This window comes from Hevea brasiliensis, chromosome 10, assembly GCF_030052815.1.
Source record: "Hevea brasiliensis isolate MT/VB/25A 57/8 chromosome 10, ASM3005281v1, whole genome shotgun sequence".
NCBI classification, from domain to species: domain Eukaryota; kingdom Viridiplantae; phylum Streptophyta; class Magnoliopsida; order Malpighiales; family Euphorbiaceae; genus Hevea; species Hevea brasiliensis.
Genome location: NC_079502.1, coordinates 12,421,286 through 12,493,374, shown reverse-complemented (window position 1 = coordinate 12,493,374; position 72,089 = coordinate 12,421,286). Strand labels below are relative to the sequence as shown.

Sequence of the window (72,089 nt, the reverse complement as noted above, 5' to 3'; positions counted from 1 at the left end):
TCTATCCTCAAAAGTCCAACACTCAGCATCCTGAAAACTTGATCTCCATCAAGAAAGAACAGAAACAGAATTGTCTTTGCAAAGATACAGCCCTTCTCCATTGCCCGTGATTGCACAATAACCTTGAGCCTTTGCAAAGGCCCTTTTGGAAATCAACATCCCTATGGATATAACCTCAAGACCCACATTGTCTTCTCAAACATGCTCAAACTACACTTTCCCAAATAACCAAGTCTTCAACTCTTGCACTGACCTCCTGTTCTGTCGCTGCAAGCTCAACTCCGCTGGACCTACATTGCCTCCAACAGTCACATAGCAAACAAAGCCAACCAAGCCCCCTCAAGATGGATTTTATGGGCAATCAACCCAACTGGAGCAGGCATGGTAGGATCACAGGCACTTGTCGCTTTCAAAATTCTAGGGGCAGTATGACTGCTTATCCAACTCCAGTAACCAGTTTGATCCCATCAATGCAACCTGGTACTCTCAACTTTAAGTTTTCCAACATCTCTGCAACTTATGATAACAATGAGATGACCATCTTTGCTATTGTGGGTCCACTAGAAAATGGAACTACTGTCAATCATGTATGGCAGGCCGGCAATTCAATGTCAAAGGGCATACCTCAGGCTCATGCAATTTCAGGACCGAACATTCAATCAATGGAAAGAATAAATTTTCTCAAAAGCACACAGAATGGAGGAAGAATTTCAGAATATCCATGCACATGCTAACCTCCGTGTCTAATTATTTCAAGTAAAGAACAACTTTGTCAACGATTATGAGTACATGTTCTTGTCTTTGTAAGCAATATGATAGCCTTCTCTGTTCTGCGGATTTTTTGGTTCACGGAATGGAATGGCATGGGAATGGAATAACTATTCCATAACTATTGAATAGTTATCCATCCCTTGTGTGAAACTTGTATCTTAAAAATTTCGAAAATATGTACTCTGCAATAATTATTATACATTTTAAAATTTAATGAAAAGTTGAGACTGTTGAAATTATTGATTTGGAGAAGACTTATGATAGTGTTCCAAGAGAGGTCTTATGGAATGTGTTAGAACAAAAGAGGGTATCTATTAGGTACATACAAGTATTGAAAGATATGTATGAAGGAGCAACTACTATTGTGCGCACAGTGGGAGGGGACACAAGAGATTTTCCGATCTCAATTGAATTACACCAAGGATCAGCCATAAGCCCTTACCTTTTTACATTAGTTTTAGATGAACTGACGAAACATATACAAGAGAGTATTCCTTGGTGCATGATGTTTGCGGATGATATTGTTCTGATAGATGAGACACGAGAAGGAGTCAATAGGAAGCTAGAACTTTGGAGAAGTACTCTAGAGTCAAAGGGTTTTAAGTTAAGTAGAACGAAGACAGAATACATGCATTGCAAGTTCAGTGAAGGCCAAACTGGTGATAGGGAAGGAGTTAGTTTGAATGGAGTGGTATTGTTCCAAAGTAATCACTTTAAATATCTAGGCACAGTCCTTCAAGTAGATGGGGGATGTGAGGAGGATGTTCGTCATAGGATTAAAGCCGGATGGTTGAAGTGGAGACGTGCCACGGGAGTTTTATGTGATCGTAAGATTCCCAATAAATTAAAAGGAAAATTTTCTACGCCATGTTATATGGTAGTGAGTGTTGGGCACTGAAAGAGTCGTATGCATCTAAGTTAAGAGTTACAGAGATGAGAATGTTAAGGTGGATGAGTAGCCATACTAGACTAGATAAAGTCCATAATGAAAGTATTAGAGAAAAGGTAGGAGTAGTGCCAATTGAAGATAAGTTGAGAGAAGGGAGATTAAGGTGGTTTGGTCATGTGAAGCGTAGACATACGGAGGCTCCAGTTAGACAAGTAGAGAAAAAAATGAGTAGACCTAAATTGACTTAGAAGTATTACACATTTCTGAGGATTTAACCCAAAATCGTTCAGAGTGGAAAAAGCGAATCCATATAGCCGACCCCAAATTTTTAGGATAAAGGCTTAGTTGAGTTGAGTTGAGTTGTTGAGACTGTTGAATGCTATTCCATACTTGAAATTTAAACTAAAGTTAGGAATAGCTATATATTTCCATTCTATTCCATGCTATTTCGTGTACCAAATCAACCTGTGTGTCTATAAAATCTAAAGGATCTCCACGGAGAAAGAACACAGCTTCAAACCTTTCAACTAAGTAGTTTGATCTTAAGAAACTAAAAATATAGTAAAATGTAAACAGGAAATGTCAAATTAGTAATGTGATATTTCAACATGGTTGAAATTATCATCCTTGAAATCACTCAAATGGAAAAACAAACTGAAATCAACATTGTAAAGTCAAAAACAATGTCAAAGCTTCTCAGGAAAACAGTAAATTACGAGGGAAGATTTCCATTAAAGAGTAATACAATGTAATTAGCTAACAGTTCTTGAGGGGCTATGTATGTGCAACCAAGTTGCCAATCAAATTCAGCAGTTCCTCACGCCTGGGCCTTGTCAGTGGTAATGCCAATGTCATCAGTCAAATTTTCTTTTTCAGGATTAAATGTTATTTATTAAATGGATAATTTGAGCAGAAAGCAGATTTAGGCAGCACAGCAGAAACATATACCCTACCAATTGAAAATTGACATTCTTTTACAAATAGAATTTACATTACAGGTCAAGGTCAGTATATAAAATATTCTGAAGGCCCATTTACAAGCCATCACCATAAAGGCCCAAATTTCATGATGCAGTACACAATCTATTGAGACAGTTTTCCCATGTAAATTGATTATAGTACACAACTGTTGTTCACTCATCACGTGGATTCATGGATTTCTCATGGTTGGCACTGATGCGTATGCAGCCACATCTATTGTAAGATACTGATCCAAATATTTGATACAAAAATCTATCAATTCAGACAACATATTCACACAAGTTTCCTTATCAATCTAGGGCTAGCTAAAATAACAAAATGAGACATCTAGGCTCTGGCCTGCCTTAGTAAGTGCTAGGCAACTTATTTGGTTAATCCAAATGCCAAATTCATCAGATTAAGCTCCAATCATTCTTGACTCATGTTAAGCCCAGGTTTTCTTCCACCATGATAAAGTTCTTGAGAAATTCATCTACCGCACAGCCTAATGTCCTAAACAGCAAGCTATACTGCAAATGGACATAATCAGAGCCGTTCAGCATGACCTTGGATGTGAGGGACAACTATTTCCTTAATCCAATTGATAAAATAGAGAAAGCAATCAGAGTCGTTCAGGGTATTTTCATATATTTAAAGGTGTTAATACACAGCTATATATATATATATATATATATATATATATATATATATATATATATATATACAATTATCTCCTATTCTACATAGACTGAAATTCTATTTCTACGTTGATTAGGAATCCTTTTCTAACGAGGATATCTTATAGGAGTCAACTTCTAATGGAAAAAGACTTCTATAACACTCCCCCTCAAGTTAGAGCATAGATGTTGATCATGCCCAACTTGTTACAAATGTAGTCAACCCGAGCTCCACTTGAAACTTTTGTAAACATGTCTCCTAATTGCTTTCCAGTTTTGATGTGTTGTGTTGTGTTGAGATGATCCCTTATTGAAGTTTTTCAAGGACCAAATGACAATCAATTTCAATATGCTTGGTCCGTTAATAGAACACAGGGTTAGAAACAATATGAAGAGCAGTTTGATTATCACACCATAATTGCACAGGCAGAGAGGTCTTAAGGCCAACCTCATATAATAATTGAAGTATCCACACTATTTCATACACTGATTATGCCATAACTCTGTATTCCAATTCAGCACTAGATCAAGAGATTACACTTTGTTTCTTACTTCTCCAGGACACCAAATTACCTCAAACAAAGACACAATATCCGGTAGTTGACCTTCTATCAGCCTTAGAACTTGCCTAGTCTGCATCTGAAAAACATTCAACATTCAAATGCCCATGATTACCATAGTTATCAAAGGCTCAAGGCGCACCAAGGCGTCAAGGTGTCTTGGAGCCTAGGCGCAAGGCGCAGGCGCACGCCCGAGCGAGCCAAAGCTCAAAAATAAAAAATATATATATTAAAAATTAAAAAAATTATAATTATGCTATCACGCTTCAAGTAACATAAAACTACATAATAATAACTAACAAATTTGCAAGTAATAATAAGTTTATAATTCAAAAGAGGTAAAAATAAACGACTAAAAGTTCAAAACACTAATAAACTACTAAAAGTTAAAGTTTAATAAACTAGTAAACTACTAAATGTTCAATCCACATCAATAGAAATATCAAAATCCTCTTCATCTTCTTCATCTTCTTCATCATCTTCATTATCCTCCTCATACTCATCTTCCAAATCAACATTTTCATCATCATCATTTTCTTCCTCGTCTTCAAGAAGTGAAGAAGTAATAAACTACTAAAAGTTAAAGTTTAATAAACTAGTAAACTACTAAATGTTCAATCCACATCAATAGAAATATCAAAATCCTCTTCATCTTCTTCATCTTCTTCATCATCTTCATTATCCTCCTCATACTCATCTTCCAAATCAACATTTTCATCATCATCATTTTCTTCCTCGTCTTCAAGAAGTGAAGAAGTACGAGTAGATGATGCTTTTCTTTTATGCTGTGATGTAGATGCAACATTTTTCTCTTTGCTTAATCTAGTGTTGTAGGCATCCTCTTCAGCTCCAGTAGCTGTAGCAACCACATTCCATGTCAAATCATCATCTTCAAAAATAAGTTTCTCTATCCATCTCTTCCTCCATTTGACCTATCAACCATTCATTACTATCATCAATGTCTTTCAATGAGATGGGGTCAATGCAGTCACGTGCATCATATCTATGCTTTAATGACCGATTGTACTTGACAAACACCAAATCATTCAAGCGATTTTGAGCTAGTCTATTTCTTTTTTTATAGTGAATCTGCAAAATATAAAATTTTAATAAGTATGATTTTTGAAAGAACAAATTAAAAGTATAATTCTAAAGGGAGATGTTTTGTCACTTACATGCTCAAAGATGCTCCAATTACGCTCACAACCAGATGCACTACAAGTGAGGCTAAGCACTTTGACAGCAAAATTTCTCAAATTTGGAGTTGTTGCTCCATAAGTTAGCCACCATGTAGCTAATGAAAAAATAATGCATATTAATTATTATTCAAAAAGATTGCAATATGAGATTACATGCTTATGGATAAAATTATAATACTTGGAGATTCTTTCGATTCCTAATTGCCATATCCATCCCAAAGATGCCTTCAGCATTTTGATAAAAAGGTAATTGTGCAATTATTTTGTCTGCTCTTCTTTGCTTGGAATCAACCTTGCTACAACTTGGTATAAACCGGTAACAACCTCAACATCTTCATTAATTTTCTCATTTAAATAAAAATATTCAGGATTCATATAATATCTAACTGAATGCAAAGGTCTATGGAGTTGGCTTTCCCATCGTTTATCAATAATCTCAAAAATTGTCCTGTATTTTTCTTCATTTTCATCAAATGACTTTGCAGTTGCTTCTTTAGCCCTATCCATCGCCTCATAAATATATCCCATTGCAGGCATTTTCTCACCATCAACTAATCTAAGTACACGAACTAATGGACCAAATATCTTTAAGATATAAACAATATTAGTCCAAAAAGTAGGCATCATGATAATACTGTATACTTTCTTACCAGACAGTTCTTTTGCCCACTTACTTTTGGTCCATTCCTCTGAGGTAAACATCTTTCTCAAATTCGCCTTGTGCTTATGCATACGTTGAAGGGTGAGAAAAGCAGTCGCAAATCTTTTGACAGCTGGCCTAATTAGCTCTCTTTCATCAGTAAAGCGCCACAACATGTTCACCACTCCCGGACAAATGTAAACATATCCATTCAATGTCACTGCCCTTTTAATTGTGTTATGAATTTTGGGAATTTTTCCAATATCTTCTAGCATCAAATCTATGTAATGAGCAGCACAAGGAGTCCAATACAAATGAGGGCGCTTTGTTTCTAACAACTTCCCTAAAAACAAAACAAATATAGTAGCAAGTAGCATATATATTAAATACATTATTTACTTACAATGAAATTAAACTATCTAATAAGAATGAAAACTCTTAATTACCTGCAAGCACACAATTGCTAGCATTATCTGTCACAACTTGAATCACATTAGCCTCTCCAACACGCTTTATAAATCTATTAAGCAGCTCATACATCTTATCACCAGTTTTTGAGTACTCTGAAGCATCAACAGATTCCATGAAAACAGTTCCCTTTGGAGAATTCATCAAGAAATTAATCAAAGTCCTTTGTTTCTTATCAGTCCAACCATCTGCCATTATAGAACAACCATACTTTGCCCATTCTTCTTCATATGACTTTAATGAATTCTTCACCTCAGCAACTTCTTCATTCAATAAGGGAACCCGCACCTCATGAAAACTAGGTGCTTTCATACCAATCCCAAATTGTCCAATAGACTCCACCATAACTTGAAAACTTGGATAATTGACGGCATTAAAAGGAATTATCGCATCATACATCCATCGAGCTATATCCTTACATGTTTTTTTTCGCAATTCCTTTTTACATGCCTCATTAACAGTGGTTTGCTTCAGCTTTGAATTTTTTCTATCTTGCACCGCCTTTGCAGCACTTTTGCGAAAATATAAATCTATTAGACCCTTTATCCTTGCCTTCTTTTGAATCTTACTACTTCCTTTTGAGCCTCCAAGAATTGTCCCAACATCATCTTCATCTTCATCTTCATCTTCGTCATCTCCAAGAGTTTCAACATCCTCATAATGAGGCACTTTATCTAAGATCTTTGCTGAAGCCTTTTGCTGCATATACTCTTGTAGCTCTTCACGCACATGTGTTGGACACTTCTTACATATTATAGCATTTCGAAATCCTCCAACTAAATGCTGCTTAGCTTGGAATATCAATCCTTTTGTAACCTTGCTACAAAAGTTACAAGCACATCATTTCTATTGTTTGGATTCACCAAGCGAACATATTTCCATGCGGGATCTTTGTTGCTATTGTCAGTTTTAGTAGCAGCAGTAGATGCTTCCGATTCCATCTTTGCAAAAATAAAATAAAAAGATAAGAAAGTTAATAATTTAACAAGTAACAACAAGCCAACAATAATATACATACCAATTTATAGTACCATAATCCAATTATAATAATAGAAATTAATAATTTATGATAACACAAACTCAATTACAATATTTCTAATAATCTCTTATATGACCTAATAGTAATTAGCAATAAAAAAATAAAGTAATAAAACATTTTTAATCCAATAATAAAACTAAAAGCTAATAAGAGTAATTGAATTAGCATTATAGCATCTCAAGTGGTCAAGTCTCAACATATTCACATATTCACAATAAATAATATGTCAAAATCACAAATTTATACTAAAAAGAAAAGAAAAAGAAAAACATTGCAGGGTAAGGAGAGAGCATGGCAAAGAAAAGGAAAAAATGAAAAATTGCAGCTGCTGGAACAATGCAGAAACAGTGAGCATGGCATTGGCAGCAAAAAAAAAAAAGATGTAAAAGAAGAAAGTGTAATGCAGAAACAGTGCAGGAACAATGCAGGAAAGAGAGAGAGAGAGAGCATGGCAGCCCAAAAAAAAAAGATGTAGAAAAAGAAGGTGCAGTGCAGAAACAGTGCAGAAAAGAGAGAGAGAGAGAGCAAGGCAGCCCCCCCCCCCCACACCCCCCAAAAAAAAAAGCAGAAAAAAAAAATACAGTACAGGATAAGAGAGCAGAGGAGAGAGAGACGAGAAGAAGAAGAAGAAGAAATCAAGAAAATAATAAGAAAAAAGTAAAGTTAAATTATACATACCAGATTTGTTTGATCTTTCCCTTCACTCTTCTTCTTCTTCTTCTTCTTCTTCTTCTTCTTCTTTCTTTTTGGTGGCTGCTAGTATGGACAAACTAAAAAAAAAAAAAAACCCTAGCAGCCTAGCTTTATATATCTAGTGCCTTGCCTCATTGGGGCGCGCCTCAGTGCGCCTTGTGCCTCGGTGCGCCTTAGTTAGGTGGTGTGCCTCAGCCGTCCCAAAGCGCCTAGGGCTGCGCCTTGCGCCTGGGGCTCGCCTCTAATAACAGTGATGATTACTATATAATAAACCTTGCCCTGGAGCTCCCTTCAAATAACAAAAAATTTGTCCCAAAGCTTCCCACTGAGCAACAGTTGGGGAAAATATAAACTGACTTACCACACTGACTGGATATGCTATTAGGACGAGTTGTTGTAAGATAGTTCAATTTACCTACCAACCTCTTGTAATTTTTTGGATCTTCAAATAGCTTACCATCCTTTGCTCCAAGTTGCAAATTTGGAGTCATTGGTGTACTGTAAGGCTTAACACATAATTTTCCAATTTCTGTTAGTAGATCAAGAACATACTTCTGCTGAGACAAGAAGATACCTTTCTTACTTCTCATAACTACAATACCTAAGAAGTACTTGAGTAGGTCCAAGCCTTTTATTTGAAACTGGGTCTGAAGGAAGTGTTTAAGGGACGAAATACCTACAGAGTCACTCCCAGGGATAACAATATCAACATATACTACCAGTAAAATTAGGCTAGTCTTAGACTGCCTATAAAATACCGAATGATCGCACTTACTCTTTTGCATACCAAAATCCCGTACTAATTCACTGAATCTCTCAAACCAAGCCCAAAGACTTTGTTTCAAGCCATAAAGATACTTTCGAAGTCTGCAAACTTTACCCAACTCCCCCTAAGCAACAAATCCTGGTGATTGCTCCATATATACCTCCTTCAGAAGATCACCATGAAGAAAAGCATTTTTTATATCTAATGGTGCAAAGGCCAATCATATGTAGCTGCTCTAGAGAAAAACAATTGAACTGAAACTAGTTTAGCTACAGAAGAAAAAGAATCAGAGTAATCCACTCCATATATTTAAGCATATCCCTTGGCTACAAGACGTGCTTGCAATTTGGCTATAGAACCATTAGGATTCGTCTTCACCGAAAAAATCCATTTGCAACTAATAGCTTTTTACTAGTGGGCAAACGTATCAATTCCCATGTATCATTTGTATCTAAGGCCTCCATTTTCTCTTTCATAGCAGCACACCAATCGGGATGAGAAAATACATCAATGACTATTTTAGGGATTTTTATAAAGTCTAAAGAGGTAACAAAATATCGAGAAAGAGAAGACAAATGATTATAAGAAACAAAAAAAGAAATAGGATAAGTATATGCACGTTTACCTTTGCAAAGAGCAATGGAAAGATCTAAAGTAGGATCACGATCAGTGCTAGTAACTGGACCTTCCGATGAAGAAGATGTGAAGAATCTAAGTCTAGAATCTCCAATCTCCTAAAATGAACATAAACAACAAGAGGTCTGACTGAGACTAAAATAAGGACAGAAGGAGCAGGAGGAGGAGGATTTTGTTTAATAGTGTAAACTAAAAGATCATCATTCTCCCCCTAATTCTCATACATAGATGTTTGAGGAAAGTAGACTCAAAAAATGTAACATCAGCAAAAACAATATAACGATTAAGAGTTGGAGAAAACACCTGTATCCTTTTTGGAGCCGTGAGTATCCAAGGAAAACACATTTAAGAAACTTTGGATCCAATTTAGAAACCTGTGGATGAACATCTCGCACAAAATAAGTACAACCAAAAATCTGGGGTTTAACAGGAAACAATGATTTAGATGAAAACAAAATAGTGTAAGGAATATCCCCAAAAGACAGAAGATGGCATGTGATTAATCAGAAAACATGCTGTAAAAACTGCATCAGCCCAAAAATGTTTAGGTACCTTCATTTGGAAAAGAAATACCCTAACTACATCAAGAATATGTCGATTTTTCCTTTCGGCAACACCATTTTGGGATAGTGTATCAACATAGGATGAGCGGTGAAGAATACCATTTTGAGTCATATAGGTCTAAAAGTGTTCAGAAAAATATTCTTTAGCATTATTACTTCTTAGCATGCATACAGAAGTATTAAACTAAGTTTTAATTTCAACATAAAAAGCATTAAAGATAAAAAAATAACTCAGAACGATTCTTCATTAAATATAATCATGTAACACGAGAGTAATCATCCACAAAGGTAATAAAATATCTAAATCCAAGTTTAGAAGTAATAGTACAAAGACCCCAAATATCAGAATGAACTAGTTCTAAAGAGGACAAGCCCATTTATTGACTCTAGGCACAGAAGGTAAACAATGATGCTTAGCAAACTGACATGACTCACATTCTAGTGCTGACAAAGACTAAAACTGAGGACATAATTTCTTCAAGGTAATAACGAAGGATGGCCCAATCTACAATAAACTTCAAGAGGAGTTAAGGTACTGGAGCACGCAATAGATTGCGATTCACATTTATCAAGGATGTAGAGACCACCTGACTCATGCCCTTTACCAATAATCTTCTTCGTCGTAAGATCCTGAAACAAACAATGGTTAGGAAAAATAGAAATAGAACAATTTAAGTTTCGAGTAAATTTACTAAAAGAGAGTAAATTAAAAGAGAAGTTAGGTAGACATAAGACAAATGACAAAGATATGATGTTGTTGGATTCATAGTTCCAAAACCTATAACACACGAAGTAGATCCATCAGCTAAAGTAACTGTGGAACGAGTAGTAAAAGACTAAAAATCAGATAAAAGATCAGAATTACCTGTCATATGATCTGTAGCACCAGAATCAATGACCCATTTGGACGACGAGGACACAAGGCATGTAGTGAATTTACCTAACTCAGCGATAACAATTGAGGAATTGGTAGGCCTTAGAGTTGTCTGATACTTGGAGAACTATGTAAATTCTTCTGCAGACGCTGAGATAGTTTTCTCAGAGGAGGAAGACATTGTAGAATTTTCTGCTACCATATTTGCCACCTGGGATAACTGATTTTTCTTTTGAAGTTTCAAACAGTTACATTTTATGCATCCAGGCTCATGACAATAATAACAAATGACTCCTCCTGAGTCCTTATTAGAACTAGCATTCCCATTACGTTGATTATTTCTATTGCTAGTAACCCTCTACATCCTCCTCTATTTTCCTATTGTCCACTTATATTCTAACTAATTAGAGCACCGTTAGTTGGTTGTGAAAAATGAGTGCTCTCTATACGAAGGACACATGTAAAGGTATCATGAAGAGAAAAAATCTCAAAACAAGAGAAAATTTGAGATTTAACAGTCTCATATTCTGAGAGTAAACCAACAAGAAAACTTATAACAGTCATTTGCTCACGTTGAGCTTATTGCACCTTTACATAAAGACTAAATGGTAACAGAACATTAAGCTGTTCATAAATACATTTAAATTTCATAAAATATGTTGTAAGAGTATTATCTTGTTTTTCAGGTCGATAAAATGCTTTGCAAACATCATATATGCGAGAAATATTGTCTTTGCCAGAGTATAAAAATTCTAAACACTTTATCAATTCTTTAACATACTCACAGTGATTAATAAGACTCATTACCTCACTGTGAATTGAATTCCGAAGCTGTGAGAACAAACAAGCATCTTCCTTCAGCCAAGCTTGCCTGGTATCATAATCCAGTAGATGATTTGAGAGATGATCATCTTTATCAATGCTCCGCAAATAAATCTGAACAGTTTTGCTCCATTCCAAGTAATTTAAGCCATTGAGTTTGTGTTCGATGATTTTAGTCATCACTGAGACTACATCAGGAATTATAGACTTAGTCTCACCCCTCAGCCATTGCACTTTAACTATCCACAGTCCACAAATAACCCAAGAGACTGTCAAATGTTAACAGATCTTTATGATCCAGTGACACAAAAAAGAGAATCTTCAAGCACCACCAAGAACGAAGCCTCAAAACCAAACATAGCCTGCCGGGATGGAATCACCATGTTGGGGCAACGCCAAGGAAGGAGGTCCAACCATTGGACTCTACCGGAAAATGCCACACGCGCGGACACGGCCGATGCGTGGAACAGGAACCAAAAACAAGAAAGTGGTGCGTGGAGGCCGTTCACTCCAAGTCCGGTCACCAGACTTTTAGGGAAGGTCGATCGGCACTTGTGTCACCTCCTGAAGGTGGCTGTGAGATACCGTAATAACCCAACGGGATTCTCCAAGGTTGTAGTGAGTCAAAGGAAAGAATAAGGGAACGGGAACAGGAGAGAATTCTCAAGGAAAGAGGGCTTCAGAACCAGGCTCTGATACCATGTAATTGAAGGTATTTTCATATATTCAAAGGTGTTAATATACAGCTATATATATATACAATTATCTCCTATTCTACATAGACTGAAATTCTACTTCTACACTGATTAGGAATCCTTTATTAACAATGATATCCTATCAGAGTCAACTTCTAATGGGAAAAGACTTCTATAACAATTTTCTTAATCCAATTGATAAAATAGAGAAAGCATACTCCACTTCCCTATAAACAGAGGGAAACATACACATACTCAAATGTGAAAATGACCTTGATATATCTTCTGCTGCTTGAAAAGGTAAAATATAATAACCTCTTTCAAGGTTTCATCATAAGAAGCCTTCTCAAAGCCCTGTTACAACCATAAAGAACTTTAGTCAGCCTAATGGAAACACAGGTATAACAGCAAGAGTAGAAGCACATAGTAAATGCAAGCCTATAATAAAAAGTTAGCACTAAATGAATATGAAAATAAAAAAACAAAAGGCTAATAATCCAATATATATATATATATATATATATATATAAAGGACTAGCTAAATTGTAAATCGGAACAAATAAATAAATAAATATATATATATATTTATTTATTTATTTATTTGTTCCGATTTACAATTTAGCTAGTCCTTTAATTTGTATCAGTTTTTAAACAACATTTTTCACTAACATCATTTATATCCAGGTCACAATTCAACTTACGTGGAGCGTGCCAACTGATTATGTTTCATTTATTTAATTCAAATAAATTCCGTCAGATTAAATTAATTTTTGAAAAAAGCAAAAAATCCAGTTGTGATATTTTAAAAAATGTTTAGTTGAAAAGAATTAATTTCTAGTTAAATTTGGGTCATTCAATTTTAATATGCTACGTTAACATCGTTGTAGATGATGATGCACAAAACCAGGAAAATTGAAAACACTTACTTGCACCTATAATGCATAAAATCAGGAAAATAAAGGTCTTTGCAAAAGTTATGAAAAAGCCACACTCAAGAAAGTCTCCATACCATATTCAGAGACAATTATCATGCATTTGCTCTCAAAGGTACCATCTCTAGCTGTCTTATCTGCCTATCAAGCCATTAATACGTCCATATTTTATTGAATTGAAACTCACCACCTCGGTATCATCAGCAACCTTACCTTCAGTAGCCATTTTCCTCATATTCTATTAGTTGACCAAACACTGAAATTGAATAGTGTACGCATTTCTTTGATTAGCATTTTTTATGGAGTAAATTGACCTGAACATGCTGGAACAAGTAGGTGCAGTTAAATAAGGTCATACATAGAATCACGTAAACGCTTGTAAGGAAACGCGGACACGGGGAAACGCGGAAACGGATACAGGGAAACGGCATTTTAAAAAACATAGGAAACGAAAACGTGAGGGAAACGTGTAAATATAAAAAATACAGCGGTATATTTATAAATAAATAAATAAATATATATATATATATATATATATATTATGAAAGATGTTTAATAATAAATAAAGTTCAAATCAACATTTAAATTCAACTATAAAAATACATATTTAGAAGTTTCATACTTATAAGAAATAAATATTAACTACAACACATTCAAATGTTAAAAAAGAAAAGATAATGAAATTTATGATATTTCTTCAACTTCACTGTCTTTCTCATTCTCCTTCTCCATGCTTGTTGTTGCATTTTCATCAAACAAAACAAACTCTAACTCTGGTTCATCCAATGAAAGGTTGGCAAATTCAAGAACTCCCACATCTTCCACACTCCCAAATTGATCACCACCAACATCCCACAATTTTGTCTTCTCATCATAATATTGGGAGGAGTTTCTCGACAGAAGACGAAGATTATTATGGATAAAAACCAAGTCCTCTGCACGTTTTGGAGTTAATTTATTCCTTCTACATGAATGAATGAAGGAATAAATACTCCAATTTCTTTCACAACAAGAGGAGGAAATAGGTTGTCCAAGCACTTTAAAAGCCAACCTTTGAAGTAAGGGTGCATTAGAACCAAAACATGCCCACCATTTCCTAGGATCTGTAACATACATACTTCCAATAGAATCACGATCAGCAAAAGGTCCACTTTTCAAAGAAAAATTTGCAAATTCATCATTTGCTCTAATTCGCTCATCTTCATTAGAAAAAAAATCCTCCTAAAGCATTTAATTCTCTCAGTTGATACTTCTCCATCCATATGAGAAGGCACTCTACCTTCTTCCTCTTGAAGCCATTTTTCACTATAAAATCTTCAAAAATAAGAAAATAAAAAAAAAAAATAGAACAAGAAGATGAGTATGTAAGTTAGAAATTTACCTTAGATTTAATGAATGGGCTAAACAATGAAGGGGAGTGTTGCTCTTGGCCCAACGATCAACAAGAATTCGATGAACCACATAATAAAAAGGAAAAAACCCATCTGCTTGCTTTCCTTCATGATCAAAAATAACTTGCTTCACCTTTTCAATCATAGAATCCCACAACTCATAAACCAAATGAAGGCATGATTTGTCTGTGTCACAAACTCTGATCATGTCATAAATGGGCCCAGTAAAAGCAATGATGTAATCAACCTTTTCCCACCAATCCTCATCTACCACTTTATCATGAACAAATCTAGCTTTGCCTTGGTCATCTTCTCGGTATTGTGCCCATTGATCACTCATAACCATTGCTTCTAAAGCACGCCTAATAAGTTTAAATCTTTTAAGCATCACAACAATAGAAGCAAAACGAGTGTCAGCAACTGAAAGCAATTTCAAAGGGCTAAACCGATTATAAATTGCAAGCCTCATGAAATGATTCATTATAAAATTCTTGATTTGCAAAGCATCCCCATGGATTTCAATGATCCAATGACACACATCATAAGTTTCTTGATTAGTTTCCAAATTTTTTGCTGCACATATATTCTTCAAAACAAGATTAAGAGTGTGCACAACACAAATAGTCCAATAAATATGTGAAAACATTCTCTCAATGATTTCTCCAACACCTTTACAATTTGAAGCATTATCAGTAATGACTTGTACCACTTTTTGATGACCCACCTCATCAATTACTTCTTTTAGCAAATTAGCAATAAATTGCTTATCTTTCACTTCACTAGAACAATCTACAGATTTGATAAACATGGGGCCAGACTCAGAAACAACCATAAAATTAATCAAAGGCCTCCTCTGGGGATAACTCCATCCATCACTCACAATACTAACACCCTTTTCTAACCAAGTGCTTTTAATTGGTTCAAGCAACCTCTCTACATTTGTTTTTTCTTGCTGAAGTAATGTGGTTCTCAATTTGTTATAACCAGTGACACATAACCACCCAAAACATGATTAGCAGCAAAAGAATAAGAACTCACATAATAAGGATTTCTAGCAAAATTAAAAGGTAGACCCCCAGTGTAGAACATTCTAGCAATCTCTGCATCTAATTAAGCTCTAGTTTGCAAGTCAAAAGCTCTACTAAGAGGAGAATCATTAACTCTTCTTTTCTTCAAAGCTGCTGAAATACTTGGTTCAATTATATTAAATGAAGGAACAGAAGTTATATTAATAGGCAAAGAAACTCGCCTAAATTGTGAATTGGTAATTTTGTTTGTTGCCTCATCCTCCTGTTTCCTCATTTCAGAAATACTATCATTCATCACTTTTTTACACACACCAATCCCTTTTCCAGTGATTTTCAATAAATGAGCCCTCACTCTAGTATAAGTCCCTTGCTTTTCTTGTCCACAAAAATTGCATATCCATTTACAATTACCCCCTCCTCCAGTTTTCTCTAGTTTAGTTATATATCTCCACAGAGGATTAAATTCTTCCTCCCTAGTTTTTGAAGAAGTGGCACTAATGCTATTTGCTTGGGTAGAATTTGAGTTCGAAGAATCCATTCAAAAATTGTCCTATCAAAATGACAAAAAGAAAATGCAATTTTATACAATTTACAAATTATTTAAACAAATTATATACTAAGGATAAAAGCACAATGTAAATTATATATTAAAAGATTAAAGAATTAAATAATAGAATTGAATAAATTGACTATATTATGAAAAATTTTAATATATAATATAACGATACATTAAAACAAATTATATTAAACACATTATATATAAACTATTACAAAAATATAAAATATATTAATATAAAATGCAAATTTTGAATGTTGGAATTTTTTTTACTTATCATTAATTAGTATTTAAACTTGAAATTTTATAATTTTAAAAATAACTTTAAAAATATATTTACATTTGTCCTTAATTTCCTTCAAAATGTTGATTGTAAAAATATGGCAAATCTTGAAAATTTTTAGTGAATTTGGGAAAATTTTTTTTATCTTTTTAAAAATAAAAAAAAAATATTTATGATAACTCCTTAAATTTTGTTTGAGAAAAATCTAATTATGGAATATACATTTAGAGAAAAAAAATTAATATTAAATATGATAAATTTATTATTAATTAATGGAATAAAATTATAATTAATTAATAAAAATTGCTTGATAAAATTATTTCACAAAAAAATTAGAAAAGAAAAATAATAAATTAATAATAAAGAAAATAATACGCCACTTACCTTTCGATCTTCTTCTTCTTCCCCAATATAAACCTAATTACCCTCATTCACAATCGGGAAGAAAAAAAAAATGGGAAACGCCACTTACCTTTCGATCTTCTTCTTCTGTTGATAAGGATGGAGAGAGCATATCAAAGAGTTAATATGGCAGATCAGAGAGAAAAGAATTTCTGTTAGTAAACTTACTCGTACCTTAAATTGTTTTGTTTCCTTTTTTCCTGACCAGTGTTTGTTTTAGGATCTTACGACGAAGCAGATTATTGGTAGAGGACGCGAGTCAAGTGTCTCTACATTTTGGAAAATCATGTACCGCGGTCGCTTGTTTGCTCCAGTACCTTAACACCTCTCGAAGCTCATTGTAGATTAGGTCATCCTTCTTTGTCTACCATGAAGAAGTTGTATCCTCCATTTTAGTCTTTATCAGTACTAGAATGTGAGTCATGTCAATTTGCAAAACATCATCGTTTAACTTCTGCGTCTAGAGTCAATAAACAGGCTTCATCCCCTTTTGAGTTAGTTCATTCTGATGTTTGGGGTCCTTGTTCTGTTACTTCTAAAACTAGATTTCGTTATTTTGTTACTTTTGTTGATGATTACTCTCGTGTTACCTGGTTATATTTAATGAAGAATCGCTCTGAGTTGTTTTCTATCTTTTGTGCCTTTTGTAATGAAATCAAAACTCAATTTAATATTTCTGTGCGCATATTAAGAAGTGACAATGCCAAAGAATACTTTTCAGCACAATTTCAGTCTTATATGACACAAAATGACATTCTTCATCAGTCTTCCTGTGTGGATATCCCATCCCAAAATGGCGTGACCGAAAGAAAAAATCGGCATCTTGTTGAGGTAACTCGTGCTCTTCTTTTATAGATGAAAGTTCCTAAACACTTTTGGGCAGATGCAGTTTCTACGGCATGTTTTTTTATCAATCGCATGTCGTCTTCTGTCCTTAATGGGAATATTCCTTATACTACTTTGTTTTCTACAAAATCTTTGTTCCCTATTGAACCCCGTATTTTTTGTTGTACCTGTTTTGTGCATGATGTTCGTCCACAGGTTACTCAATTGGATCCAAAATCTCTTAAATGTGTCTTCCTTGGGTACTCCCGTCTCCAAAAAGGATACCGTTGTTTCTCTCCTACTCTTAATCGTTATCTTGTTTCTGCAGATGTCACATTTTTTGAGTCCACTCTATTTTTTCCTCAATCATCTGTGCATGGGAGTCAGGGGGAGGAGGATGATCTCTTAATATATACTGTCCAACCAATGTCTAGTCCTCTCCCACAGCTTGTTCCTTCTGTCTCTAAACCTACTCGACCTCCCATTGTTCATGTTTATTCTAAGAGATTGGAGATTCCTGACTCAGATCCTCTACCAGCTACTTCGTTGGGAGATCCTGTACCTCATACTGATCATGATTCTGATCTAGACTTACCCATTACTCTTCGTAAAGGTATACATTCATATACTTACCCTATCTCTTCTTTTGTTTCTTATAATCAATTGTCTTCTTGTTCTCGGTGTTTTGTTACTTCTTTAGACTCTGTTCCTATCCCTAATACTGTTGGTGAGGCACTGTCTCATCCTGGCTGGTGTGATGCTATGAAAGAGGAAATGGAGGCTTTAGATGCTAATGGTACATGGAAACTGTTGCCTTTGCCCATTAGTAAAAAAACTATTGGTTGCAAATGGGTATTTACAATAAAGGTAAATCATGATGGTTTTGTGGCTAGGTTAAAAGCACGCCTTATAACAAAAGGATATGCTCAGACATATAGAGTTGATTACTCTGACACTTTTTCTCCTGTAGCTAAACTTACTTCTATTTGCTTGTTTATCTCTTTAGCAGCTACATATGATTGGCCCCTGCATCAATTAGATATCAAGAATGCTTTCCTTCATGGTGATCTTCAGGAGGAGGTGTATATGGAGCAACCACCTGGGTTTGTTGCTCAGGGGGAGTTGAGTAAAGTTTGTAGGCTTCGGAAGTCTCTTTATGGCTTGAAACAAAGTCATAGGACATGGTTTGGGAGATTCAGTGAAACAGTACAGGAATTTGGTATGCAAAAGAGTAAGTGTGATTACTCAGTATTTTATAGGCAATCTGAGGCTGGTCCAATTCTCCTGGTAGTCTATGTGGATGACATTGTCATCACTGGGAGTGACTCTGCAGGTATTTCATCTCTTAAAACCTTCCTCCAAACCCAGTTTCAGACCAAAGACTTGGAATTGTTAAAGTATTTTTTGGGTATCGAAGTTATGAGAAGTAAGAAGGGTATTTTCTTGTCTCAAAGAAAATATGTCCTCGATCTATTGATAGAGACAGGAAAATTAGATGCTAAGCCTTGTAGTGCACCAATGACTCCAACTTTACAACTGTTAGCAGGGGATAGTGAGTTGTTTGAAGATCCAGAGATATACAGGAGATTGGTAAGAAAATTGAACTACCTTACAGTCACTCGTCCTAACATTGCTTATGCCGTTAGTGTGGTAAGTCAGTTTATGTTTTCCCCAACTGTTGCTCATTGGGAAGCCTTGAAACAAATCTTGTATTATCTGAAGGGCGCTCCAGGAAGAAGTTTGCTATATGGTAATCATGGGCTTTTGAATGTTGAATGTTTTTCAGATGCCGACTGGGCTGGATCTAAGGTTGACAGGAGGTCAACTACTGGATATTGCGTTTTTGTTGGAGGAAATTTGGTGTCTTGGAGAAGCAAGAAGCAGAGTGTAGTTTATCGATCTAGTGCTGAATCCGAATACAGAGCCATGGCACAATCAGTATGTGAGATAATGTGAATACTTCAATTACTAGATGAGACAGGTTTTAAGATCTCCCTGCCTGCGAAATTGTGGTGTGATAATCAAGCTGCTCTCCATATTGCTTCTAATCCGGTGTTTCATGAGCGGACCAAACATATTGAGATTGATTGTCACTTTATTCGTAAAAAGATTCAACAACAGATCATCTCAACAAGACACATCAAAACTGGAGAGCAGTTAGGAAATATTTTCACAAAAGCTCTGAATGGAGCTAGGATTGACTACATTTATAACAAGTTAAGCATGATTAACATCTATGCTCCAACTTGAGGGGGAGTGTTATGGAAAGTCAATCACTATATTATTTCTCTGTATATTTTGTATTCTGTATTCCTATTTAGGATTTCTTCCTAATTAGTAGAACACAATTATAAGAATCAATTGTATATATACACCCATGTACAGATTAATTAAAATTAAGGAGAATCATCTCTTTCTACAAACTAAAACGACTCGAATCCCATATGTCTAAGTGAACAATATCAAATATAGATGTGGCCCTATTATTGACTCGCTTGGGAAAGGAAGCTCGAGTTTGTTTCTCAAGTTGAGATGACTCACAATCTAAAGAAGACAGAAGAAAAACTAAGTACTAATTTTTGAAGTTTGGTAATACTTGGATGACCCAAGCAGCTATGAAGAAGATCGATAGATGCAGTGGAAGTGAGAGCAACTGATAATTTCGAAATAGATAGATGATACAGTCCTTGTAACTCATATCCCGTTCCAATCGTCTTCCCCGTACTCCGGTCCTGCACAATAACAGAGTTATCCAAAAAGGTGACAGAACAATCAAGATTTTTTATTAATTTGCTAATGAAAATTAAATTGTATGGACATTCAAGTGCAAATAAGACTGAGTTCAAAGAAACAGAAGGAAGAGGTTGAACTTCTCCTATTCCGTTAACCATAGTTTGTGAGCCATTAGCAAGTGTAACTCTAAAGGAAATTGGAGGGGTAGTAAGGTTAAAGAAAAGGTACTTATTACCATAGATATGGTCAGATGCATCGAGTCTAGTATCATGGGCCAATGGGTGTAGACTTTGTTAGATAAGCAAAGGTTAGTAGCTTGATACTGCAAGTACTCAATGCAGTCAACTCCAGTAAGGACAATGGAATCAGACTGTTGATCTTTGGCATCAGGTAAGGGAAGAAGTCCATTCCCATGAGTTTGTGCTACATTAGCTACATGACGATTTATGTTGGATTGATTATTATTATTATTGCATGGTGTTCTGCCATGCAATGCCCAACAAGTATTTCAAGCGTGGAAAGCCCTTTCATTTTCCTTTTCGAGAACCACCCTATCCCTACTAATTTCCAGTCTGCACAGCTAGCACTAATGTTTCAATTTCATTACTACCATTTGCATTTAAGGAAATGCGTAGCAATCAAGCAGAGACATCTTCCAGGGAAGGAATCACAGAACCCATCAAGATTTGATCCCATATAAAACCTAGATCAGATCGCAGTCCTATCAAAGCCAAAACCATAAAGAACTTGTCTTGTTGTTGTTCCTGCGCAGTGATGCTATTAGAGAATGGCATTAGAGAATTAAATTCATCCTTCAGTGTTTCTATTTGGCCTAAATAACTCTCCATATCTTAGTGATTTTATTGGAGATGAACAATATCTTAAACAACTTTATATATACGTTGTATGTCATTAGTATGTAAAGTTTTAGCCTTTGTCCATACCTTACAACAATTCTTACAGGACTGAAATAAGGTAAGTAATTTAGGGTCCAGAGAATGCCATAAAAGGCTACAAAACTGTGCATCTACCTTGTTCCAGCTAGTTCTACCATCAACAGCAATATCACCAGCATTCTTGACCAGATGTTCATCACAACCTTGCCCCATGAACCACAATTCTACTGAAGCTGACCATGACATATAATTTGTTATGGAAAGTCAATCATTATATTATTTCTGTGTATATTCTGTATTCTGTATTCCTAATGGAAAGTCAATCATTATATTATTTCTGTGTATATTCTGTATTCTGTATTCCTATTTAGGATTTCTTATTTAGGATTTCTTCCTAATTAGTATAACACAATTATAGGAATCAATTGTATATAAATACCCATGTACAGATTAATTGAAATCAATGAGAATCATCTCTTTCTACATCTCTTTCTACATGGTATCAGAGCCTAAAGAAGTAACAAAACACCGAGAACAAGAAGACAATTGATTATAAGAAACAAAAGAAGAGATAGGGTAAGTACATGAACGTTTACCTTTACGAAGAGCAATGGGTAAATCTAGATCAGAATCATGATCAGTATGAGGTACAGGATCTCCCAACGAAGTAGCTAGTGGAGGATCTGAGTCAGTAATCTCCAATCTCCTGGAATAAACATGAACAACGGGAGGCCGAGTAGGTCTAGAGACAGAAGAAACAGGCTGTGAGAGAGGACTAGACATTGATTGGGCAGTATATATTAAGATATCATCCTCCTCCCCCTGACTCTCATACACAGATGATTGAGAAAAAAATGGAGTGGACTCAAAAAATGTGACATCTGCAGAAACAAGATAACGATTAAGAGTAGGAGAGAAAGCAGTACCCTTTTTGAATCAGGAGTACCCAAGGAAGACACATTTGAGAGACTTTGGATCCAATTTAGTAACTCATGACGAACATCACGTACAAAACAAGTACAACCAAAAATACGGGTTCAACAGAAACAAAGATTTTGTAGGGAACAAAGCGGTATAAGGAATATCCCCATTAAGGATGTAAGACGGCATACGATTGATCAAAAACATGCGTAGAAAGCATCCGCCCAAAAGTGTTTAGGAACTTTCATCCGAAAAGAAGAGCACGAGTTACCTCAAGAAGATGCCGATTTTTTCTTTCGCCACGCCATTTTGGGATGGGGTATCCACACAGAAGATCGATGAAGAATGCCATTTTGTGTCATGTAAGATTGAAATTGTCTTGAAAAATATTCTTTAGCATTGTCACTTCTTAATATGCTATGAAATATTAAATTGAGTTTTGATTTCATTACAAAAGGCACAAAAGATAGAAAACAACTCATAACGATTCTTCATTAAATATAACCAAGTAACACGAGAGTAATCATCAACAAAAGTAACAAAATAACGAAATCCAGTTTTAGAAGTATGAACAAGGACCCCAAACATCGAATGAACTAACTCAAAAGGACGGCCAGTTTATTGACTCTAGACACGTAAGGCAAACGATGATGTTTTGCAAACCGACACGACTCACATTCTAGATCGATAAAGATGGCGAGGACACAACTTCTTCATGGTAGACAAAGAAGGATGACCCAATCTACAATGAGCTTCAAGAGGTGTTACTGATCGAGCAAACAAGCGACGCGGTACATGATTTTCGAATGTAGAGACCACGACTCACGTCCTCTACCAATAATCGCTTCGTAAGATCACAAACAAACAACGATCGGAAAAAAGGAAATAGAACAATTTAAGGTACGAGTAAGTTTACTAGAAAGTAGATTAAAAGAGAAATTTGGTAGACACAAAGCAGATGATGACAAAGAAATTGACGAAGTCGGATTCGAGAACCCATGACACAAGAAGTAGAACCATCTAAAGTAATGAGAGGAAGTGGGATTAGACAAAGCGGATAGAAGACTAGAATTACTGTCATGTGATGCATTGCAAATCAATAACCCATTTGGATGAGGAATACACAAGGCATGTAGTGGATTTACCTGACTTAGCGATCTCAGGACTAGGGGAACTGGTAGGCTTTTGAGATGCACATCGGGAAAAGCGTGCAAAATCTTAGATACCAAAGCAGCTTTTCTCAGAGGAAGATACCGTAGAGAATCCTCACGCCATATTTGCCATCTGTGATCGCTGATTTTTCCTCTGAAGTCATGGACAATTATATTTTGTATGGGCTCATGACAATAATAACAAATGACTCCTCTTGAGTCTGATTAGAACTAGCCTCTCCATTACGATTACATTTGTAATTCCTCCTCTACTTCCTCTTCTATTACCCTGTTGTCCATTTGGATTACGGCTAATAAGAGCACTGTGAAGATTGGGTACTCTGCACGAAGGACCCGTGTGAATGTTTCATGCAAAGAGGAAATCTCAATCGGAAAGAATCGAGATTTAGCGATCTCATACTCGAAGGAAGGCACGCAAGAAAACTCATATTGCTCCGTTGGGCGAACTTTCACATCGTAACTAAAAGGCAACAATACATTAAGTTCCTCATATACCCGTTTAAAATCCATAAAATAAGCCGTGAGAGACTTATTCTCTTTCAACGGTCACGGTAGAATGCCTTACAAACATCATAAATACGGGAGATATTCCCTTTACCAGAATACAGAAAATCTAAGTAATCCATCAATTCTTTAACAAATTCACAGTGATTAATTAAACTAATTACCTCACTGTGAATCGAGTTCCGAAGCTGCAAAAACAACCGAGCGTCCTCCCTTAGCCAAGTTTGTTGTGTATCATCAGTAGGTGGATCTTTAGTAAGGTGATCATCATTATCAATGCTACGCAAATAGACCCTATGATCTTACTCCACCTGGGTAATTTGAACCATTAAGTTTGTGTTCCGTGATCTTAGTCATCATCGGAATCACATCAGAAATAACATTCTTATTGTCTGCCATTTGTTGAGACAAAGAAACTAACCAAAACGCTAATCCAAAGTGCTGACAGCAACAAAATAATCCAAAATCACAAATCAAGTAAATAAATAGGATCCGAGAGCCAAACCTCGAAGTCCTTTAATGGTGTCTTGGATCGAACAACGACACAGTGGTGGAATGAGGGGATTGAGGCGACGGCAATGTTAATCGCGGCCAAGGTCTCTCTGGTGGGTGGTGAGAACAAATAGTCACCCTAGATGGCCTGCTCTGATACCATGTAGAAAGAATGCTTTCTACATATGATTGGCCCCTGCACCAATTGGATATCAAGAATGCTTTCCTTCATGGTGATCTTCAGGAGGAGGTGTATATGGAGCAACCACCTGAGTTTGTTGCTCAGGGGGAGTTGGGTAAAGTTTGTAGGCTTTAAGTCTCTTTATGGCTTGAAACAAAGTCCTAGGGCCTGGTTTGGGAGATTGAAACAAGACAGAATTTGGTATGCAAAAGAGTAAGTGTGATCACTCGTATTTTATAAGCAACTGAGGTGGTCTAATTCTCTGGTAGTCTATGTGGATGACATTATCATCACCGGGAGTGACTCTGCAGGTATTTCATCTCTTAAAACCTTCCTCCAAACGGACCAAAGACTTGGGATTATTAAAGTATTTTTGGGTATTGAAGTTATGAGAAGTAAGAAGGGTATTTTCTTGTCTCAAAGAAAATATGTCATCGATCTATTGACAGAGACAGAAAATTAGGTGCTAAGCCTTGTAGTGCACCAATGACTCCAAATTTACAGGATAGTGAGTTGTTTGAAGATCCAGAGATACAGAGATTGGTAGGAAAATTGAACTACCTCTTGTCACTGTCCCGACATTGCTTATGCCGTTAGTGTGGTAAGTCGGTTTATGTCTTCCCAACTGTTGCTCATTGGGAAGCCTTGGGACAAATCTTGTGCTATCCAAGGGAGCTCCAGGAAGAGGTTTGTTATATGGTAATCATGGGCATTTGAATGTTGAATGTTTTTCGATGCCGTGGATCTAAGGTTGATAGGAGGTCAACTCTGGATATTGCGTTTTTGTTGGAGGAAATTTGGTGTCTTGGAAAAGCAAGAAGCGAGTGTAGTTTCTCGATCTAGTCTGAATCCGAATCTGAGCCATGGCACAATCGATGTGAGGTAATGTGGATATTTCAATTATTAGATGAGACAGTTTTAAGACCCCCAACTGCGAAATTGTGGTGTGATAATCAAGCCGCTCTCCATATTGCTTCTAATCCGGTATTTCATGAGCGGACCAAACATATTGAGATTGATTGTCACTTTGTTCGTGAAAAGATTCAACAAATGATCATCTCAACAGACATATCAAAGCGGAGAGCAGTTAGGAGATATTTTCACAAAAGCTCTGAATGGAGCTAGGATTGACTACATTTGTAACAAGTTGGGCATGATTAACATCTATGCTCCAACTTGAGGGGGAGTGTTATGGAAAGTCAATCATTATATTATTTCTGTGTATATTCTGTATTCTGTATTCCTAATGGAAAGTCAATCATTATATTATTTCTGTGTATATTCTGTATTCTGTATTCCTATTTAGGATTTCTTATTTAGGATTTCTTCCTAATTAGTATAACACAATTATAGGAATCAATTGTATATAAATACCCATGTACAGATTAATTGAAATCAATGAGAATCATCTCTTTCTACATCTCTTTCTACATAATTATTGCTAACTTGCAACTTCATAGTAGTACTTCTTGGAGAATTGAAAATAAAAGAGAAAGTTGGCTTAGAGTCACCTAAATTGGAGGAACTACCTATTTCAGTCACCTAAATTGGAGGAACTACCTATTTCAGTCATGTTGGTTGCTCCTAAAACCTTCAAATAGATCCGACAAATAGTGTTGGATGTCTTGAAGAACAAACCCAAAGGCTACTATCTCTTGGTGGAGGGAGATCGGAAGAAGACCCGAAAATGGTGTAGGGTCAGGAAGAGCTGCCGATCAAGGGCGAGTTGGCCAGCGTTGGACCTACAAAAACAGTCGCCAAATTATCCCTCACGCACCGGCATGTCTGAAGACAGCGGAGGCACGTTGACGACGCGTGGCGGCTTCCGATAAAGGTCCAGCATCGGTCATTTGGGGCCTGAGTCACCAACGGTCAATGAATTCTTTTAGGTGAGTGGTGTAGTCCACCCCCTTCTGGTAGGTGGCCAACTAGAACGGTGGTGCCATTTGTTCTTCAAGCATAGAGAAGAGACGAAATAGAAGAAAAAAAAATTAGGCCTTTTTTTTAAGCTCTAATTCCATGAAAGAATTTCAGAAACAAGAAAGACTATGATTTTGAGAATTAAAATCTATGTATTTCATTCAACTTCTATAAATATATATATATATACACACACAGTAGTACATTCCTATTAGACTTAGGAATTGAATTCCTATTATACTACTTAAGCTTAACAGATAACTTAAGGAGATAAGGGATATCTCAACACCAATTAATATAAAAATTTTAAAAACAAATTCACTCCAATGACACTCAATGGATGATAAAAATGAACTCATCTCCGGCAAACTTGAAGTACTGATTTTTGCATATTATTACAATTTACAAATCCATTCACATAAATTGCATGAGAAGTTCCCTCTTCTAATGAAATAAATGAAGTTGAGGACAATTTCAAAAGGAGAAAAAAAAATGAAACTCATAGCTTAGCAAACATGAGTGTAGAAGAAAGAATAATGAAGTACATTTTGGGTTCAGCTATCATTATCTTACTCTCAGCCAATTGTGGGTCAACCAAATCATTCATATGCATATTTACATCACCTACCATAGCTAGAAATGGGCATACTATCAATTTTTCATAACAGATGAACATAATAAACCACGTGAATAAATTATTGAGAGCTTTTAGGAAATCCAGTGATCTCTACACAGGAAGCATAACTGATATGGAGAAAGATCAAGTCCTAAAACCCATCAGAACATCCACATTGGTTGTTCAATCATTCATTGGAATAATTACCATTCAATGAGGAATATGATATGTGGAAACATAGTTATATTCAAGTAAGACTGGAAAAATCCTAAGCACTATAAATATAGAGAACGGAGATCTGCATGTCCTTAAGGCTACCACCCACTGTCATTGCGATTTGAAGCACGTCTTAAAGGGAAGGACTTGTTTATGCTTCCAAAAGGAAAAATTAGAGATATAACATGAGCGTGTTGGCGCAATTGGGAAATGCACAGAAACAACAAGGGGATACGCATTCCAATTCACAAGATCTTGTTGTGGTTGTTTTGGATCAAGAATAGGCGTTGTTTTGGATCAAGAATAGGCGTTGTTTATATCCTTTATATATCAAGTTCTTAACTCTGTCTTCCATAAATAAGAACTCCATATGATTCCCAATATGTCCAACCCAAAAAAAGTGAATGAACAAAATTAAGCACCAATAAATTTTACCTAAAAATTATGCAGCCAATAAATTTGAACTGACCTTCCACATCGGAATCTCCAAGAACAAAATTTCCCTCTACCAGTCTACCAAGTCCTTATCCAGCACAATAAAAGTCCGCTCTGCAAAAGCACGGTCTCAAACCATCAAATACCCATCAAAATAAACAAGAACAAATTTGCTCACTGTGATCTGAAAGCAAAATAAACAACAGAGCACATCAATCAGAGACTACTGAAGCAGAGAAAGAGAGAGAACTGAGGGGATCTTGGGATCCAGGAGAGCTGCATCTGGTATTCCTCTTCGAGAGAGAATGGCTACAACCCCGTAGCTTGGAAAAGAGCAGGTTCTTGCATCCACTGGTGATACTTGGGAACATGAGCCTCCATGTATGATTCCAAGCATTAGCTTCCCTCCTTCAAGCTCACTGTCATTTTTCTAAGCTTCGCCTGCCCCACCAGTCCTCTAGCTCAAATTTTTCTGCTTCCTTGAGAAAATTTGGTAATTGCAGCTCGCCTTCTGGCGCAGATTTTTTTTTAATTTTTTAAATTAAAAATTTTAAAAATATATATATTCACTTGTTTAAAATTTCAATTTTCTATTTTTTATTTAGCTAATTGAAAAAAATAAAAATCATTTTCTCGTTATTTAGGTATCTTAACGTGACATTAATGGGTTGTAATTATATCTAATTTCTAAAATTAAATCTATAATTAATATAAAAAGTCAAATTTGTGTGATAATTTATAATTACATTTAATTATTATAATTTTAAATTATAAATTAAAACTTTTAAAAATTATTGTTAAAATTTAAAATTGATTTGGAGAAGTTTAAATTTTATCTATCAAATTTATAATTATAGAAATCAAATAAATTAAATTTACAATTATGATAATTAGATGTCTAAACAAATTTTATATTTTAATAATTAAATTAATTGATTATTTTAAAAATTATAATCACATTAATAAAAAAATAAAATCAAGTCATTTACATAGATATATTTCTATGAATTTCTTCTAATCAATTTTAGGATTTAACTATAATTACATCCAATTTCATAGGTTAGAATTAATTTTATCTAAAATTAAAAAGTTTAGCTATAATTGTAAACTAAGCTGAATATTTAACTTTTATGTTTTTTTAGGAATTAAATACAATTGTATTAAATAAATATTATTTTATTAAAATGTTAAGTGTTTAAGTATAAATATTTTTGTAGTTTAATTACATATATATTGTTTTAATTTAAAGGTACATTTTAAATTTAAGATTACTATAGTTTATTACTTGATACGCCTAAGATCTGCGGTATTTAGATGGGCGCCACATGTTTATGGCTGTAGCAGTCATGAATATTTTAATTTTCTTCTCACACACACGTGTCTATATATATATATATATATATATATATATATATATAATAAAATTTATTATTTAATCTATATTTTGATTATTAAACTATTTAATCTTTTAATTTTAATTGTATCTTCCTCCGTCTATTTTACTATTAACGATAGATGAAATGACAAATTTGCCCTTAAAATCTCTTGTGTCTCTCCTGCCTCCTTGACATCTGACCCTTACAGCCATTTCTTCAAAGCTTTAGAAGAAACTCGACAATCCTCAAAAGTCAAAACCCATCTCACCAATTCTGTTCATGCCACAAATATAACCAATTAGTGGTAAGTTCTTCCTCTTGCCCTTTTGGTCAGAATACTTGTTCCATCTCCATAGCAGAGTTGCAACCCATGTGGTGGGAAGTTAAGCTGTCTACTGGAGAAGACAAAAACCTCTGGAGGTGAGGCAAAAAGCTATGTAGCACGGAAACGGAAACACGGATACGGGAAACGCGGAAACGGACACTGGGAAACGGTATTTTCAAAAAATATAGGAAACGGAAACGTTGGGGAAACGCGTAAATATAAAAAATATAGGGATATATTTATAAATAATATATATATATATATATATATATATATTTGAAAGTTTTAGTTATAATAAATTTAAATATTAAAATAAAAAAAAATAATGAAATTAATTAATTTATTTATTTATTTATTTATATATTTATAATTATAAATAATTGAAATAATAAATATATAGAATAATAAAATTAATATTAAAATGCTGAAAATAAAAGGTTGAGAGTTTTAATATATTGAAAATTGAAAAAAAAAGATTAAAAAAAAATCAAACAGAAGATTCGGGCAAGGAGCACTGGAGCAGAGCCATGAAGAAGGAGCAGCGCCATCAGGGGCAAGGAGGTGATTGGCGAGCAAAGACGGACGGAAGGAAGCTCCCATCGCAAGACGTTGCTCACCACCAGTACTCCTCCTTCTTCTCCTCTTCTTCTTCTTCTTTTTCTTTGCCTTCTCCTTTCTTCCGAGGTGCGACTTTTTATTTTTTTAAAGAAACGCAGAAACCGCTAAGGAAACGCTGCTCGATTTCAAGGAATTACGGAAACGGCCCAGAGACGTTTCCTCGCCGTGTCCTAACGTTTCCAGCAAGGGGAAACGCTCCTGCCTCCCGTTTCCGTGCAACCTAGGCAAAAAGTGAGGTGAAGTGCAGAGCTGCAATTGGTTCTGATGATTCTCTCCCCAGAAATTGCATGGCGGGATTACATTTTTCAATTGCATTTGCCTTGAAAATTCCAACGGCTAAAATGGCAAGGGGAATAATTGACTCAATTCTCAATATCTTATTAAAAGATGAAATTGGGTAAGGTATTTATAAAACTCATTATATTCAAATTAAATCTGATTAATATTTTAAAATTTGAATTCATCTTAAATTTAATTTAAATTTATTTTTAACCAATCAAATTTGTTCCGAGTATTATTAACCAAAAATACCTGAACACATTTAAGTTTATATACTTTAATTAATAATCTACATAAAAAATATTTTTCTTAATAATTTATATTTTAAAAATTTAATAATTCCATAATATATTTAAATTCTATTTTATTTAAAATAAAATATATAAAAATTTATAAATATTATTATAAAAAATAAATACTTTATATTTAATTAAATATTTATATAAACAGATTTAAGTAAGGAATACTCAATATACAAAATTTAAACATGTCACTATATTATTATTCAAACACAAACTCATCCCAAATCCGATTATATATTATCCAAATATGTCTTATTAAAGTTTGGTTAAATTGGGTACCTACAAAAACCCGACTAGTTCCCTCCCTAATCGGATAAATTTTAACAACTGTTCCTGAACTTATATAGTTGTAACACTACAGTCCTTTAACTTTAAAATATAACATAAAATCTCCTAAACTTTCAAATTTTGCACAGTAAAATCCCTTTAACTTTCAATTACTGATTTTTCAGTTAGAAATCGATGTGGATAACTCATGCATGGTGTTTAGTCAACATTTCTCTCTCCTCTCTTATGCAAAGTGTAAAATTATTCTCTTTATGCATGAAAAATTATTTTGTCTGTAGAAAGAATAAGAATTCAATTTACATACGGCTAGAGAGAAAAAAAAAAAAAAAATACTGACTAAGCTCCATGTTGAAACTGTCCAGGTCAGCGTCTAGCTGAAAAACTGATAATTGAAGGTCAGAGAGATTTTACTATGTAAAATTTAAAAGTTAATGGGGGTTTTATGTTACATTTTTAAGTTGAGAGACTGTAATGTTACAACTAAATAAGTTTAAGGATAGTTGTCAAAATTTATCCCCCCTAATCTCACTCCAATAATTCAATTCTTTGAAACTCCAAAGAAAAAAATTTCTTTTTTTGTTATTATCTTTCAAAACCTCTCAAAATTCTGAAATCCAACTCTCATTCACCCAAAACTATTAGGAAAATGGGTTGGAATTATTAGCAGTGAGTGACTGAGGTGCAAGTTCTCAAAGAGAGGCATTACTGGTCGAAATTGCTTTGTCTAGGTCGATGCAGTGGAGGAAAAGAAATCCATCTTGGATTTCAAGAATTGTTAAAGTATTAGGAATCGCTTGTTTGCTGTGTTTGGATTTTACTGTTGAAGCTATTGAGAATATTGGGTTTGTGGAGTTGAATGGGTTTGCATGTGGGTTTGGTGGTTCTATCTTTGGTGGAGTTGTGATGTTACAAGGATAGTGGTTATGTTTGCCTCTATTTATATGGGTCAAATCGCAAGAGAAAATGGAGGTTGAGGTGAGATGGGAGTGGAGAATGAGTGTGGCAGGGAATGAGGGAGATGGAGGTTAGATTCTTGGTGTTGTAGAAATGGGGGAAAGAGGGACAAAGATGAGCAGAGTGGAAAAGAGTTAGAGAAAAACATGGGAGAAATAAAGAAATAAAGAGAGAGAGTAAAATAGAGAGGAAGCGAGAAAGAGAGGACCTTTAACATTAGGGTATTTTAGTCATTATAAAATTTTTCTCTCCAATGACTAAGGAAAAATTATTTGATTAATGATAAATTTGCATTTCTTTGGACTTGAGGACCTTTAATTTTAATAGAAGTAAAATTGAAAGACTAAATAATTCAATTTTCAAAATAGATACCAAATCCTAATTAATGATAAAATTTAGAAATTAAATTATAAACATATTAAAATTACACTTGAAAGCCAAGCAACACAATGGATGAGGTCCACCAACTAAAAGCAATCCTCCATTCTTAAAATATTAATATTGAGAAAATAATTAAAAATAGATTTTATTTATTTAATTTTTAAATCAAATTTGAATCGATATTCATATTGAATTTAAATGGATTAATTTTTAATCAAGTCTTATATATTGTTAAATTAGCTGTTAAATTTTTAAATAGTTTGAATTCAGCTAATTTTGATTTATATATAAATTTAGTAGTTTATAAATGGTCTTGAATCTATCATATTCAAGTTAAGTTAATAAATTATAGGGATAACCGTGTAAAAAAAAAAAAATCTTTACTTTTCAAATTTTTGTAATTCTATCTTATACTATAAAAATTATCAATTAAATCCTAAACTTTTTAACTTTAACTAATTCTAACTTACCATTAAGAAAACTATTATCTTGCTAACGGAGACGCCACGTCAGCCATCACATCAGCTGTTACGTTATGCTAATGGTAGGGTATAATTGGTAAAAGTTAAAAGTATAAGGTTTAATTAATAATTTAATTAGTATAGGATATAATCATTAAAAATTGAAAGTGCAGGTTTTTTTTTGGCAATTTCTTTTAAAATTATTAAAATTAAAATATAAATTATTAATTATAAATATATTTATATAGATAATTTTTACGAGTACTTCACATATTGTCATCTCTAGCATAATCTAAATGTTAAGAAATAAATTTTTCTTAAATATTTACAACAAAATTTATATATAATTAATTAAAATTTATACAACAATAATAATTAATTTTCTAAAACTAGTTAAAAATGGCTATATGAATCATTTTTTGCCATTTAATTATGTTCGAAACCAAATTGATATCAATATTTAAAAATTATAAATTTTTTATTACTACTTCTTTTCATGTCATTTTAGGCATTTTCATTTTCATTTCTTTCACCCACTATTTTATCATACTATAGTATTGAATCATTTTTAGGATAAGTAAATTAATTCAAATTTAATTTTTTATTAACTCTTAAATTTAAAAATAATTTGAAATTTTGTATAAATTAAAATAGATTGGCAAAATTGCCAAAAAAATCCTATACTTATAAATTTTTTTACAATTATACCCATACTAAAAAATTACTAATTAAACTATGAACTTCTTAACTCTTATCAATTATACCATACCGTAACGTAACGTGATGTGGCATCTAATGTGATAGCTGCCATGGCTTTCTGTTTGTGAGATAATTGTTTTATTAATGGTAGTTTAAAATTGATAAGAGTTAAAAAAAAAATAGAGTTTAATTGATAATTTTATAGGTTGGAGTAAAATTACAAAAATTTGAAAAGTAGTAGTTGTTGTTTTTTTTTTTAGTTATCCCTTTTTCTTATAAGAAAACATGTTAGTTATATATTTATTTATAAAAAAAAAAATTACTTGAGAGTGTTTTAGTCTCTTTAGTAATTATTTATTAAGTTAGTTGTGGCCATAATAAATTAGGTTGTAAAAATAGGTATTTTCTAGAAATAATAATTAATTAATGATAATTTATTTTATATTATAATGATTAAAATAGAATAATATTTTATGCTCGTAAAACTTTAATAAATAAATTTAAATAATATTTTTCCTTCACATGATTAAAAATTGCAAAAATTATTATGGAGAATTCTCTCGCTAGCTCTGGAGATGGCTCCCAATCTATGGGAGAAGATGTGGATGATCGTGGTATGAAAAGGGTTTGCTTTAGAGATGATGTAATGTTCAAGGACAAGTTAGTCAGTTTTCCTGAATCAGATCCTCAGGATGTTCGAATAAGGGTGGATGAGGACATGATTAATGGTATTGTTATTAGCGACACGGCTAATAGCTTTGCTATCAAACTGTCGCCTCAATTGCAGCAACGCCTATTGGCTTCACGGAAAAATATTGTGGTGGTTAAACTCCTTGGTCATCCTTTAGGGTACAAGTTGTTATGTTCTTAAATAAACACATTATGGAAGCCTTAGGGTAGGTATTCTGTTATTGATTTAGATTATGACAATTTCCTTATTAAATTTTGGAAAGAAGAAGATGTGCATAAAGCTCTGTTTGGTGGTCCATGGGTTGTTTTGGGGTACTATTTGACTATTTAGGCTTGTGATCCCTCTTTTGTTTCGAGTAGTGCTATGCCCTTGAAGATTGTTGCATGGGTTTGTTTTCCTGGATTACCGGGTTTGTATTATAACCCTACCATTTTGCGTGCTATTAGGGCAAAGCTGGGACATGTTATCAGGGTGGATGAATGTACACTGATGGCAAACCGTGGTAAATATGCTCGTGTGGCCATTGAGATGGACATTGCTAAACCGTTGTATGCTTTCTATACTAGGAGAGGGTTGTGGACCCTTATCTGGAAGACTAATTTTTGTCTCTTTTTTTTCTATCTCATTGATGTCATCTATATTGATTTGGAACTACCAGGGAGCAGCAAATTCTTCTTTTTTCTCGGGTTTGTAAAGAATGGATTCACGTTCAAAAGCTTGCTATTTATGTGCGTGTTGAATCGAGGGTTAGTAGTAATATGGCTGATCGTATTATTATGAGACTTGGTTTTCTATGCTCTTATAGAGTGGAATGCATTAGTTTCTCGGGTGGTATATGGCTTCTTTGGGATCACACTATGGTGTCTATAGAAGTGGTCTAGCAGCATTTTTAGTTTATTCATGCTCGTGTTTGTTTAAATAGTGGTGGTGGTTTTTGGTTTAGTGTCGTATACGCTAGTCCTCAATATGGTGCTCGTTGCATTTTGTGGGATGCTCTCTCAAATATTGCTTGTTCAAACCCTGAGCCTTGGTTAGTAGCAGGGGACTTCAACTCCATTGCTTATGCTTTTGAGAAACATGGAGGGGTCACTGCTAGCTCTTCTTATTGTTGGGAGTTTCATGATTGGGTTGAATCTTGTCAGTTGATGGACTTAGGCTTTATAGGGTGATAAGTGCATAATTTATTAATTTTACTTCCATCACATTTAGTGTTTTTAATGTGTTTTTATGTTTAATTCAGTTGGTTAAGTATAGTTATCTATTAGGCACATGTTTAGAAAGTTGTTGAAATAATTGTGTTAAATGGAGAAATTTAACTCTTGCTGCATTTTTCAGGATTTTGGTGAAGTTCCGTAGCAATATAATGTAGAAAGAAACTTGGAAAGGTCGAAGAATTGAGAAACATATACGAAGTACACGGGCCGTGTTAGCATAACTAGAGACCCGTGTAAATCCTAAAGACCCGTGTAACTTTCTGTGCGAAACATGCCCATTCAGCTCCAGTAAGTTACACGACCCTAGATCGTGTAGTGATACACGAGCCGTGTATCCGTCGACAGTCAGATTCTTGATTTCACTCCAGTTGCAGTTTTTGACAGAGACTCTAAAAACCTAACCCTGGACCATTTATTATAAATAGAAGAGATAGCAACCGACTCAAGGATGTCACACCCTTACCCATTGTAAGGCATAACATGATCTCGTAGTATACCTAATGAATTACCAACTTCGTCTACTGATAACCCATTAAATACACTACAAGGGATTTTAAAACTTTTCTTACTTCTTTTACAGTGGTGAGCACTATTTACAAGTGTTAAAAACTTTTTTGAACTGAAGTGAAACAGCTAACACATTTGAATTATTAGTAATTTTTGTAAAAATTTTGGCGGAGTGCCATCTGTATTTTGAATAAAACAGTTCTTCAAAAACCTGTAAAAAGCACTTCAAATATATTTCTCAATCTCAACTCCAATATTTAATCAACACAATATGTTTCTCAACTCAAATCCACAATAATTTTTCAATATTTCTAAAGGCTGAGATAAAAGAAATATATCACAATATTTACAAACCAAAATAATTTACAAATTTAGTTTATAACTTTAATGTACAATTTTAATTTACGACTGATCAAAACCAAGAACACTATATACATACAGTGAACATACATTACAATACAAAATGCAAACTATGGTATACTCAATATACCCGATGATCTCTTAGTGTAGTACTAGCAGCCTAGTCTGCTGTGCCTCATCTACTGCGATAAAGAATGAATAGCTATCGCTGAGTAAAATTTACTCAGTGGTGCACAATAACAATTTGAAATGCGATATATAAATCTTTTATTAACAATTCACAAATCAAATAGTTCACAATTCCATTTCACAATTTACAAAGTTCATATAACACAAATTTGATCAAATAACTGAGTAACACAGTTTTGCCAATCAATAACACCATTTAATCAAATAACTAAATAACACAGTTTCGCCAATCAATAACACAATTTGATCAAATAACTGAATAATACAGTTTTGCAAATCAATAACACCATTTGATCAAATAACTGAAAAATACAGTGTTGCCAATCGATAACACAATTTAGGCCATGACACAATTTTTTCACAAATGCCATGTTGTACACCACGACAAGACACACTCACCCCAATAATCGAAATCAATGAGGGAGGAAGCTAGCTGAATAATGAGTAATCATCCACACTCACCTCAGATTGGCAAGTCAAAGAGGGAGGAACATAATCACACTCACCTCAGACTGATAAGTCAAAGAGGGAGGAATATAATGTACTTATCAGAGCACTTGGAGGCGTTATGTATCGCCATCCCTGCAAGCTCCTGGGTTCAAGCGTGAGAGTTTCCAAGAATCGTAGGCGTTACGTATTGCTGTCCCTACTTTGCTCCGATACCACTAAACACAATTTATCTCAAAATTTCCATTTACAAAGTAGGCAATACAATAATTTTCAAATAATATTCCCAAAACCAAAATAATAAAAAATTATTCATAACTCATTTCTCCAAATAAATTTGCTAGTAAAAGCAGTGAATATAAAAGTATTGTGCACAGACACAATTTAAAACTATAATGTTCAATTAAATTTTTAAGTAGAAAATGAGAAGTCAAAATTATTGTGCACAAACACAATTTAAAACAATAACATACAAATAATTATAATTTATTTCAATTGAAAAATTCAAAAGAAATAACTATTGTGCACAAACCTCTGATAACTGTCTCTTGGCTCTGACTCAGTGTTTTCTTCCCTTTCCCTGAGTCTTTGCTAACTGAGAAACACAATTTGAAGTGTTTCAGTACTCATTTAAACGGTCTCTAAGAATAAGGTTCAATAATTAATTTATCGAATTCTATTATTTCCTTAGTCAACCTAATATGTTGACCCTCGATGCAGTCTAGGTGAATTAGGTTTTAATGTTACCAATATGTCATATTTGTAGCCTTTTAGGGTTGGTATATGTTACCCAACTTATTTTCATGTATATTGCGTTTTATTGCAATTTGCCGGATTCCGGTCTACTAATTTGACCTAGCCGGATGACCTAGTTCCCTCAGTTTTCGGGTTTCAGTCAAAACTACAAACTTGTAGATCTATGTCCTATTGCACGCGGGGCAAAATTTTAGGTCATTCTGAGTTATGTAGATCAAGTTATGGTCATTTTACTATTGCTAGTCAGAATGTACCAAAATTGGTCACTTTAGGTCATTTTAGGTTCGGCCAGTTTTTGGACCCGAACTTGTGCAAGCTGTTTGACTTTCTTATGGTCATTTCTGGGCTTTGGTGTCTTCATAAGACTTGTAGATATATGTCTCAACTATTCATGATAAAAATTTCAGATCAATTAGACCTGTTTTGCGTGAGTAATGGCCAAAACACTAACTGCTACCCAAATGGTCAATTTTCAGGTCTTAATTGCACTAATATGGATTTGGTCATTTTTCAAGTTACCTTACAAGCAGAATTTTGGTAAGCTTCCTTCATGAAAGTTGGCACTTTTTGTGCCTATTTTCACCTCCAATTGGTCTCATACCAATTGGAGCCACACACTTAAGGTTCTAGGCCCAAAACATAAACTGCCCTATTGCATTTTATTCATTACTCATCAAAGGACACTTTTAACACTTACCAAGTTACACATTCATGCCATTTCTATTTTGTACCATAACCTAAACACATTTCACAACACATTTTTGATCACTTTGGCAGCTTATAACCACACTCTATATGTGTAACACCCTTATTTGCATAGCTTGGTATATTTTACTGTTCCAGTGACCGGTGTTGGTCCGGATAATTAAGGGGATTAGAACCATACTTAAGACAACTAGATAAGCCTTAAACACAAATAATTAGTAATGTCCAATTAATTAAGTATAAACAAGAAAAATAGAACATAAGAAGTTAAACGAGCCGAGAGTCACAGCGATGGGTGACCTTCTTGGGAATGACTGCGAAGTCATTTTAAACTCAAATTTTGAACCGTAAAATGTGACGCTGCTATCCTTAGGACCCTTATAAACACAGTGGAAAAGAGAAAATCATGAAAAAGAACTGTTAAGCCAGTCAAATAATTAAGCCAGGGAGCCGGAAGAAATATGAAATTGATTGCAAACCGGGATGAACTGACGAGGGGCAATTTGATCAATTGACCCCGAGAACTGACTCCTGACCTGACTGTCAAATAAAATTGGAGAAAAGAAAATTTTGGAGTTTGGGATTAAATTAAAAAACTAATAGAAAAATAAAAAGAAAAAAAAAGAAAAATGAAAAAGTTAAAAAGGTAACGACATAATGTGGTGACACATGCATGATGCCATAAGTATTTTAATTAAAAATTTATTTAATTAAAATTATGGTCTTCCTAAGACATAAAATAACAAAAAAAAAAGAACAAAAAAATTGGTTTCTTCTCCCATTCCCGTCACCTCTCACCTCTCTCTCAAAATCCACCATTGAAGCTTGATTTCAAGCTCCATAAACCCTAAAAATCTCCCATAAATTCCCTAATTTTGTTGATTAAACCTTGTTTCGGCAACTAGAAAAGAAGATTGATCAAGAAATTTTGAAAGAAAAGTGAAGGTTTTGGGTGGTTGAATTTCAAAGAGAAAGGTTAGTCAAGAATCCTCTCAATTCTCCTTATATTCATGAATTTGCACTTGAAGTGAACTAGTATTGTTGAAAATAAAATAAAAACAACATATTTAGGAATATAATGAAATTCAGCCAGCTTAGAGGTAACTTGAAATTGATGGATTTTGATACAATTAAAAGGGTAGGCAAGCTTGATTGAAGGTGTAGTTGAGGTTTATATAGTTTAATTGCATGAAATGAGCTAAACATGGATATTAGGATTTTGGACATTAGGGTTTGGAGACCAAAAATGTGAGAAACTTGTAAATGGTGTTTTTGACCTAATGTGAAGTGAGAAATGGTCATTTGTGACCTAATTAAGTGTGTTAGAAGTGTTTGAATCAAAGCCAAATTCAGATTGGGTATGCACCATGACGAAAAGTCAATTTTGAGGGATCAAAAATGGAATTTTACAAGTCCAATTGATATGGGACCAATTGGGAATGAAAATAGGCACTAAATGACACAATTTTCATTTAGGAAGCATGCCCAAAAAGTGACTAAAACCTAGTCAACAAATTGACCAAAGTTGAGAAATCACAGTCTGCCTCTACACAAACTGACCAAATTAACAGTGTTTGTTCATTTGGTCATAACTCGAGATAGGCAGGTCAAAATGACCTGAAATTTTACCAGTGGTTAGTTGAGATATAGATTTAAAACTTTTATGAAGAACACAAACCCAAGTTATGCCATTAACCCACTCAAATTACTGAGCAAAATTGGTGACCTGAACCTGTAGAACTGCAGATTTACTATATGAACAGTAAAGTTTCAATGGCTATAAATCTCTCTAGAAAACTCCGATTTAGGTAATTCTTAAACTGATGGAAACCTAAGACATAGTAGAACATTTCATATGAAGAAAATTTGACCAAATTATGGACTTAACTTTATCAAATTGCTGAACGAAGTTGGATCAATAAATCTGCAGAACCAAATTCTGCAGCATGAACAGTAACCGTAATTTGGATATAACTTGAGCTACAAAACTCTGATTGGAGTGATTCAAAAAGAAAAATAAACTTAAGACAATAGGGAACATTTTCTATGGGGAAAGTTTTGACAAATTCCAACAGAAAGATGATCAATGAAACAGTGCAACTACGGACACCAAAACTGAAAATTTGGCAATTTTGACTAAAAGACCTAAGTTTTGAGAAAATGACCAAAACCAACAAGTTTAGTGACCAAAGTGTGGTATGTAGGTGAAGTTGGAATTTTCATACCTATTAAGCCTTAGAAAGTCAATAATTTGACTTAAATAGTATAGTGAATAGTAACCCGAAACACAAAATTTCAAGAACGTCGAGTTTAGCACGTTAGAGCTAGGTAAAAGTGAAGTTAAATTTATTTTTGGATTTATGCTAAGTTATGATACTAAAACACTGTAAAATTGTGTGTTTCAGTTGAAAAGAATACCGGGAAAGAACCTGAGGAATCAAGTCAAGGCCAAGAGGCGACTCGCTTGAGGTTTGTGCACAACATCACTATGCTTTAAAAATTCATTGATAAAGTGAATGAAATATGTATTTTACTTTTGCTTTGAATTTTTGAAAGTTTATTTGTGAAAGTTATTGTGTATATTTGAAATGACAATATTTAGCAAATTGTTAAGATAAGTTTTGAAACCACAGTGTCATGACCATATATTTGAACACCTCACTAGCACGACTAGTGGCGGTAATTAGTTTCGAATTTTGATTCCTTCTCTGGAGAAGTGTTGAGGTGTGCCAGTAGAAGAGAATATGAATGGATATCCATATATTTGAGCTAGCTAGCCTTGTGATGTGATTTCTCTTTAGCCTCTGGCTATTGAGATTCTATTTGTTTCGAATGGCATGATCTAACTATGGGTTTTATGAAATGTGTTTTGATACTTCGAAATGAACTTGGTTTGCATTAAAATTTCATAATTCATGTTTTGTGTTTAATGCTCATGTTTAGTCAAATTTTTGAATAAATGTGATTTATATTCTGCATAAAGATTGTTTTAGTATGTTGTGCACCACTGAGTCCTAATACTCAGCGATAGCTTTTATTGCTGTCGCAGATTTAGAGACTAGAGGAGCAGCAGACTGAGCTGCTAAAGATTGAGGATCATTCAGCTTGAAGTCTTCGGGTACAATTTATATCCTAACTCTAAATATTTCTTTTGATGTATATATTGCACATAAATGTATGGACATGTAAAAATGGGTCTTGAGCAGTTTGTATAAAATTTTTATAAAGTTGTAATATATATTGTAGTTTGAAATTCTCTTAATGTAAATTTTATAATGATGTATCTAAATTATTGTCTCTAATGAAACATGAATAGAACTATTTTATTTATTTTGAATGAAATGGATTGCTAGTATTTTAATGATCATTGGATAGTGGATTTGAAATTTGAAAGTTGATAAATGTGTTGAGAAATTGATTGAGATTGAGTATGAAATTAAAGCAGTTGTTGAGAAAAAATTTTAAAAGTGCTTTTTACAGGTATTTGAAGAACTGTTTTCTCAAAATACAGAGGGAACTCTGTCAAAATTTTTATAAAATTTACGAAAAAATAAAATGGACAAAAAATATTAACTAGTTTTAATTTTAACTAAATGTTTTAAATACTTATTAGAAAATGCTCACCACTTATCAAAAATAAGAAAATTGTTTTAAAATCCCTTGTAGGGTACTTAATGAGTTATCGGTAGGTGAAGTTCGGTAGTTCATTAGGTATTCTACGGGATCATGTTATGCCTTACAGAGGGGTAAGGTGTGACATGTTTTAGTGGTATCAGAGCAAAATTTTTTGAAGTATGTTTTAACTTGAGAATTTGTGTTTTTTTCTTATTAAGTGCAACTGCTCAATGTCCATATTTGTTACATACAGTGCATTACATCATGAATGTGAACTAACGGAGGGAAATCTCCATGTGTTACTTGTTCAGGAGATACCCTAACTTCAGTCTGAAATGGAAGAAGAGGATCGCTCAGTCGAGCAATCTGTTGAAGCTGAGGCACAAGGGGAAGCTCCAGCTTTACAGAATGTTAGTGGATCTGTAGCACCAGCCCCACAAATGCCGCATTTTCCTGCACAGTTCGCATAGCAGATGGCTGCGATGTGTCAATAAATAGCTGGGGGTATGCCTGCTCAAGCTCCACCTTAGACACCTGTGGCACAACCACTGCGTCCAGCCAGACAGTATGATAAATTACTGAAGTATGGGGCTATAGAATTTAAGGGTACAGTGGACCCTTTAGAGGCAGAGCAATGGCTTGAAAGAATGGACATAGTATTTAAGAAGCTGCACTGCTAAGATGAACTGAAATTTGAATACTCTGTGTTTCTACTGCAAGGGGATGCATATGATTGGTGGAAGACCATCCCCCACAGTTTAGCTGAACCACCAGTGTTGACCTGGGATGACTTTATCAGAGAATTCAAACAGAAATATATCCCAGATGCATATGTTGATCAGAAATTGCAAGAATTTTTGAGTTTGAAACAAAGGAACTGATCAGTGGCAGAGTATGAGAGGGAGTTCTCCCGTTTAAGTCATTATGCTGGGAGTCTCCTTACTACCAGTAAGGCAAGATGCAAGAGATTTGAGACGGGTTTGAAGTCCAGCATAAGGATGCGAGTTATGGGATTTCGATACAGCAACTTTTCAGAGCTTATGTCTTAAGCACTTGAGTTGGAAAGAATAGAATCAAAAGCAACCCTAGTGAAAGAAAAATCAGAGAAAGCTGAGAAATCAGAAAAAGACAAGGGGAAAAAGTCAGTAGAACAGAGTTCTGATGGGACTTCTGGGAAAAAGAAGAAGTTTAGTGGACCTAGCAGGGGTCGAGGTGGAAGATTTGGTAGGGGCCGATTCTCTGGACAGAGAACCCCTAGGTCTGGTCAGCAGTTAAGCAGGGGTTCACATTCTGCCTGCCCCTGTGAGACTTGTGGCAAGATTCATGGGGGGGAGTGTTATTGGGCCACTGGAGCCTGCTTTAACTGTAGAGGCAAGGGTCATTTAGCAAGAGACTGCACTAGTGCTCCGTCTTCGAGATATGGTCCAGCTCCTACTACTGCCAAGGGATCTATTCAGAGTCCTGCTCCCAGAGGTTCACAGTCTGTTGGCAGAGGATGAGGCAGAGGTAGAGGCACTGCTTTAGGCAGTTAAGGCACAGTTGGTCAGTCTGCATAAGGAAGTGCGTCAGCCAGAGTCTACATAATGAGACAGCGAGAAGAGGCTGAGACTTCCAATGTGGTAGCTGGTACATTTTCTATCTCTGATCAATAAGTATTTGTGTTGTTTGATCAAGGTTTAACCCATTCATATGTTAGTGCTAGCATAGTCAGTTCACTTGCTGTTCCATGTGTGCAAATGGGTTTTGAAGTGCTAGTAACTAGTCCGTTAGGACAAGAGGTCCGGGTCAACAGAATTTATAGGGACTATCCTTTGGTGATCCAAGGACATGTTTTTCTGTTAGATTTGATTGAAATGCCCTTCAGAGAGTATGATATTATCTTGGGCATGGATTGGTTAGCCAAGCATCACGCTATGATTGACTGTAGACTGAAGACAGTCACTTTTGGTCTCCCTTTGTACGGTGATGTGGTAATACATGGGGAGAGGTATTTACTGCCATCAAACATCATTTCGGCTGCACTAGCTAGAAGGATGATCAGAAATGGGAGTGAAGTATACTTAGCACATGTGATAGACACCTAAGTGGGGAGTCCAGCACTGAGGGACATCCCTACTGTATGTAACTTTCCGGATGTGTTTCCTGATGAATTGCTAGGATTACCTCCAGAAAGAGAGGTGCAGTTTGAGATTGATGTTATGCCTGGTGTGGATCCAATCTCCATAATGCCATATAGAATGGCGCCAGCAGAATTAAAAGAGTTGAAAATGCAGTTGCAAGAGCTGCTTGACAAGGGCTTTATCCGCCCCAGTGTGTCACCTTGGGGAGCGCCAGTGTTGTTTGCTAAGAAGAAAGATGGCACTCTCCGTTTGTGTATTGATTATCGACAGTTGAATAAGGTGACAATAAAGAATAGATATCCATTGCCCCGCATTGATGACTTGTTTGATTAGTTAAGGGGTGCAGCTGTATTCTCCAAAATAAACCTGAGATCAGGTTATTATCAGCTAAAAGTATAAGAGCAGAGTATTCCTAAAACTACCTTCAGAACCCGCTATGGCCATTATGAGTTCTTGGTCATGCCATTCGGGTTAACTAATGCTCCGGCTGCTTTTATGGATCTGATGAACACTATCTTCAGACCATACCTCGACCAGTTTGTTGTGGTATTTATCGATGATATATTGGTCTATTCGAGGAATGCAGAAGAGCATGATAGACATCTGCGGATTGTATTACAGACTTTAAGGGAGAAACAGCTATATGCCAAATTGTCGAAATGTGAATTTTGGCTGAAGGAGATATCCTTTTTGGGGCATATAGTATCAGCAGAGGGTATTAAGGTAGATCCAAGTAAGATTGAAGCCGTCCTTAATTGGAAGCCACCCAGAAATGTCACAGAGATTCGCAGTTTTCTGGGGTTAGCTGATACTACCGTCGATTTGTGAAGGGATTCTCCATGTTGGCATCTCCATTGACCAAGCTACTTAGAAAGGATGTGAAATTTCAGTGGACGGACAAATGCCAACATAGTTTTGATGAATTGAAGAGATGTTTGACAGAGGCTCCAGTCCTTACTTTACCTACACCGGGTAAAGAATATACAGTTTACAGCGATGCTTCTCACAATGGATTAGGTTGTGTGTTGATGCAAGATCGAAATGTCATTGCCTATGCATCACGCCAGCTGAAACCGCATGAGAGGAATTGTCCGACACATGACTTGGAGCTTGCAGCCGTTGTGTTTGCTCTTAAGATCTAGAGACACTATTTGTATGGGGAGAAGTGCTACATCTACACAGATCATAAGAGTTTGAAGTATTTGGGCAGCCAGAAAGAGCTGAATTTGAGACATAGGAGATGGTTAGAGTTGATAAAAGACTATGATTATTTGATAGACTATCAGCCAGAGAAAGCTAATGTTGTAGCTAACGGCTTGAGTTGCAAGACTATGGCAGGTCTATGGGTTACTCCTTTGTCTTTGGTATATGAGTTAAGATCATTACATGCCAGCTTAGAAATTAATGATGATGGGCAAACAGCAGTTGCATGGCATGTACAGCCAGTGTTGATTGATCAGATCAGTATGGCTGCTCAGAATTATGAAAGGTATCAGAAGCTGTTGGAAGAAGTCTGGCAGGGTAAGAAACCAGAGTTCTCAATCAGAAATGATGGACTACTGCTACACCAGGGTATAATATGTGTTCTTAATGATGTTGATTTGAGGCAGATCATTTTGAAGGAAGCACACGAGTCTCTTTTTGCCATGCACCCAGGTGGTACAAAAATGTATAGAGGGCTAAAGGAGCATTACTGGTGGATGGGTTTAAAAAGAGATGTGGCAGAGTTTGTATCCAAATGCTTAACTTGTCAGCAAGTGAAGGCAGAGCATCAAGTACCAACTAGGTTGTTACATCCACTACCAGTACTAGAGTGGAAATGGGAGAGAATAACAATGGATTTTGTGATGGGACTTCCGAGGACACAGAAGAGTCATGATGCAGTTTGGGTCATTGTTGTGATCGACCGAAGTCCGCTCATTTTCTCGCGATCCGGATGGACTACAGTTTGGACAGATTGGCCAGCTTGTACATTGATGAGATTGTGAGACTTCATGGAGTGCCAGTATCCATTATATCAGACAGAGATCCTAGGTTCACTTCTAGATTCTGGGGTAGTCTTCAGAGAGCCCTAGGAACTAGATTGAACTTTAGCACTGCATTCCACCCACAGACAGATGGCCAGTCTGAGAGGGTAATTAAGATCTTCGAGGATATGCTACGGGCTTGTGTGATTGAGTTTGAAGGCAGTTGGGATACACACTTGCCTTTGATTGAGTTTGCTTACAAAAACAGCTACCAATCAAGCATTGGGATGCCTCCATATGAAGCTTTGTATGGCAGAAAATGTAGAACCCCGTTGTATTGGGATTACATGGGTGAAAAAAAGATGATTGGACCCGAAATTGTTTAGCAAACGGAAGAGAAAATCAGATTGATCAGAGATTGACTTAAAGCTGTATCAGACCGTCAGAAGTCCTATATTGATTTGAAAAGAAGGGATATTGAGTATGCAGTGGGTGAGAAAGTTTTCCTCAAGGTTTCTCCTTGGAAAAGAATTATGAGATTTGGCAAAAAGGAAAAACTGAGTCCTCGCTTCATCGGGCCATATGAAGTTCTGGAAAGAGTGGGTCCTTTGGCATATCGTTTGGCACTACCTCCAGAGTTGGAGAAGATACATAATGTCTTTCATGTGTCTATGTTGAGGAGGTATCGATCAGATCCATATCTTGTACTACCAGTAGAAGAAATTGAAGTGAATCCAGACCTCACATATGAAGAAGAACTCATAGTGATTCTGGCTTATAAGGTGAAGCAGCTACGGAACAAGCAGATATCGTTGGTAAAAGTGCTGTGGAGCCATCATTCAGGCCAAGAAGCTACTTGGGAACGAGAGGAGGACATGAGGAGATAACACCCACAGCTGTTCAGAAATTGATACCAGGTAAAATTTCGAGACTAAATTTATTTAAGGGGGGGAGAATTGTAACACCCCTATTTGTATAGCCTGGTATATTTCACTGTTCCGGTAACCGGTGTCGGTCCGGACAATTAAGAGGATTAGAACCATACTTAAGACAACTAGAGAAACCATAAACACAAATAATTAGTAATGTTCAATTAGTTAAGTATAAATAAGAAAAACAGAACATAAGAAGTTAAACGAGCCGAGAGTCACAGCGATGGGTGACCTCCTCGGGAATGACTGCGAAGTCGTTTTAAACTCAAATTTCGAATCATAAAATGTGACGCTGCGGTCCTTAGGACCCTTATGAACACAGTGGAAAAGAGAAAATCACGAAAAAGAACTGTTAAGCCAGTTAAATAATTAGGTAAGGGAGCCGGAAGAAATATGAAATTATTTGCAAACCGGGATGAACCAGCGAGGGGCAATTTGGTCAATTGACCTCGAGAGCTGACTCCTGACCTAACTGTCAAATAAAATCGGAGAAAAAAAAATTTCAGAATCGAAAATTAAATTAAAGAACTAATAGAAAAAAAAAAGAAAAAAAAAGAGGAAAATGAAAAAGTAAAAAGGTGATGACATCATGCATAACCTCATGCATGATGCCATAAAAATTAATTAATTTATTTATTAATTTAGATTTTGTGGTCTTCCATAAGCCAAAATTTATAAAAGAAAACAAAAGAAAAAAAAATATATAGAAAGCTCTTCTTCTTCCCTTTGCCGCCTCACTTCCTCCCTAGGTCCTCCATGAAAGTTCTTCATTTAAGCTTACACTTAAGCTTAATTTTCCTTACTCAACCTTAATAACCCTCATAAAAACCTCACTAGAGCTTGTTATTGCTACTTAAGAAGAAGATTACAAGAAGAAAGAAGAACAAAAGATAGAGATTTGAAGAACTAAGAAAGTTGAACAAGACTTGGAAGCTCTGAGAGATTGAGTCAAGGCCTAGAGGCGACTCACGTTAGGTCTGTGCACAGTAATTGTTGTTTAAATATATAATTCTTAAAAATTTGATTTTTCTTGAGTTAATTACGAATGGTGTTGCCATTTATGATTGTGAATATAACTTTGAAAATTTACCAGATTTCCAATAAATTATTTGCATAAATTGTTTTGAATCGATTTTATGTTCACACTTAGCATTACAGTATCACATTATTCCTCCTCCATTTATGGGGTTGAGATCATTTATTTTCCTCCCTCTCTGGCTTGCCAGTTGAGGTTGAGATCGGATGAGTACTCATTAGCTAGCTAGCCACCTCCCTCATTGATTTCGATTAATGGGGTTGTAGATTGCTTTGTCGTAGTGTACAACATGGCATTGATCGAAAATTTTGTGTCATGACTTAAGTGTATATGATTTTGGCAACACTGTGTTTAATAAATTATTTGACTAAATGGTGTTATTATGAGCTTTGATATTTGTGAAATGTGATTAAGAAGTATTCAAATTGTGTCTCATCAATGAACGATTTATGTATTACATTTTAAATTTTTATTGTGCACCACTGAGTATTTTTATACTCAGCGATAGCTTATTTTGCTGTCGCAGATAAGAGCAAGGAGAAAGCAGCAGAGTGAGCTGCTATCGAATTGTGGACCACATCGATCATTTTGTACGGGTATTATTTTATACCCTTGTAGATAATTTTGATGTAAATATAGAAATGTTGTATGTATCAATGTAAGTTGAACAGTTGTAAATAAATTGTAATAATATTATTTTGGATTTCCTTCTGTAAATTTAATATTTGTACATGTGAATTTCATGTTTTATGCCTTGTGAATGAAGTATTAAATATTTTGAGATGATGAATTTTGATTTGTATTGTGGAATTACTTTGAAGTGATTTGAATTGAGTTGATTGAGATTTATTGGAGGTTGGGAGTTGTGAAAAATTTTTGGAAGTGTTTTTCTCAGGTATTTGAAGAACTGTTTTCTCCAATTACAAACGGAACTCTGTCAAAATTTTTATAAAATTTGCGGCAAAATTAAAATGGACAAAAATTTTTACTAGTATTTAAACTTTGAATAAATGGTTTTTAATTCCTACCAAAATGCTCACCGCTTCCAAAATATAAGAAAATTGTTTTAAAATCTCTTGTAGGGTACTTAATGAGTTATCGGTAGGTGAAGTTCGGTAGTTCATTAAGTATTCTACGGGATCATGTTATGCCTTACAGAGAGGTAAGGTGTGACACTTACCACTTTGGAAACTCTTCAAAAACTCTCCAAAACTTAGTCTTCTTATTGCCTATCTACTGCCCAAGGTGTATGGACAACTTTTAATGAAGGGAAGTGGAGAGAAAGAAGCTTGGATCACACTTGCATGGAGCTCCAAAACCATGCGGCAAATGAGTTCTTCCTTTCTCCATTTTCGGCTAGTTTTCCAAGGTTAAAGAAGAAGATGAATCTGCTGTCCAAATGCAGATTAAGTGGTCCACTTTAGTGAGTTAGTGGAGCACTATTGCAAATTTAATGTTTATTTAATCATAACCTTCCTTATTCCCACATTAAGCTCCTAACTTTAGCTATTTATATTAGGCACCACTAATTTAATTTTTCATGACATTTTTCAAGTGTAATATCATTTATTTTTAATGGACATTTAGGTCAAAAGACAACTTAGGGTGTCAAATGACCACAATGCCCCTGTTCGGGTTGCATTCCCGATTTTTTGGTAACACCGGTTTTATCCGTTTTCTCGATTTCTCACTTTTCTTTGTACTAATTAATTAATTTTTCTTTGATATTTCTAATGGTATTTACACTTCAATAGACATTTATTTAAGTCTTAAAAATATTTTTTAGGGTTTCCCGCGGTCCAGGGCTAGTCAACGGTCCACGCCGCAACTTCCCGGTGCGGTCACCCATCGCTAGGGTTCTCAGCTCGTTTAACTTGGTTACATTTCATTGCTATTATTTTTCCTTTATTTTTCTTGTCTTTTCTTTTCTTTCCTTGTATTTCATTATTTTATGTCTCCTCATCCATATCTAAGTGTAGTTTTAGGCATCCTAGCTGTCCGGACTGACACTGTCACCAGAACAGTAGAACGCACTACCGAACATAGGAGTGTTACAAAGGATATGTTAAGACGCCTCCAAAAGAATTCAGAGCCTCTCCATTCATCTTTTAGAATTCTTCTTTATTTTCTGTAAGCCATGTGTGGCTAAGTTTTTAATTCAGTTCAAGGGATTCAAGTTCTTTTGCTTGATTTGTGAGATCAGGTTCTTAATTTAATTTATGTCTTTTTGAATATCTATTATTTTCTAATTTATTTGTCTTTGGTCTATTGAATGATTTGCTAAAAAGGCATATTAGTTGATTGTTTGATAAGATCAATTGCTAGTTCATCTTCATAATCCGTAATTGTTGTGTAAGATTGAAAATAAGTAGCAATTAGGTTTTATTGATTATGATCCCAGTTTTCGATAATAACCTAAGAAAACAATATGGTGGATTAAATGATTTATGCTTCATAAATTGTTGTTCAGCTTAACTACTTCCTTTTCTTGAAGCAGTTATTAATTTAATGAGGATTGCTTAACACCAACTCAGTTAATAATTAGAGTCAATAAGAGTGCTGGGTTTGAATTGATGAGTATAGGGAAGTCAGGGGTTTACCTTGCTATTTGGTAAATCTACGTTAAGTATTCAATAAGAGATAATTTTATTTCTTTTGTCTATGATTAAATCAATGCATTGAAATGAGAATTACCTTGGACTGAAGTTTGTTTAGAGTGAGATTTTAATATTTATTTCTTGAATTTCTGATTTTTTCTGATTTTGTGTTACAAAACCCTCCAATCTTTGTCTCTTCCGTTTTCTATTACACAAGTGCACGAAAATCTAATAATTCAGTCTCTAGGATTCGACCTGGATTTACCATTTACTACTGAAAATATTTTATAGTTGGTAATTTCAGTTAATTTAATTTCTGGTGAATTCGACACCCATTAAGAATTTTGGCGCCGTTGCCAGGGACTGAAGTTTATTTGATTTCATGTTTTTGGTATTAGATATTTTGTTATTAATTCTGTTTGTGCTATTTTTAGGTTTTTGAAAAAAAAAAAAGAAAATTTTTTTTTACGGTGTTACTGTTCATTGTTACTGTTCATTAAGAATTTTGGTTGAATTTGGAGGGCAGCCTATACCTATTTTGAAGGAAACGACGCTCTGATCAAGACCAATATTTGGCCCCACTCTTTTGAGGCCAAATTCTATTGTTTTCTAGGGTTTTGAGGCATTTTTCTGTTTTTACTTTGATTTTTTTTTGTTTATGACAAGAACTTCTCAATCTGGTGAGTTGATCTTAAATCCAGAAGTAGAAAAAACAGCTAAATAGTTGAGAGAATTGGCTAAGCAAGGTAGGCTGATTCCGAGTACATCTGAAGGAGTCCAATCTCCAAAGGAGCTAAGTTCAAATTTGGATTTAGAGTCAAGTTTCGAAAACGAAACCATAGCTGCTAGAACTTTGAACGAGTTGGTTGCTCTTGATATAAACCAACAGCCTTTGTGTATTCAATACCCTGCTTTAAATGTTGCTTTTGAGTTGAAATCTGAACTAATCCATTTATTGCCTAAGTTTCATAGTCTTGCAGGTGAGGATCCACAGAAGCATTTAAAAGAATTCATGTTGTGTGTTCCAGCATGATACCTCAAGGAGTTTTAGAGGATCAAATCAAGCTTCGAGCTTTTCCTTTTTCACTGGAGGGCACAGCTAAGGATTGACTGTATTACCTTCCTTCCGGATCTGTCAACTCATGGAATGGGATGAAGCAGATATTTCTGGAGAAGTATTTTCCTGCTTTCTGTGCTGCCAACATAAGAAAAGAAATTTGTGGCATCCGGCAGTATAATAGAGAGAGCTTGTATGAGTACTGGGAGAGATTTAAGAAGATGTGTGCAAGCTGTCCCTATCATCAAATAAGTGAGCAGCTTTTGATTCAATATTTTTATGAAGGACTTCTACCAATGGACCACAATATGATAGATGCTGCTAGGGGAGGAGCTTTGGTTGACAAAACACTAGAAGAGGCAAGGAGGCTGATTGCTAACATGGCAAAAAATTCTCAGCAGTTTGGAATGAGAATGGATCATACACCTACGAAGGCTAATGAGGTAAGTACATTTAACCTTGAGAAACAAATTTCTGATTTAACTTCTTTGGTGAGGCAGTTGGCTGTAGGGAACATGCAAACTGTTAAGGCATATGGAATTTGTTCGGGTTTGGGTCATGCTACTGATATGTGTCATACGTTACAAGAGGATGAATCAATGCAACATGCTAATGCAGTAGGACATTATGGATAGCCACAACGCAGGTATGATCCCTATTCGAATACTTATAATCCAGGATAGCGAGATCATCCCAATCTGAGTTATGGGAATCAACCGGTACAAAACTGATACCAGCAGCAAAGACCACAAGTGAATCAACCACAACCGCCTCCACCTCCGCCTCCCTCAAATCAAGGTATGTTACTTGATGAAATTGTTAAGGCTTTGGCTAACAATACCCAACAGTTTCAATAGGAGATCAGAAATAGCATTCAAAATATAGAGAGGCAGATTGGTCATTTAGCCTCATCTGTGAGCAAGCTTGAAGCTCAAGGTTTTGGAAAGCTCTCATCACAAACAGTCATGAATCCCAGAGAAAATGCAAGTGCGATACTGTTGCGGAGTGGAAAAGAAGTTGATAATCAGACTTCACATGAGTCAATGAAAAAGAAGAAGCAAGGAGCAAAAGAGTTTGAAGTTCCTGAAATTGAGGTAAATACAGAACCTAACTTGAATAAGGTTAATAATTATGTTCTTTTTCCATTCCCATGTAGGTTGGCTAAAAATAAGAAAGAAAAATAAGAGAAAGAAATTTTGGAGAATTTCAGAAAGGTGGAGGTGAATATACCTTTACTTAATGCAATCAAACAAGTTCCCAAGTATGCTAAATTCCTTAAGGAACTATGCACTGCAAAGCGCAAGTTGAGGAATAATGAAAAGATCAGTGTGGGGGAAAATGTGTTGGCATTAATTCAACAAAAATTACCCCCTAAGTGTAAAGATCCAGGTTCATTTTCTATTCCCTACAGAATAGGTGATTCTAAATTTGAATGTGCAATGGCAGATTTAGGAGGATTTATTAATGTTATGTCAAATTCAGTTTTTCAAACTTTAAATTTGGGTCCTTTGAAAGAAACCAGTGTCATTATTCAGTTAGTTGATTGTTCTAATGCTTACCCATTAGGAGTAGTTGAGGATGTGTTGGTGCAGGTTGGCGAATTGATTTTTCCTGCAGATTTTTACATTTTGGATATGGAGGATAGTGTTTTCACATCAAAGTCAGCTTTGATTTTGTTTGGAAGACCTTTCCTAAAAATTGCCAAGACAAAAATTGAAATAGATAATGGTACCTTAACTATGGAGTTCGATGGAGAGACTGTCAAATTTAATATCTTTGATGTCATGAAGTATCCTGCTGATAATCATTCTGTCTTTTCTATTGATATTGTTGATACAATTGTGCAGGATGTTTTTGAATTAAGCATGGAGGATGAGTTAGAAGTGGTGATTAGTTAAGGAATTCAAGAAATTAGCACCAATCCACCATTAAGTGTAGAGGTTCAAGAGGCAGTAATGGCATTGCAGTCATTACCTTCTGCTCCAAAAAGTTATGAAGTATCAAAGATGGACTTACCTGTATCTCACACAAAATTATTACCTTCTGTGGTGCAGGCACTAGTCCTTGAACTCAAGCCTTTACCTGAGCATTTGAAGTATGTTTATTTGGGAGACAATGAGACACTTCCAGTTATCATCTCAAGTAATTTAACAAAGATTGAAGAAGACAGATTGACTAGGGTTCTGAGACTACACAAGGAAGCAATTGGATGGACAATAGCTGACATCAAAGGTATAAGTCCATCAGTGTGCATGCACAGGATTTTACAGGAAGATGAGGCTAAACCAAGTAGAGAAGCTCAAAGGAGATTAAACCCACAGATGATGGAGGTTGTGAAGAAAGAGATTTTAAAGCTACTGGATGCCGGAGTTATTTACCCAATTTCAGACAGCAAATGGGTAAGTCCAGTCCAAGTAGTGCCAAAAAAATCAGGAATCACTGTGGTAGCAAATCAAGATAATGAACTTGTTCCGACAAGGATTCAGAGTGGATGGCGAATGCGCATAGACTATCGCAAGCTGAATTCAACAACAAGGAAGGACCACTTCCCACTGCCATTCACTGATCAGATGCTTGAGCGGTTTGCTTTCTCGATGGCTTTTTTGGATATAATCAAATTGTGATTACACCGGAGGATCAAGAGAAGACCACCTTCACTTGCCGTTTTGGAACTTTTGCTTTTAGAAGGATGCCCTTCGGGCTTTGTAATGCACCTGCCACATTTCAGAGATGCATGATGAGCATATTTTCATATTACATTGATACTTGTATTGAGGTATTCATAGATGATTTTACTGTGTATGTCGATTCATTTGATGCATGTTTACATCATTTAACTTCTATTCTTGAGAGATGCATTGAGAAAAATCTTGTTTTGAATTATGAGAAGTGTCATTTCATGGTGGAATAGGGGATTGTTTTGGGTCATGTTGTATCTAATAGGGGTATTAAGGTGGATAAGTCAAAAATTGATCTAATTGTGAACTTACCCTATCCCACAACTGTGAGAGAAGTACGCTCTTTTCTTGGTCATGTAGGTTTCTATCGCAGGTTCATTAAGGATTTCTCTAAGATAGCATTGCCTTTGTCTAAACTCTTGCAAAAAGATGTTCCTTTTGAGTTCAGTGAAGAGTGCAAGGAAGCTTTTGACAAATTAAAATCTGCATTGACATCTCCCCCTATTATTCAGGCTCCTGATTGGACTATACCGTTTGAAATTATGTGTGATGCGAGGAATTATGCAGTGGGAGCAGTTTTGGTGCAGCGTGTTGGGAAGCTCTTTCATGTGATTTATTATGCATCTAGAACACTCAATTCAGCTCAGTGCAATTATTCTACGACCGAAAAAGAATTTTTGGCCATAGTTTTTACCTTAGACAAATTTCAATCATATTTGCTTTCTTCTAAAATAATTATCTTCTCTGATCATGCAGCGTTGAAGTATCTCTTGGCAAAAAAGGAAGCAAAACCAAGGTTGATTAGATGGATCCTTTTGTTGCAAGAATTTGATCTTTAAAACTTGGTAGCAGATCATTTGAGCAGGTTAGTGACACAAGAAGATCCACTTTCTTTGCAGGAATTTTTTTTCTGATGAGCAGTTATTTAAATTGCAAGGTATGATCCCTTAGTATGCTGATTTGGTGAATTATTTGGTTACTAAGATTGTGCCTTTTGATTTGAGTAGAGCTAAGAAAGAGAAATTGAAAAGTGAGGCTAAGTATTATGTGTGGGATGACCCGTATTTGTAGAAATTTTGTTCAAATCAAATTATTAGGAGATGTGTTTTTGATAATGAGATTCAATCTATTCTTGCTTTTTGTCATGCCTATGCATGTAGAGGTCATTTTGGACCCAAGAGAATAGTTAAAAAAATATTAGATTGTGGTTTTTACTGGCCCACTATATTTCGTGATTCGTATTTGATTTGCAAAAATTGTGAACAATGTCAAAGAACAGGAAGTTTAACCCGTGGGAATGAGATGATTCAGAATCGAATACTTATTTGTGAGATTTTTGATGTGTGGGGTATTGATTTTGGCTTTGTTTATATATTACTTGCTGCTGATTATGTTTCGAAATGGGTGGAAGCCAAAGCCACTAGGACTGATGATTCTAAAGCTGTCATAGGTTTTATCAAGTCAAATATTTTTAGCAGGTTTGGAGTTTCTAGAGCTATAATCAGTGACCGGGGCACACATTTTTGTAATAGAACTGTTGAGGCATTATTGAGAAGATATGGTGTTTTCCATAGAGTATCTACTGCTTATCATCCTCAAACAAGTGGGCAAGCAAAGGTGTCTAATAGAGAGATCAAGTCTATTTTGGAAAAAACAGTAAAGCCAAATAGAAAAGATTGGAACCTTAGACTTGATGATGCATTATGGGCTTATAGGACTGCTTATAAGACAGCCATAGGTATGTCCCCCTTCAGATTGGTATTTGGTAAGTTGTGTCACCTTCCTGTGGAGGTAGAACATAAGGCTTATTGGGCTGTTAGACAATGTAATTTGGATTTGGATACTGCTGGTGTGGAAAGAAAATTGCAATTGCAGGAATTAGAGGAAATTCGACTTGAAGCCTATTAGAACTCTAAGATCTATAAGGAAAAGACTAGGGCATTCCATGAAAAACTAATTCTAAGGAAGCAGCTTGTGGTTGGGCAAAAATTTTTATTGTATAACTCTAGACTGAAGATGATGCCTGGTAAGTTGCGTTCTCGCTGGATTGGACCCTTTGTTGTTACTAATGTGTTTCCTTATGGTGCAGTTGAAATTCAAAGTTTAGAAACTAATAAGGTGTTCAAGATCAACGGTCATAGACTCAAGCCATTTTATGAAGGGTTTCAGGAGCATACAGTGGAGGAACTCAAATTGAGTAACCTAATTTATGAGGATTAAGGAGATTTGCCATGTCGAGCTAATGACGATAAACAAATGCGCTACTTGGGAGGCAACCCATGGGTGGCTTATTAGCCACAATCAGATTTGTTTTTTTTTTTCCTTATTTTATTTTAGTTTCTAATATTTTTTTTTTCTTTTGCATTTGGGCTTTACATTGAGGACAATGTAAGTTTTAAATGTGGGGGAGGAGAAATTTGTTGCTTTAATTTAAAAAAGAAAAATATTCTTATAAGCTTGATTCATGATTCTATATTAACTCTCGGAGAGAAGTGTTTTATCCTTGAAATGACTTTTTCTATTTTAGATTGAATTTTGAGATTTTAGGCAAGGTAATAGTAACTTTAATGATGGATTTTCCCTCTTCTCCATACCATAGAGCATTTTTTTTTCCTACATAAATCATTTAGGCTTGATCTAATGGTGAAATGATTAGTTATGTGTGCTTTAAACTAGTGTCATGCATATTTCAGAACTTTGTTTAATCTATCATGGCACTTTATAATATGTAGATGCATAAATTGGGGGAAATAAAAGGTTGAACTTGAAAATTGCTTCGCTATTTTAGTTAAGCAAACTAACCAGGGGTCTTCATGAACCCCATGTCGATTCTCAGGCTAAAAGCTAGCTAGGATTTGAGCAATATACTTTTCTGAAGGTGACGGTTGAAATAATGAAAAAAAAAAGTGATAACTGTGACAAGAGAGAAGTACCAATTTAAAAAAAAAAAAGGGCATTCCTACCTCCCCTAAGATTTGCAAAGAGCTATAATTGTTGTATCTTGATAAGTTAGCCTTGTGTTTTGGTATGTATTGACTTAAAATTTTATGCAACTTTAATTGTGTGAGCTTAATTTATTTCAAGCCTTTTGTTTTGTATTGAAAAATTATTGATATATTGGTACGGTGTTGATGGAATTTATTATGATGGTTATTACCTTACTTGCCTCTTCTTTCAAACTTTTAATCTTTTGTTAGAGAATGTTGTGATAGGGTGAAGTTAAGGAACTTCTAAGTGGAGTTGATTGAGAATTTAAGTCATACTTGAGGACACGCATGGAATAAGTGTGGGGGAATTTGATAAGTGCATAATTTATTAATTTTACTTCCATCACATTTAGTATTTTTAATGTGTTTTTATGTTTAATTCAGTTGGTTAAGTATAGTTATCTATTAGGCACATATTTAGAGAGTTGTTGAAATAATTGTGTTAAATGGAGAAATTTGACTCTTGCCATATTTTTCAGGGTTTTGGTGAAGTTCTGAAGCAATATAATGTGGAAAGAAGCTTGGAAAGGTTGAAGAATTGAGAAACATGGTTGATACGAAGTACACAAGCCATGTAAGCATAACTAGAGACCCGTGTAAGCATAACTAGAGACCCGTGTAACATTATGCCAGAAGGAATCCAGAGAACCGAGGAAGAAACGAAGTACACGGGCCGTGTAAATTAACTCTTGTAAATCCTGGAGACCCGTGTAACTTTTTGTGCCCATGCGAAACATGCTCATTTAGCTCCGGTAAGTTACACGGTCCTAGGCCGTGTAGTGATACATGAGCCGTGTATCCATCGACAGTCATATTCCTGATTTCGCTCCAGTTGTAGTTTTTAACAGAGACTCTAAAAACCTAACCCTAAACCATTTATTATAAATAGAAGAGATAGCAGCCGACTCAAGGATATGTTGAAACGCCTCCAAAAGCATTCAGAGCTTCTCCATTCATCTTTTAGAATTCTTCTTTATTTTCTGTAAGCCATGTGTGGCTAAGTTTTTAATTCAGTTCAAGGTATTCAAATTCTTTTGCTTGATTTATGAGACCAGGTTCTTAATTTAATTTATGTCTTTTTGAATATCTATTGTTTTCTGATTTATTTGTCTTTGATCTATTGAATGATTTGCTAAAAAGGCCTATTAGTTGATTGTTTGATAAGATCAATTGCTAGTTCATCTTCATAATCCGTAATTATTGTGTAAGATTGAACATAAGTAGCACTTAGGTTTTATTGATTATGATCTTAGTTTTCGATAATAACCTAAGAAAACAATAGGGTGGATTAAATGATTTATGCTTCATAAATTGTTGTTCAGCTTAAGTACTTCTTTTTCTTAAAAGCAGTTATTAATTTGATGATAATTGCTTAATACCAACTCAGTTAATAATTAGAGTCAATAAGAGTGTTGGGCTCGAATCGATGAGTATAGAAAAGTCAAGGGTTTACCTCACTGTTTGGTAAATCTACGTTAAGTACTCAATGAGAGATAATTATATTTCTTTTATTTATGATCAAATCAATGCATTGGAATGAGAATTACCTTGGACTGAAGTTTGTTTAGAGTGAGATTTTAATATTTAGTTCTTGAATTTCTGATTTCTTCTGATTTTGTGTTACAAAACCCCTCAATCTTTGTCTCTTCCTTTTCCTATTACACAAGTGCACGAAAATCTAATAATTCAGTATCTAGGGTTCAACCTGGATTTACCGTTTACTACTGAAAATATTTTATAGTTGGTAATTTCAGTTAATTTAATTTCTAGTGGATTCGACACCCATCGTAGGGCCACCTTTTAGATGGAAGTGAGGTGAAGTTGAAGAGCACTTTGGATCGTGCACTTTGCAATGTTGATTGGAGATTGAAGTTTATTGATGCCAAGGTTCATCATCTCCCTAGATTAGCTACTGATCACTGTCCTCTGCTGATAAAAAGCTCGAGTTTGGTCTCTGGGGTGCCACAAAATAATCATTTTTATTTCCTAGCCACTTGGTTATCTGATGACTATTTTAATTCAGTAGTTAGTAGTTCTTGGGCACCTTCATCTGATATTGCTACTAATATTTCTAACTCTATTTCTGCAGCTTTAAAATGGAATAGAGAGGTCTTTGGTAGTATTAGGCAGAGAAAAGCTAAACTGACTAAACGTATAATGGGGGTGGAGAATGCTCTTGGTATCCATCCTCATTCTCAATATCTCTTGGATGTAGAAGTGCATTTGAAAGAGGAATTCGATCTTATCCTAAAGCAAGAAGAACTTTTCTGGTTTTAGAAATCCAGGGCGGCATGGATCAATAACGGGGATAGAAATACCAAATATTTTCATGCTTTAACAGCTGCCCTGCAGAAGTAGAACCATATTATGGTGCTTAAAAATGAGTTAAGCAAGTGATGCAGTCAACCATCAGTTCTAAAACAAATGGCTGTTGACTTTTTTGCAAATCTTTATACCTTTCAGACTGCTCTATTCAGTGCGAGGTTGGTTTCTTCCTTTCTCTGATGCTCATATTCAAAATATGGTGAGAATCTTGATTGCCTTGGATGTCAAGCAAGCTCTTTTTGATATGGACCATAGAGCTTCGGGACCTGATGGGATTCCCCCTATTTTCTATCAGCGTTTTTGGTCAACAGTATCGATACAGGTTGTTAACTAGGTCCAGCAGTCTTGGATGAATGGTTCTTTCAGTCCTCTTTTGAACGCCACAAATTTAGTGCTTATACCTAAATTAGAAACTCCTGAAACCTTTAGTCACTTTCGACTGATAAGCTTATGTAACGTCCTTTATAAAGTGCTCTCCAAGGTGCTGGCCAATAAAATCAAGCCCTGTATGCCCATATTGGTAAGAGAAGAGTAGTATGGCTTTGTTCCAGAACATCATATCACTAATAATATTTTCCTTATGCAGGAAGCGGTTTAGTCCATGGAGAAGATGAAAGGGAGAAAGGGATATATGGCTCTTAAAATTGATCTTACCAAAGCTTATGATAAGTTGAGCCGGTCATTCGTTTTTTATACTCTTCAGGATGCTAGTTTTCCATCACCCATAGTTAATATAATAATGTTTTGCATCACTTCAGCTAGCTTCTGAGTACTTTGGAATGGGGAGCCTTCAAAATTGTTCACTCCCTCGAGGGGTGTGAGGTAGGGATGTTTGCTTTTGCCCTATATTTTTGTGTCATGCATTGAGAGATTAGCATAGTCTATAAGAAATTGCTTAATGTTGGCAGATGGAAGGGTCTAAAATTGAGAAGGTTTAGTCTTGTGCTCATCCATCTTTTTTTCGCCAATGACATGATTCTTTTTGTGGAAGCAAACCTGGATGAGGTGGCAGTGATTCAAAAGTTGCTAAATGATTTCAGTGCATATTCGAGTTAAACTATTAATATCGGAAAGTCTACCATCTTCTTTTCGCATAATACTAGTTTGGATGCGAGAGGTTGTATTTCACAAAATCTAAACTTTCGAGTTATGGAGATGATTGGTAGATACCTGGGTGTTCCAATCTTGCATTCTAGGCTGGCACGCAATTCTTATGTACTGCTTTTTGAATAAGTGATGAGCCGACTTAGTAAATGGAAAGGTTCGCTGTTGTCTCTAACTGGTCAGAGTACCATGGCAAAATCTATTTTGTGTGTTTTGCCAATTTACACTATGCAGTCTGCTTGGCTTCCTTCCTCTACTTGTTTGGAGATTGAATGCGTCATAAGGAATTTTATTTGGAGTTCCTCATCTATGAGAAAGAAACCTTCTTTGGTTGGCTGGGATCGTGTTTATTGCCCAAAATTAGCGAGCGGGCTAGGTATTCGCTAAATGAGAATAGTAAATTGAGCTTTCATAATGAAATTCACCTTTAATGTCTTTTTAAGGCGTGATGATTTGTGGATTTGAGTTTTGTGGGGTAAACATGTGAGTAGAGTTATTTGTATTCCCTTTGTTCTTAGTGTGAGTAGAGGCACACCTGTTTGGTGTGCTATTGCATCAGTCTGGCCTCTTGTTCATTCCAACCTATCATAGCTTGTTCGATGAGGAAACTTGATCTTATTTTGGAAGGATAGATGGGTTTTGGATCTTCCTCCTCTATTGGAGTTGGTTCCTCTTCAGTTTTCTAGAACTACAGATATTTTGTTAGTGAATGAGACTATTGATAAGTTTGTTACAGCCTCAGGGGGGTGGGATTTTTAGTTGTTTAGCTCTTTGCTCGACCCTGAGGTTGTTAAAAAGATTGCGGCGATGCTTCCTCCTTGCCCTAATGAGAGTGATGATGTTATTGTTTGGGCTTCAGCTAAGGATGGCAAGTTTTCTATTAAATCTACGGTCAAAATTCTGGAAGAGGCACATAACTAAGGCTCTGATCAAGTCTGGGCTTGTCCGTGGTCTTGGGAAGGTCTTAAGCATATAAGAGCTTTTTCATGGCTTGCTCTTCATGAATGCCCAACGTTTTCACTGTGGGATGACCCAGAATCCTAGTTGTTTCGCTTGTGGTTTTAGCATAGAGGACACAATTCATACCCTACGGGATTGCCATATTGCCAAACATATTTGGATGGGGCTGGTTAATCCTTCGCTTTGGCCTTCATTTTTTTAGGGCAACATAAAGGAGTGGCTGTTAGTGAACATGGAAAGAGACTTTTGGTGAACGAGCTTGAGTTAGAGTAGAGAGTGTTTGATGTTGCAATTTGGTCTATTTGGAAATGGAGAAATTAACTGATTTTTAATAATGGTGGTGTCCCCATTGATCCCGGCTACGTCATTTTAAGGAGGGTGATAGGAATTATTCAAGCAAAGAATGTGAATTCTCCATCATGTTCTCGTGCTTCTGAGATTATCCCCATTTCCTAGCTTCCTCCGCCAGCTGATTATTTTAAGGTCAACAGTGATGGTAGTGTTCAACAGGACAACAGCGCTTGTGGATGTTTGATTAGAAATTTTGTTGGAGAGTGGGTGTCAGGTTTTTGTTGTAATCTCGATTATTGTGATGTTTTAAGCTCAGAACTGTGGGGGATTCTTCATGGTCTTCGACTTCCTTGGGAGCTTGGTTTACGAAAGGTTATTTTTGAAGTTGATAATCAAATTGTTTGTCAAGCTATTTCAAGTGGGAAAGGAGATCTTTTCTTTCCATGGACCTCTTATTGAAGCTATTAAGGAGCTTATAAGCAGCTGGTTTCGTTCAAGCATGTCTTTCAGGAAGCTAACAGGTGTGCTGATTTCTTGCTAATCAAGCTCATTCTTTGCAGATGGGGGTCACTAGGCTGAGCTCTCCTGCAACGGGCATTTTTCATCCGCTTCGACATGATGCAGTGAGCAGTATTTCTTATAGGCGTGTTATTATTTAGTTTGGTGTTGTTTTCCCTTTTCTATCCAAAATAAATAAATTTAAATTCTTTTTTCCATTTCTTAACATCTAAAATAGGGAAAACGAGTTTTTTTTTTTTTCTTTTTAATTATAAATTTAAATTTTATGAATATAGCCATTACTTTATTTTACAAATAAACTCGGAAATAATTAAGCGAGCCGTTAGGGGACAAGCGTGATAAGCCTCGCCAAACTCCCTCTACCAGTGGCTCCTGTGAAACCCAACAGCCAACCTTGGCGCCAAAACCTTCCTCCATCTTCGACGTTCTTTAACCACCATAAACAGCCGCTTCTACTCCCTCAAGGACCGCCTCATCCGCCACGTCTCCGCGAAGCAATCTCAATCCTCGATATCATGTCCCAAGAAGGGACTCATCCAGACCTCATCACCTACTCCCTTCTTCTCAAATCCTGCATCCGTGCAAATAATTTGCAACAGGGTAAACTCCTCCATGATTACTTGACTCAGTGTGGACTGGAGCTCGACTCGGTCATTCTCAATTCTCTGATTAGCCTCTACTCGAAATGTGGTGAGTGGGACAAAGCCAATTGTATATTTGAATGTATGGGGGATAAGAGGGATTTGGTTTCATGGAGTGCTTTGATCTCTTGTTATGCTAATAATAGAATGTAATTTGAGGCTGTAAATACATATATTGATATGCTTAATTGCGGTTTTTATCCTAAGGAGTACTGCTATGCTGCAGTTATCCGTGCTTGTTCAAGTAAGGACAATGTTTCTCTCGGGCAAATAATTTTTGGATCTGTGATAAAAAGTGGATATTTTGACTCTCGCGTGTGTGTGTGTGTGTGTGTGTGTGTGGGGTGTGCTTTGATCGACATGTTTGTGATGGGAAGCGGTGATTTCGATTCTGCATATAAGATGTTCGATAAAATGACGGAGAGAAATGTTGTTACTTGGACTTTGCTGATAACTAGGCTTCAGCAATTGGGCTATTCATACGGTGCTATTGATTTTTTTTATCAATATGGTTTCAAGTGAGTATATGCCAGATAAATATACACTAAGTGGGCTTGTTTCAGCTTGTGCAGAATTGAGATTGTTATCATTTGGGCAACAATGGCATTCTTGGGCCATAAAATCAGGCTATTTTTGTATTTTTGCGTTGGGTGTAGTTTGTTGGATATGCATGCAAAGTGGACAACTGATGGATCTATGCGTGATTCTAGGAAGGTGTTTGATCGGATGTCAGATCATAATGTTATGTCTTGGATTGCAATTATTACAGGGTATGTGCAGATTGAGCGTATGAAATGGGAGCTGTTGAATTATTCCTTGAAATAATTGAGGGACGAGTCAAACAAATCATTTCACATTTTCTAGCATTCTAAGGCATGTGCAAATCTTTCTGATCTGCGTATGGGTGAACAAGTTTATGCCTATGCAGTGAAATTGGGACTTGCATCAGTTAATTGTGTGGGAAATTCTCTTATTAGCATGGATGCTTGGTGTGGTGATATGGAAAATGCTAGAAAAACTTTTAATGTTCTATTTGAGAAGAATTTGATTTCTTACAATACAATTGTCAATGCTTATGCAAAGAGTTTGAATTCTGAAGAAGCATTTGAACTTTATTGAAATTGAGGATAGGTTGATGCTTTTACATTTGCTAGCCTTTTGAGCAGAGCATCCGGCATTGGTGCAATTGGTAAGGGTGAGCAAAGCAAATCCATGCTTGGATACTGCAATCAGGTTTCAAGTCTGGCCTTCACGGTTCTATTGATATGCACTTCAGATGCGGAGATATAGAAGCCGCTTTTCAAGTTTTTAATGGGATGGGAGATCGCAATGTTATATCTTGGACTTCAATGGTCACGGATTTTTCAAAACATGGATTTGCTGTAAGGGCTTTGGAGACCTTCCACAAAATGCTAGAGGCAGCTGTGAGGCCAAATGAGATCACATTTATTGCTGTTTTATCAGCCTGTATTCATGTGGGTTTGATTTCTGAGGGATGGAAACACTTCAAGTCAATGAGTATGGAACATGGTATTGTCCCAAGGATGGAACATTATGCTTGTATGGTTGATTTACTAGGCCGGTCAGGATGTCTTGAGTAAGCAATGGAATTCATTAACTCGTTGCCTTTCAAGGCTGATGCTTTGGTACTTCCTACTTTTCTCGGAGCTTGTCGAGTACATGGTAACATAAATCTTGGGAAACATGCTGCTAAGATGATTCTTGAGCAAGACCCAAATGACGCTGGAGCATACATCCTTCTATCAAATTTGTATGCTTCTACTGGTCAATGGGATATAGTGGCGGAAACTAGAAAAAACACGAAAGAGAGAAATTTGACTAAAGAAGCGGTTGTAGCTGGATCGAGGTGGAAAATAAAGTGCATAAGTTCTATATGGGTGGTACTTCACACTCACAAGTTTTAGAGATTTATGATGAACTGGATCAATTGACTCTAAAAATAAAGGAATTGGGCTATGTTCCAAACACAGATTTTGTTCTTCATGATGTTGAGCAGGAGCAAAAGGAGCAATATTTGTTTCAACACGGTGAGAAAATTGCTGTTGCAGTTGGTTTCATCAGTACATCTAAATTTAAACCATCAAGGGTTTTTAAGAATTTGAGAGTTTGTGGAGATTGTTACACAGCATTCAAGTACTTTTTTTCAATCGTCAAAGGAAGACAAATTGTGGTGAGGGATTCCAATCGATTCCATCATTTCAAGGATGGGAAATGCTCTGGTAATGATTACTGGTAAGGTGTGTTGGAGCTAAAGGTGATCTTGGTCTTATTCTTAAGCTGTGTAGATGTACTGCTTGCAATGCGATTGCAAATAGCTTCCAAATTTCAAGAATTGTCGTTTTGATTATCACTCAAATATTATTAGTCTTATTCTTTATTCCGAATGCAGCAGATAAGGAGTGTATCCTTAAAATGGCTCAAAAAAAAAAAAAAATCTCAATATTCCGAAATTGTTCTGAACAGTACCTTAAAAAAAAAACACTCAATTATCAATCAAATTAACTTATTTAGTTATAGCAAAATTTTAAATAAATTACTTGTGAGGTTTAAGCAATCCGTTACCAATGAGGGTTTTTTCTTTTTTTCTTTTTTTTGAATGAGCTTTAAAGTAAGTATCCTCTGGGGAAGAAAGAGGCATATTGTATACATGGATAACCCAATATTCAATCAACTAACAGTGGGTGTTTTTTGTGATTAACAAAAATTTTGCTCTTTTTTTTAATTTTTCCCCCTCATTTAATGTAAATGTAAAAGTAAAGGCACCTATTTCTTGTTTTTTGATAATAACTATTAATAAATTGGAGATAATAACAAATTAATGTCCGCCATTGTTTGATAATAACTATTAATAAATTGGAGATAATAACAAATTAATGTCCGCCATTAACAAAGAAGCTCAATATAGGAGTATCATGTGCTTTATTATATTTATTTTTTATGATATGGCGAAAAATTTTAAAAATAAGATTGAAAAATATATTAATATTAATAAATTATTTATATATACTAAATTAATAACTAAAATGTTCTTTTTGTGTAAAAAAGAAAATGATGCTAATAGAATAAAACACACTAAGATTAATATATTATTATTTTTAATTAAAATGATAACAGTAAAAAATGTATAAACAATTATTTGGTTTATAGTAAAATATTTTGTCAAATTAATTTATAACATATTTTTAAATTAATTTTTTAATAATTATTTTTCTAAGAATAAATATCAAATTTCAATAAAAGAAGTTGTTAATTAGTAGTATGTACATAAGATTTATAAATTCAATAATGTAATAACTAAGAATTTTAGAAATACATTTATAATTAAAAAAATAAATTTATTTTATATGAAATATTTTTTTAATGAACTTATGAAAAATTAAATTAAATGAAAATTTTTGTATTCAAAAGAAAATTGTGACTTTTTTAATCAAATTATTAATTTATATTTAAATTTAAATATAAATTTATTAAATTAAAAGAATAATTTTATATTCAAAGTATGATTTCTAATTCTTTTTACACATATTCTAAATTTACCAAGAATATATATATACATATATATATATATATATATACATATATATATATATATATATATATATATATATATATATATTATTCTTTGCATGTAATTATATATAATTTAAAACTTTTAGATTCATATAATTATTAGATATTTTTTTATAAATCAACGAATATGAATTTTTTTGTCTATTGTTGTCAATTAGTAATATGTATATAAGATTTATAAAGTCAATTTTCATTAGAACTAATTTATATATTAATGTAATGACTAAGAATTTTAGAAATATATCTATAATTAAGAAAGATATACATTTATTTTATATGAAACATTTTTTTAATGAACTTATAAGAAATTAAATAAAATGAAAATTTTAAAAACATTAATAAAAAAAATTCATATGTTTGGCTTACAAATTAATGTCAGCCATTGATAAAGGAGCTAGATATAAATGTATCATGCGCTTTATTTTTTTATGATATAGAGAAAAACTCTAAAAATAATATTGAAAAATATATTGATACTAATAAATTATTTATATATAATTAATTAAAAACAAAAGTGTTCTTTTTTTGTAAAAAAAAATGATGCTAATAGAATAAAAAATACTGATATTAATATATTATTATTTTTAATTGAAATAATAGCAGTAAAAAACGTATAGATAATTATTTGATTTCCAATAAAATATTTTGTCAAATTAATAACGTATTTTTAAATTAATTTTTTGATAATTATTTTTCTAAGAGTAAATATCAAATTTTAGTAAAAGAAATTGTTGAATTAATATAAATAAAAATTCTATTAAAATTGAATTAATATAAATAAAAATTCTATTAAATGATATAATGCTTGTATTCATATGAAAATTGTGACTTTTTTAATCAAATTATCAATTTATATTTATATTTAAATATAAATTTATTAAATTAAAATAATAATTATATATTCAAAGTATGATTTATATTAAAAATTAATATATATATATATATATATATATATAGACATTAACATTTTTAAACTTTTTAATGTATCATTTTAAAATGAAAAAATCCAATATTATAAATTATAATTATTTTATTAATTATTTTAATTTTATAATCAAATTCAAAGTTAACATATTCTGTTAAATATTAATTTTTTTAAATAATATATATTTATCTATTTAAAAGTTTTTTTCTCATTTATATAATTTTTTTTATTCTTTGCATGTAGTTATATATTATTTAAAACTTTTAGATTCATATAATTATTAAATATTTTTTTTTATAAATCAACGAATATGATTTTTTATTTATTTATTGTTGTCATTTAGCAATATGTACGTAAGATTTATAAAGTCAATTTTCATTAGAACTAATTTATATATTAATGCAATAACTAAGAATTTTAGAAATATATCTATAATTAAGAAAAATATAAAATTATTTTTTGTGAAATATTTTTTTAATGAACTTATATGAAATTAAATTAAATGAAAATTTAAAAAATATTAATAAAAGAATTCATATGTTTGATTGACAAAAATTAATTTCTTTTCTTGTTCTTTTACGTAAATTCAAATATAATTGTATTAAAATAATTTGATATAAATAATTATAAGATAGAGATAAAATAATAACTATTAATAAATTAGAGATAATAACAAATCACAAATAATTAATTAATGCAAAGAAAAGTAAGGAAAGTTATCAACAGATGCAAATCTTGAAGGGATTTTAAGAGAGTAAATTACTGTTTGAATCATCCATTAAGTAGTATACCATGCCATTAATGACACTTTTTCCTATCAATAACGAGAAATAGAATATAGTTAGCTCAAACCCACTACAACAAGGATTCATCCTAAACTACTCCTCCTACAACAAGGATTTATTGAAGTCATAAACTATGTATAGGTTTGTGCTTATTAAAATCTGTAGAAATATTTTTTTGCTAGAGAAGAGAGAAATAAGAATGGATAGAGTTCTTGATGCTGATGATGATGGTGGGTGTTTCGACAGAATGATTGCTACAATCAAGTTACTGGAAGAAACTATTCTGACTGCTTTTATGCAACAAGTAAGAGTTGAAGCCATGAGCAAGCACGATGACCAACTTGCTGCATATGTGCCTAAGAAAAGCAGGGGCCATGGACAACGCGTAGACAAGAAACCTCATTCTCAATAATCTTTATTTCATCATGTGAAGTCTTCTGGGAGCGTGAACGAGAACAAGAAAAGGGTTGGTGGCAAGCGATGCTTTCAAAGTGGTAACAGTAATGAAGATCAACAGAAGAAAAGGAAATTGTTGAAGAGACCAAGGCCTGACATAATCAATTTTGCAAATTTTGGTTTGGATACACCAACTGACATGCCTGAGGAATGTTGGCATAAAATTCAAGCAAAAGGAGGCATTGATGTGAAGTTGGTAATAATGAAAAAGATGTTTCCTATTGATTTAAATCCTCACCACGATCGTTTCTCAATCCCTTTTCAGCAGATAAGAGATTTCAATTTTCTTACAGAGGATGAGAAGAGAAAGTTAAAGGAGCCCAAGGAGAAAATACCTATTACACTTATGGAATCTTGTGGTTCTGAGTCTAAGATGTGGCTAAGGCAGTGGAATTTGAGTAGTAGCAGTACGTATGTGTTGACATCTAGTTGGAAGAAAGTCTTGGAAAGGAATCATCAGGGATCATCAGGGAAATTCAAAGAAAATGACATAGTGAAGGAGCGAAAGCATGTTGATTAGTTCATTAGAGCATTGAATTTCAAAAATTTTCTTCTAGGGTCACATGCATCATACCATATCTTTTATGTGCCTAATTAATTTCAATGCTAAATTGCATATTAAAACACTTTTAATATATATTAAAATCTATGTTTGCCAATCAAGATTGTGAATTAATAAATTAATTCATTTAAACCCTAGTTTAAAAGAGGAGTTAGAGCACTAACCTCTTTGATGCACTATGGATGTGATTGGCACCTTCAGGAAGCACCTAGGACCCCAAGTGTTGTCCCTCTAACTTGTCCACACCAAGATCACCAATGGGCAGCCCCCAATCTGCTTCTCAAGCCTTTACCAACCAATTATAAATTGGGTTCTTACCTTTAGAGAGGTTGTATGTGTGTATAGGACACTAGAAATAATTTCTAGCAATTTTAATTCAAAGGGAATGAAGTGATTCTCCTTGAATTGATGAGCAAAGATGAAGAGGAGAGGGAGAAGAATAGGTGCTGCCACCTTTGAGGAAGAGTGTTATGTAATGTTTTATTCTTCTTTCTTTTTCCTTTTATAATTAGGTCATTAAGTCACTTAAACCCTATGCCACATGTCACCACCATATTGCATCTTATTTTTAATTGACTTAATCACATTAAGCCAAGTGTCAAAGCTAGACTTAATCTTAACTTTGATCACCTTGCATGCTAGGAATACAAATGGCAAACTTATATAATGCCATGTGTCACCATCTCATGATACCATGTGTCACCATGTGAAATGACCAAATTACCTTTATGTTGTAATTTTGAGTTCTCAATCCAAAATCATTATTTCTTCTCTTCAAATCAATTTATATCAAATATAAATTAATTAATTAATCTCTATTGATTAATTTTTCATAATTAAATTCATATTTAAATACTTTAAATATAAATTTAACTTATACTATACATCCAATAACCTAGATTTGGTTTCAAGTTATGCTAGGGACTTTGCAATCTTATTGCAAACCAAACCTATTTAATTAATTAATTAAACTCTTTAATTAATCAATTAAATAGCATTTTACTTGGTGATTGTCTTGTGTATGTGTATGTCTTACTAGGCTCATCACTAATTTGCAATGAGATATGATACTAACTCTTAATATCATTAGAATTCTTTCTTACCATAAATGATTTCTCTAAATCATTTTAGGCATCTCATAGATCATGGTTGACACCTAGCATAGCATGTCATGGCCACCCAATCAGTAATAAGGAATACCTTAAACGAACCTATAATCATATGTTGCTAGACACTAGAATCTCTCTGTTATAAAATCCCAATTCGAGCTGGAGTCATGGTTTATGTCAAACCTCATTTGCTATGAATATTATGTTTTCTTTTAATTTCAGTTCTTGATTAATTAGATTTTCCTGTCAGAAACTCTTTTCTGACTAGATCTGTCTATCTTGGCCAGGAACTTGAAACATCAAGAACTATTAAATGAACATAGAATTTTATCCTTATTTACTTAGGGCAACAGATTCCATCTTGATCAACACCTATCTCCATATATAACTAGTAGGAGCCAACACATGCCCATATACCCATACACAGTATAAGTATGAAAGCAGTATCAAACTCAAACCACCTATATACAAGAAAACTGTGTTATCTCAGGTCTAAAAATTATATGCACTGATATGATATATGACAATGCATTGACAAGAGTAAACTCCATGTGCTTGTCATATGCGTCACTTGTTCGCCTACTTATCATGTATAAGTGCCTATCATGTTTGTTATATGGCATGAGACTCGCCATTCCATCTTATTTATATCTCATATAAATACCTTAGGAACAAACATGAATACAATCTTTCTGGATAAGTAATGTTCTGTGTGAAGTATTCTCGATTATGAATCGGTTTATGATACTTTGTGCTAGAAATACTGTCACTCATATTCTTAACAACTTAAGAATAGAATTTTTAACAAAATATCAATAGACCTTTTCTATTACACATAAATATATTATGTAAATAAAAAAGTGAAATTGCCTTTTATTAATAAAATATGTACAAGATACATATTAAATGAAATGCTCTAGGGTATACTACTAACAATCTTCCACTAGCACTAGAGCCATTCATTACAATATCTTAGACCCATCTTCTCAAGATGCCGATCTAACTGAGCTTGTGACATAGGTTTAGTGAATGGATTAGCTGGGTTTTCAACTGATGCTATTTTCTACATGGCTACGTCGCCTTGCCCAATTATCTCTATGATAATGTGGTAGCGCCTTTCTATGTGTTTGAATTTCTAGTGAGACCGAGGTTCCTTATCTAAATAGCCTCTTTTGTAGCATCTGATGCAGCAATGTACTCGGCCTCTGTAGTGGAATCAGCAGTCGTACTCTGTTTGGAACTCTTTCAACTGACTGCACCTCCATTACAAATGAACACAAACCCTGAGGTAGACTTTCTATCATCGATATCTAATTGGAAATCAGAATTAGTATAATCATCAAATTGCAAGTCACCACCTCCATAAATCAAGAATAAATCCTTAGTTCTTCTCTAGTACTTAAGGATATTCTTGACAGCTATCCAATGTTCTAAACCTGGATTGGATTGAAACCTGCTAGTCAAACTAACAGCATGTGTGATATCCGGCCTAGTACACATTAATGCATACATAAACTTCCAATAG

At 34.6% G+C, this 72,089-nt stretch overlaps 2 protein-coding genes, 1 non-coding gene and 1 pseudogene across 23 annotated transcripts in view; 1 reads left to right on the top strand and 3 right to left on the bottom strand.

Moving 5' to 3' along the window:
• LOC110654187 (uncharacterized) overlaps positions 1–28,303 on the bottom strand; it is a 29,142-nt gene extending 839 nt beyond the window's left edge. For 2 of the 21 annotated variants that reach the window (XR_009140735.1, XR_009140737.1), the window contains exons 1-6: positions 28,006–28,266; positions 27,790–27,869; positions 10,727–12,606; positions 10,297–10,491; positions 9,602–9,672; positions 9,288–9,396 (exon numbers count right to left, since the gene is read on the bottom strand). Coding sequence is in view for 3 of the 21 variants with exons in the window: in XM_058129187.1 (XP_057985170.1) it covers positions 5,315–6,039; positions 6,143–6,869 (1,452 nt within the window). In the remaining 18 variants the exon portion in view is untranslated. Of the gene's footprint in view, positions 1–5,247; positions 6,040–6,142; positions 7,106–9,287; positions 9,397–9,601; positions 9,673–10,088; positions 10,492–10,726; positions 12,607–13,261; positions 13,508–27,755; positions 27,870–28,005 lie in introns of those variants that run through there. The other 19 variants (XR_009140738.1, XR_009140739.1, XR_009140748.1 and 16 more) reach the window with 19 other exon arrangements.
• LOC131169823 (uncharacterized) lies at positions 13,843–15,543 on the bottom strand. Its single transcript, XM_058129189.1, has 2 exons — positions 14,566–15,543; positions 13,843–14,498 (listed from the first exon to the last, which is right to left on the bottom strand). Exons 1-2 carry the CDS (start codon positions 15,405–15,407, stop codon positions 14,339–14,341), a joined length of 1,002 nt encoding a protein of 333 aa, XP_057985172.1. The 5' UTR covers positions 15,408–15,543; the 3' UTR covers positions 13,843–14,338.
• A 5,682-nt stretch (positions 28,304–33,985) lies between the features above and the next one.
• Positions 33,986–65,570, top strand: LOC110654167 (pentatricopeptide repeat-containing protein At3g49170, chloroplastic-like; annotated as a pseudogene).
• On the bottom strand, positions 51,775–51,881 carry LOC131170083 (small nucleolar RNA R71). The gene has a single exon (XR_009141025.1). It is a non-coding gene; the product is annotated as a small nucleolar RNA R71 (small nucleolar RNA).
• Positions 65,571–72,089: the final 6,519 nt, after the last annotated feature.

Excerpts from the sequence above, each read along its gene's own strand:
- LOC131169823 (XM_058129189.1), bottom strand. The coding sequence starts at position 15,407 with ATGGTTGTTTCTGAGTCTGGCCCCATGTTTATCAAATCTGTAGATTGT. Across the intron at positions 14,499-14,565 it reads GCCCATTCATTAAATCTAAG|ATTTTATAGTGAAAAATGGC; the intron begins GTAAATTTCTAA and ends TTATTTTTGAAG.